This window comes from Bactrocera oleae, chromosome 4, assembly GCF_042242935.1.
Source record: "Bactrocera oleae isolate idBacOlea1 chromosome 4, idBacOlea1, whole genome shotgun sequence".
Taxonomy (NCBI): Eukaryota; Metazoa; Arthropoda; class Insecta; order Diptera; family Tephritidae; genus Bactrocera; species Bactrocera oleae.
The window spans coordinates 28,427,872-28,499,960 of NC_091538.1; the positions used below are offsets into that span (position 1 = coordinate 28,427,872).

The following is a 72,089-nucleotide window of genomic DNA, read 5'->3' on the forward strand; positions in this document are numbered from 1 at the left end:
TGAAATGATAAGAAAAAACTCGTACATATCAATGCTACTACGTAGTTTAATTTTGTAGTGATCCATAACACAGTCTAAATCGTCAACACCTCCAAATGAAATCAAATCGCTTTGATGTCATTGTCTCCTGTATCGATTCAAAGCTGAGTATAAATAGTTATGATCCTTGATAAGACTGATACTTGTATTATCCTCAATAAATAGATACGAAAAAACCTCGAGCAGGGTATTTATGCAAAGTATCACAGGCGGTGACTTATTCTATTCACGGAAACGTAGTTGGTCGGCATTCAAGCTCAAGTGTTTCGATTTCCATTTTATTTTGGTCCTCGATACTTTACTAAATGTCCTCGGTACTCGACTAGATGTCATTTGAGGTGCTTTGTGTGTATTACTAGCAATAGAGAAGGTCGGATTTGGATTTGTAGCCATGGTTTCAGCATCGTCGGCCCTTGCAGCTAAAGTGGTAGTATAAGAAACGTAGGGTGCGTTCGAGCTACGTAATAATTGCAGCAGTACAGCAACTGTGTTCCATATTAGCTGATACTCTGCTGATGTGCAGACAAAAGTTTAGTGTTGTCGATTATTTGCATAAACATGATGCTGGTGCAAGTGTTGCTAGGTATTCACGCAGAACGTGATACTTTGACAAATTTGCAACACTGCTGTCGTGATTGCCATCTCGTGCGCATAATTTTCCAAATCTAGGGGTAGCTTCAGTTCCTTGTCAAAACTTTTATAATCGCTTGATTCTATGTAATACGTCGGATCGGCGATATCAATGTCATCAGAAAAATTGCTTGCTTTAATTGACTTTTTTTAAATTTTTTTTGTTTGTCTAAATTTTCTCCCTTTTTAGTGTCTAAATCAGCTGTGATAATGTGATAAATTTCTCTACTGAAAAATAATGGCGTTAAATCGCACAGGGAGATTTCGAGTAGATTAGCTTGAAATCTCCTCGGTAACGAGATTAACAAGTGTCATTTTTGGTTTGTGAATTTCGCTATAACTAGTAAGGTAGTGAGATAATCTACTCAACATCCTAAATGTCATAATTAATTGTCGGTCGGAACAACTAAACTACAAAATAAGATTCTGAAATTCGGTACAAGGAATTATAGTAGAGATGGGCATATATGTATTATCTAAAATTTTTACGAAATTAAAAAAAATGTATATATCTCATAAACAGCAAAAGTATATAAACTAAACTTTCTAAAAATTTATCTAGTATTTTTAATACAATGAGAAATTGAAAAATAACCAAGTCCGAACCCAGAAAAATGTTATATTACTAAAAGGGCATTAAATCGCTGAAGAAAACGGTCAGAAGTATTAATATTCAGGGAAATGGTTGGGGGCTGCATTGGAATCTGTTGAAATAGTGGACAATGGGCGTGGCACTTTCAAGTATTAAAATTGTGCTATATAGGAAATAGGCGTGTTTGTAGTGTGATTCCGCCAAATTTCACAATGTGACATAGGATCGTCAGGAATATGTTATATATCGAATCTGGTTGAAATTTATGAATTAAGTCCGGATATATAAAATTTTACCTAAATGCAGGCGAAGCCACTTCTATCGTCCAATTTTAACCCTGACTTCTATAAATCCCTTCTTTATCAAACAGTTATATGTGAAGAGGGCCCATGTTAGCGCAGGGTTCTACCACAAGTGTTGCCCGTTCAATTCGCTAGAGAGTAACGCTTGGCGAATCGAAGACAGCTATTCGGTAGTAAAAATTATATTCCATCCCAAAGCACTAATATGATATGATGCATATAGTGATTTTTGCGATTAAGGTTGATTTTAGTATGAAATGGGACATAAAGCAACACGTAGAAATGATAGTAAACAAATTGAAAGACTTTAAAAGTCGACGTAGTCAAGGAAGGATCTCTTGATGTTCTTAGGCGGTGGTTCCTCTTCAAGCAGACTACTGCAGGGATGGTTGCTGCGAAAGCATCCCAGTAGAAACTGCTTGGAGAGAAGCTCGTTTTTCTACGTGCAGTGTTCTGACATGTCTTCTCGGCTTCTTCGTCAGCGTTGCACTAGCGACTTAAATATATTGTTCGGGCTCTGTACTTTGGTAGTTATCGCGGTCGTGTGAGAAGTGAAGGAGCACAGACTATCAAATGTTACAAATAAAATTTTAGGGTTATTGACAGTCGGAATTTAACGCCGACTGTAATGTTTAGGTCCAGTCTGTACTCCTTTATCCAGTTCGTAAATATGGTCCATGTGGATTTAATGGGAGAATGTTAAGCTTCTTGCAGCGAAGAAGCGCGAAAGGTCGGAGACTGCAGCTTACTTTTGAGCACATGTCATTGATTTCACTGAACGACGTCAATATCGTGAAACCATCAGCGTACGAGGTGATTGAAATTCATTCTGGTGGTTGGGGGAATTTCGAAAGCTAGCGGAGAGAAGATACCACCCTACGCGGCTCCCTGTTTAATACTTCTCAGCTTGGAATTTAAACCTCGAAACAGTACGGATGAGTGCCGACCGTTCAGGTAGGGGTGGCATTTGGTTTAGGATGTAGTGGGGCTGTGCACTTATTGGAAGCCAAGCTGGTGATCTGCTAGACTCAGGTGGTGTGTAAATGTCAGGAGTAGCAAGACCTCAAGTGTTTTCATCCCTAGGAAGGAGAGTTAGCATACGATAAGATTCCCCTTTGTTGGCGGGTTTCTCAGGTTTCAGTAGTGTGACCACTCTTCCGACTTTCCACACATCGGGTATTTTAAGGGTGGTCAGCCTAGATGTTTTAGCATCAGTATGTTTAATCCACCAGGGCTAATGTATGGAATGTTGCACAGCGGTGGGCAACATATTGTTTGGTCTTGTCTGTCTAAGGGTGATGTCAATTGCCGTCTGAAATAGTTTGCACACATTTTCGGGTCCGAGGAGGTATGGCCATCGAATTGAATTTGATTTGGATTAGACACGACCTTGACAGGAGTCCAAAGCTTTCTTACAACGGTGAAGAGGTTGCAGGATTTCAGATGCTCTACCCATTTTGTTCGCTTTCGTTGGTTTATCATGTGACGAATCTACAAATTGAGATCAATTATTCAGGGATCAGAGGATACGACAGGGCATATGGAGTTGAACAATTCTTCCAGCCTTGGGGTTGTTGCAGCTGTAATATCCGTATGGGCAGTTGTTTGCCGACGCCTCTGTATGGGGTTGTGGGGGAAGACTCATATAGCTCGGCACAACATACGACGCACTCCACTCATGTACAGTGCACAGGCCGGAACATGGCAGAAAGGGACACCAGCCAGTACAGGAGTTGCATTTGACTGATGTCCCGACGTATGGCGGTCTGACACACGGAGCAGACTGTGAGAGGAACAAGAGCGCAAAGTGCAAGGCCGTTGAGGCAATGATGGTTGCTACTTGTATTCTTTACTACAACGTAGAGCGTGATAGGAAGTATTCGAAAACAAAATTCCTATTTTCAAAGTGAAGACTTGTACATTAACCCTTGTTGTGTAATAAATGTTAAGAGAACTTAATAAAGGTACAATTTTTTAACATTTTGCTGTTTATTATAATTTTAAGCGGATGGTAATTTTGCATTACTAAGACTTGTTGTAGATGTAATATTCACATGGGCAGTTGTCGCACTGTGGTGTTATTTAGTGACGCCACTGTATGGGGTTGTGGGGAAGACTCATATAGCTCGGGACAACATACGACGCACTCCACTCATGTACAGTGCACAGGCCGGAACATGGCAGAAAGGGACACCAGCCAGTACAGGAGTTGCATTTGACTGATGTCCCGACGTATGGCGATCTGACACACGGAGCAGACTGTGAGAGGAACAAGAACGCAAAGTGCAAGGCCGTTGAGGCAATGGTGGTCGCTACTTGTATTCTTTATTACTGTGAGCGTGATAGGAAGTACTCGAAAACAAAATTCCAATTTTCAGAGTGAAGACTTGTACATTAACCCTTGTTTTGTAATAAATGTTAAGAAAACTTTATAAAGGTACAATTTTTTAACATTTTGCTGTTTATTATTATTTTAAGCGGATAGTAATTTTGCATTACTTAGACTTAAAATATTATTTTCTTTTTTTAAATTTATTGCAGCCTTTACGTCTTCGCCCAGAATTTTTGCAGTTTTTTGTTTTTTGGGGTGTAACAGTTTGAGCTAATCCTCATCATATTTCCGCCAAGTCCACTAATTTTTTTTGAGGGCAGTAAATGTTGACTGACTAGTTCTCCTAGCACGTCTTGATGGGCTAGCAGCGACAGAAAAGTTCATATGAATTCGCCGTAATTGTTCGTCGACAGTCATCCACCTACAAAATAAGAAATATTTATATATAAATTTCTGGTACATATGTGCCTCTTGCGACCCTGTAAACTATTCTTCCACTCTCTTTCTTTTAATCATTCATACATTGTAATGGTTTTGTACCATGGATAAAATGATCCGAAACTCTTTGATTTGAGAGAGCACTGTCAAAGAGCTAGATATCCTATATGACTTCTTAATATAAGTACATGTATATGTTAATCACAAAAGATTTTCAAAATTAACGTTTAAAACTAAATTTAACAAAATATTTTAATATTTCAAAACACACAAGTTTTAAATAACCTAAACATGACCCTTATTTCTTTTTTATATACTCAATATACAAATATCTTTTGATAATTTATTCGGAAGTCAAAGTTTACGTAACATTTACATATATTAAATCTCTTTAAATAAAGATTACAAATATACGTAAAAGTCAACAAAAAATCTGATCTCACAAATTACCCACTGATTTCGCAATTTATTTCTGCGGGTTTCTTAGTGGTAGTTCAATGTTTTGCTTGTCATCTGTTCAGTAGCTCATGAACTCGTGGTTTTTCTTGGCAGCACTGAAAGTTTATGAGCTCTCTCAGAAGGCAAAGAGAGGAGTTTCGAGTCATTTTATCTATGTTTTGTGCACATTCAAATAAAGTTAGTCATTATTATATCCTCGGAACTTTTGGCATCGTAAAGGGGGAGTAGAGAAAGAATCAGCTGATCGATGTAAACAAAGCCAGAGCTGAGAGGGGCCCATGGAGAAACGTCAAGTCCGCCTAGGGGTTGAGTTTCTATTGACATCCAAGATGGCCGACTTTTAACCGGAATATGGTTGCATCTTGCTATTTTCTTTTAATTTATGAAAAAGTTGTTCAAAAAATATTGGTTGTATGTAAAACTTTAATATGTTTTCAAAATAAAATCAGTTTATTTTAAAATACGTTCTTAAAGGAGCGGCTATTATTGGCAAATTCTAGAATAATTACGATATACATTTATGTTTATAAATTTCCAAAACAATCTTCGTAAATGAATAATGAATATTTAATATTGCTCCTGATAAAACTGCTCTCACAAGAATTTTTATCAATAAGCAGGTGTGTATTAGTGCATATAAAGTAATAATAAATAATAAGTAAAATAATTTTTTTGCAGAGGAAACCTGTAGAAAATAATAAGCCTATTTTAACCCGCCCATAATGTGCATGATCGGTATATCGTTTTAGAAGGATTTTATAAAAAGTTTCGGTGTCTTTGGGATGAAATTTACATTACATATAATTGTATTAATAGACGCCCAGATGCTTTAATCAACAATTTGGAAAGTGAAATTGCAAAAAATATGTTTTGGTGTAAAGAAACAAACATTACGTTGTAACTGATACAAAATTGCGTATATGTAAATTACCATACTCCTACGATCAAATTGCTTTTATCAAAGTAAATGTTTAAGTGTTCATCAAATTGTTTTCAAAGCTAATATGTGGCCAGTATTATAGTGCTCACCACCAACAAAAGTTAGAATTATGGGCAATTTCTTCATTTGCAACACCTCTATTTGCATTCATTGAAACAATTTATAAATCTAACCTGATAAAATTAATACTTTGTTTAAATAAAAACAGGATTTTTTCTATGCCAAATATTATATGTTTTATTTCGTTAGGGTTTTATACCATTCCTTATATCTATATCGCATTTTCCACAGGACCCTTAACATGGTATAAGGGAGTAGCGAAAGTCCCATTCACAATAATTTCGCCACCTCTGAGGCGTACGTTCACAATAAAACCAACATGGCGGCCATGGTGAGTTAGGGTGGCGAGGGATTAAAGCGGGTTCCGCATAATAGAAAACGCCTCAATAATTATTTATAAATATTTTAAATTTTGGTTATAGAATGATGTTTAATGCTAACAATATATAATATTATACCATGTTGATATAGGTAAATATGCGGCATATATTTAAGCATTTTAATTAACTTATTAATGGACAAACTGAAAATTCCATCTAACTATAAGTGGACGGGTAGAAATAACTATTGTAACAGAATTATAAGTAATAATAATTTATGTAATCAAAAAAGCAAAACTTATCATTGTCATACAAGTGATAATGATTCATTTAAACAATAAAGTAAAATTTCTCATTGCACTTATATCAAAAAAATAGTTACAGTGCCGATGTTTTCTCAAATTTAAGTATAGATTTATTTAATCAAAAATTTTATTTACGTTTTATAATTTCATTTATTAATATTTAATTATATTTTTTCAGCATTTAGCGGTGTATATGTACAATATTTTATTACAACTCTTGACATAAAAAATTACCATATTATTATATAGTTCTTAATTTAGTTTTTAAATATATAGACTTCTAAAATAAATTATTTATTGAAGTTGCAATATCTTTATTTGACATGGTTGCTTTATTGCACCTTACATTTTTCTGTGGTGAATATTTATTAAGTTACCACAGTTAAAAAAAGGCATAACCGAACCGCTAAACGCGAAGAATTGTGGTTCGTGGAAATTGCAAATGCGGGCTACACTAATTAAAAACAATTTGGGGAGTACGGCGACGGCACGAAAGTGTGCCTCACAGATAAGGCAAAGTTCCGTGAATGGAAAATTCCTAATCAAAAGACATTAGCGGAATCACGTTCGCGATAGCGCCATCAGAGCTAGGGCTAATTTTGGTGTGCGGCAGTGCACGTGAAATTTGGTCAAAATTAGAACCGACATTTCAATCTAAAGGCCAGCTGGAAAAGCGACACTACCTGAAAGAAATTGGCATCGCTATTAGCGATGAGCTACTAGCAATTTTGTTCTTATACAGTCCGCCGTTGTCGTACGCGACATATACTTATGTGCGCAGTTGAAACGCGAGCCGGACGTACTTCAAAAAAAAATAAATAAAAACTACGTTGATGGAAATTCGGTAGGACACTTTGCGAGAAATTACAATAACAAACCACAATAGCAAAACAAGCGTGTTAATAAAAAAGCAACGTTTTACATGTGGCTGCCTAGCGTACGAATTTAATACCGGTTTCTAAAATTTTTGACAAGGATTACGCTGTAAAATTCGAAAATAACAAAGCCAAAGGTTTCTCACAAGAACTTGATTCCGATATTATTTCGTGAAGATACCTCGTCAAATAAAAAAGTTTTCTGTGCAAGCACTTTTTTCCGATCGTTCAGTTTGAATGGCAGCTAAATACTATAGTTATCTGATCTGAACAATTTCTTCGGAGATTATATTGTTGCCTTAGACAATAATTCATGCCAAATTTTGTAAAGATATCTCGTAAATCAAAGAGTTTTCTATACAAGCACTTTATTCCGATCGTTCAGTTTGTATAGCAGCTGCATGCTATAGTAATCTCATCTGAACAATTTCTTCGGAGATTACTTAGACAATAATCCATGCTTAATTTGGTTAAGATATCCCGTCGAATAAAAACATTTTCCGTGCAAGAACTTTTCTCCGATGTTCTTAGTGAGGAAAGGATATGTGCAATATTTTATATCGATAGCCTAAAAACTGAGGGACTAGTTCGCAGATATACAGAGAGACGGACGGACGGACAGACAGACGAACATGACTAAATCAACTCAGCTCATCATGCTGTTCATTTATGTATATAGTTTATAGGGTCTCCGACGTTCCATCTGGGTGTTACTTGTTGCTTAATACACCCTGTTCAGGGTATAAAAACATCGAAAAATTTCGTTAATTTAAAGAATACAAAACAACAGTGTTGATTCGTGGCATTACCAAATGGGTAATGCTAGTAAAAAGCAAATGCGTGCGGTTTTTCCTAAAGCAGACGAAAATTAGGTTGCCGATTTGCTTGAGATTGTTCACAGTGACGTGTGTGGCTCAATGAGCACTATTTTTCCAAAATCAAAAGTCAAATTTGATCTTTTCAAACAATATAAATCGAATATTGACACATTTACAGGGAAGACAATTAAAGCGTTGCAATCACACCACGGCCGCGACAATTGTAACGATGAATTTGATAAATTTTTAAAAGAGTGCGGAATAAAATGCCGTCCTACGACACCGTATACTCCGCAGCAAAACAGTATGGCGGAATGTAAAAATAGAACTATTGTTTAGATGCCCAGGTGTAAGATGAAGCATGCGGGTGCAGTGAATACAGCATGCTACATTCGAAATTATTGTGTAACAAGTACACAGGGTAAAGTGCCATACCGGGTATGAACTAGGCGAAAACTGACAGTGGCGTATATGCAAATATTTGACACGAAAGCGTTTGTACTTAATAAAAATCTTGCAAAAGGAAAATTGACATGCGCGCGGAGCCGTGTATATACGTTGGCTATTCAGGCGACTCAAAGGCATACCGGTTATATTCAAAAACTAAAAAACGTGTTCTGTTTTCATAAGTCGCGATGTAAAGTTTATCGAAAAATCTGGTTTTGATAAAGCATTTAAGAACTTTGAACACGAAAATGAAATATACATTGAAAACGAGAATAAAATATTACGTCTACGTTAGAAGTAATAATACAGATAGCGCCGTTTAGTATATTAACGAGAAGCGGTAAATGTATCTAATTGCTAAATAAGCGAGGATAATCCTCGACGCCGACGACCAACGTTTGTGCGCACAGGGCACAGAGGGCGACAACAAAATGTATATCACCAGTCGATAGCTGACATCGATCCAGAGGAGGACGCTGTTGATTCAGATGTCTTTTATGAATACAACGAAGTTCGTCTTGTCACTGACGATCGTCAAACTATAGTGGAGGCATTGAAATTCGAAGACTCGTCTATGTCTAAATGCGCACAAGGACAGAACTTGGTAAATAATTGAAAGACCTTCGAACCGCAAAGTAATTGGCATTAAGTTCGTGTTACGTTCTAAAGATGAGTGTCTGAAGAAAGTTCTACTAGTAGCAAAGGGTTACGATCAACGCCCAGGGGAAACCATTAATGAAGTTTCCTCTCCAGTTGCACGGTCAATTTCAGTACGACTATTTACGGCGCTGGGTGCAGAAAAAGATTTCCAGATGCATCAGGTAGTCACTGGATATTTAAATGGATATCTAGACGAAAATATCTACATGGATTTTCCAAATTTACTTATGAGCGTGTTGAAAAAAACTAAACGTAGTTAACCTGTCGGGTCAAAAGGTTTGACGAAGCATAGTGGCATAAAATGCATGTAAAAACCAAACGATAAACAATATTTGCATGATTCAAAAAGCTGCGTATTGTGGATGGAATACAAAACTGAACAATGACACTAGTTTTTCGAATTCATTTAAAAGTTATAGAAAAAACAAAGTATAAACGTTTGTAAATAAAATGAATTTAAGATCTCTTGTAGAAAACGTATTTGCACATACAAACAGTCATCTTTTCATCATAATTGTATATAGGTCAATTATTATGAAGTATATACTTTGGATTTCCAATATATATTTTGTAACAAGATAAACAATATTACATAACAACAACAAAACATAACTTGAAGGTACGGTGTTTATGCTAGATTTCCGTACCTCCAAGCGATAGGAAAAACGTCGTCAACAAAGAGTTCAAACAAACAAATTTTTGTTTTAAATTAACATCATAATGAAATTTATAACGTATTACAAATTTATTTTGAGATAGAGTTCTTCCGCAATGCTAAACAGCTACAAAGTGCGAGCCGATATATCGGCTTCCGGCACTCAAAGGGTAAAATAATTTTAAGAGCCCTAATTCATACATTTTAATGCTTTTGTACACATTCAAATAGTCAATCCTTATTACATCCAGGGAACTTTAATTTGGATAAATTGCAACGGTATACAGCAATTTTGGTACAGAGCAGTACAAATCTAGAGATTAAGTGATGCCGCAGAAGAGAAGTGCTCAAATTTTTTTATCTAAAGGAAATTATTTAATAAAAAAGACACAGTGTTGATAATGTGAGAATTTATGCTCCACATCATCGAATACATTCCAAGACTGCCATTTTATGAATCTCAGAAAATGTTGAGTACAGCAGTAGTTAGTAGTTTTGGTGTGCTATTTTGGCACAATATTGGTTCCCTTTAATTAGACGAATATATATCTATACGTGCTTACGCAAATGAAGACATTTTATCAGTATTATTGGGGCATCCACAACAGATTTGCTCAGTTGTTAGAATTGCAAACCATTTCTGATCTCTTTCAATGGTATCATAGAATCTGATTGGATTTTCGTCTTTTCGAACATACGCAAAACCAATACTCGAATCAGCAGTTTACTAATGTGACAAAACGTGCCAATGAATAAATTTGAAAGCAAATATATTAAAGTTTACAATGAGTTCCGCTCTTTTCGCTTTTCTTGAAATTTAGATTACATTTACTTGTAAGAGCCTGTAAATTACGTTATGTAAACCCTCTTATAATATTTGAATTTTTCCCATAAACTCAATAATTATGGCTTTTTGTGTTTTATTCTTATGTTTTCACTGATAGAAAAAAATATAATTTAATTTGTAACAATAAAATAAATTGATTTTTTAACTTAACAACTATCTTATTGTTTCGTTTCTGTTAACAAAACCGATAAAATTGGTTTCCGTGACACCCAAAACCGATACAATTCTGATTCCACAACAACCCTGAATATAATAGTTTTACCCAGATATGTCCCTAGACTTTTAAATATTTTCACAATCCCAACAAGTCAACTATCGGTTAAATCATAAGTTAATTACTATATCAGAATTCAGAGAAAGTTGATGGTGTGCTGATTGTCAAGCTGCTCGCTCACTTTTCGAACGATACAGATGCCTGATACCACCGATTAACATCAGCGAAAATTCATTCAGAAATGTAAATCTCAATGTTATTAAATGTACGCTTACATATTCGACCAGCGCCAAGCGATTTGATGTCATATGAACAATCCATTCTTTCGATAACAAGATCGTGAAAACAATATGGGCAACTTCTGTTTAAATTAAATCATATCAGCCTATTGCGTTACAACGATTTCTTGAATCGAACCAATGCATGCGTGCGAATAAGCCATGAATTTAGTCCAATTCACTCGAGTTATGTTGGATTGATTTAAACCATAAGTGGAATACTCAAGTAAAAATTAAGGAATTTTGGGTATTTTTAGCGCATTTTGAAAGGTTTGGATGCGTAAAAACTTCTGTGACAGCATATATGTAAGGCAAAAAGAACATAGCGCAATTTTTTTTAGAAGTTTAATTCTTTTAATAACATACATGAAAATATAAAAAAGTGAAACAATTTTTTTCACATTATAGACATTTAACTAAAAATCGTGTACGACACACATAATACTTTAAAGTTTCGCTTTAAAAACTGAAAACAATATTCTACAATCGTTGAGTCATTTTGATCCGTTTTTAATTTTTTTTCAATCATTCTATTATCAATTCCATCTTCATTATGAGTTCCACAGTTTATAGGTCTAACCAATATTTTATGGTAACTAAAACTAAAAATAGCAGAATTGAGTATTTTCACTGTTAAATGAGAAAAATAATGCTAATTCCAATGTTAAGAAATGTACGCTTACAGATTTGTTTATTTACAATGCGCAAACGACTCTGCATATAATTTATAGATATTCTAGTTATATATATTTGGTATCACAGAACATAAGTATATAGCACATATACATATAATATATATATTTGCTTTGGTCATTTAAAGCTTTGATAACATCTGAAAAGACCAAGCGATCGCACATATGTATATAATTATGTGTGCATCTAAACAAATATAAAAGAACGCATACTGTTTGTATATCTGTCTACCTGCAACATATGTATGTATGTAAATATGTACACTAATTGCTTCATGCGAAATCTCACGTTTTTAACTTTTATGTCAAAGAATCAATGTGTAGAAGGACTGACGCGACGACAAAGCGTCACAACATTGTGTTGATGGTAGAATATCCGAGCTTTGTCGAAAACAACAAACGAACGATCGCCGATTGTCACCGCTTCCCTTGCCGCTCTAACAGCTTTGCCAATAAACCATCGTAAATGTGTATGTTTGTGTATGAGCATGCATGTATGTATATCGACGCAGACTTTTGCGAGCCATGTAAAAATATTTTAGAATTGTAAAATATTTTAAATCGACAAGAGCTATGTTGCCATTTTTGTCACTTTTTTCTGTGTTTGCCGGGTTGACACTTTTCCCTTCCAGAAGGAACATCAGAAAGTTGTTCAATTTATGATTTTTCGCTTTTGCCATCGTCGCGAAAAAACGCTTGTGGGCAAACGCATGCTCGGGAAGATGTGTATGGCGTTTACTTTTATGAATGAGTAAACTTCGCTTGTTAAGAGTACGCCTGCGTTCATGAATGAAAATGTTGTTGTTGTGTGATTTACTATAAATTTGGGCCATAGCAAGTTCCGTCAACTCCATCCCCCTACGATCGTTTGACAGGCAGGAGTGCCAAAGATCGGGGTGCGCGTTAAAGTCACCTAGCACCAAACAGTGTTTACCACGAAGTGGCGCACCTATGTTCGGGTGATATCATCACCACCGATTAAACGATATTGCACGGTGTTGTGCAGCATGAATGCTGGGCCTCCACCATTATCTTTCTCGCGATCCTTACGCAAAATGTAAAAACCTGCTCAACTCAGAAGATCAGAGCGGCTGTTTAACTTGGTTTTATGGACCGCAGCTATCGATACGCGTTACCGGCTCATATATGCAACTATATCCTCGATCCTACTCTGGAGTTCGTTGCAGTTAAATTGTAGAATTCGCGTTTGTCGTGGATGTCCGGTTGTGATCCTGGGGTGAGGGAGGTACGTGTAGGTGGTGGTTGTTGCAGCTGTAATATCCGCATGGGCGGTTGTCGCACTGTGGTGTTATTTAATGACGTCACTAGATGGAAATGTGGGGGCAGACTCTTACAGCATGGGGCAACAAACGACGCATTCACGTGTGGTGCGCAGACCGGAACACGACAGAAAGTGACACCAGCCAGTGCAAGAATTGCACTTGACTGATGTGACGTTCCGGCGTATTACGGACTGACACACGGAACAGACTGTGCGAGGAACCAGGAGTTGCTGAGTGGTTCTCGCACGAGGATTGGAGCGGGATGAAGGTAGAGGATGGGGGTTGGTTAGACTGGGAGTCATGCTGCCTAGAGCTCCTTAGGGCCTAGAGGTCCTTTCTTGGCCACTCGACTGTAGTGGCGGTGCAGTGCGCGAACATGGTATAGATTGCACAGCCGTTAAGGATGGTGTGGATGCCGGATGCCCGCACGGGTCTAGAGGATACGTAGCAACCTTGCTGCTAGGTGTTGCTCTAATGACGACAAACTTAAACTAACACTTACCGATCTTACCTTGTCCGGATAAAATCCGGGTCAATTCCGGTAACGTAGAACCGGCTGCTGTGGGAGTGCTATTTTGACGGATTCGTACCATAGGGTGAAAAGGTATGAGATTAGTTGGGTTCGTTGGTCATGCAAAGAGATGGTTAGTGTCATGCGGAGACTCATGGCATGCTGGACATATATTTGATATGTGGGGATCGATTCTGGATAAGTAGCAGAGATATTTGCTGCGAAAACATCCTAGTCGAAAATGCTTGGAGAGGAGCTCGTTGTGGTTCTTAATCGGAAGCATACGGGCCTCGTTATGTAAGTGTTCCACTGGAGACATCAAAAGTCATCCCATGATAGTCCGGAGAGCTGTGTTCTGACATGTCTGAAGCTTCTTCGTCTGCGTTGCACTAGCGACTTAAAGATATTGTTACGATTCTGTAGTTTGGCAGTTATCGCGGTCGTGTGAGGAGTGAAGGAGCACATACTATCAAATGTAACAATAAAAATTTTAGGGTTATTGACAATCGAAATTTTAACGCCAACTGTAATGTTTAGATCCAGTCTGTACTTCTTTACTCGCTGTGGATTTAATGGGGGAATGTTAAACTTCTTGCAGCGAAGAAGTGAGAAAGGGGGGAGAGACAGCCGTTTACTTTTGAGCACATGCCCTTGTTTCCATTGAACGACGTCAATATCGTGCAATCATAAGCGTATGAGGTGATTGAAACTGCTTCTGGTGGTTGGGGGAATTTCGAGAGTTAAGTTAAACAGCTAGCGGGACTCCCTGTTTAATACTTCTCAGCTTGGAATTTAGACCTCGAAACAGTACGGATGAGTGCCGACCGCTCAGGTAGTTCATAGTCCATTTCTTCAACCCTGGAAGGAGCGTGGATTGTTCGATGTCCTCAAGTAGCGTTATATGATTGACTGTGGCAAAAGCTTTTGGCGAGTCCAACACTACGAGGATAGTCCTCTCACTGGGTGGCTTTTGGTTTAGGCCTCGAACTATCCGGGCGTTTATGACGCTAAATACTGTGGTGGGGCTGAGCACTTATTGGAAGTCATGCTGGTGGTCTGCTAAACTTAGGTGGTGTGTAAAAGTCAGGAGTACTTAAGTGGCTTCATCACTGGGGAAAGAAGAGTTGGCATACAATTAGATTATCGTTTGTTAGCGGGTTTCCCAGGTTTCTGTAATGGGACCACTCTTCCGACTTTCCACACATCGGGTATTTTAAGGGTTCTAAGCGACATCAGGGCCAATGTAGGGCATTTTGCACAGCTGCCGGGTAACACATTGTTTGGTCTTGTCTGCCTAAGGGTGCAATGTGAATTGCCGTCTGAAAAAGTGCCTACTTTTTCGGGTCCTAGGAGGCATGGCCATCGAATTAAATTTCAACCCGGTCGTCATGCCTTCTCGGATTAGACACGGTTTTGACAGGAGTCCAAAGCTTGCTTACACCGGTGAAGAGGTTGCAGGACTTCAGATCCCATTTTGTTCGCTTGCGTTGGTTTACCATGTGCCGAATCTCCAAATTGAGATCCCTTATTCGGAGATCACAGGTTTCGGCATGGCGTAGGGTGTCGCGATCATTGGCTAAAACAGATGCTTCGGTTGGGAAATTAGGGCGGAGTTGAACGATTCTTCTAGGCGGAATGAAGCGAGCAGTAGCAGCAGCGATGACCTAGCGGAATTAACGCTCGCCAACGATGACGTCCGTAGGATTGAGTAGTGCGGTGAAGGTGCTCACGGTAAATTCTGTGAAGCCGATCCAGTGAGCTCTAATACAGTAAACAAAAGTGTGCACAACGTGACGAAATAAAGTTGGGAGGTATCTCGATGGAGATAGTTATGGGGCAGATGGTCTGATGCGAGAGTGAGTATAGGTCGGCAGGTTATGCTATTTATCACACCACCACTAGCGATGGTAATATCCGGTAGCTCCCAAGACACTCGAGTTTACGTAACCGGAACGGACCCGGATTTTAACCCGGCAAAGAACGCTCAACTAGGCATAACTCTGCCGCTACAACAACAACAACATGGTAATATCCGGCGAGCTATAACAAGTGCCCATAATTCCGGTGGGGTCTTCATCATTCATTGTGCAGAATGTCAAATCATCTATCTGTTCCGCTAGCTTCATATCCTACGTTCGTTTGACAGGTAGGAGTGCCAAAGATCGTGGTGCGCATTAAAGTCACCAAGTACAAAACGGTTTTCACCACCAAGTGGCGCACCTATGTTCGGGTGATATCCTGTTGGGCAACATGTTATGGTGGGATGTATATATTGAATATCTCGAGCTCGACATCGCCTGACCAAATAGCTATACCCTGACATTCTAGACCACCTCTCCACCATTATCTCGGTCGCGATCCTTACGTATAACGTTAAAACCTGCACAACTCAGAAGATCAGAGCGGATCTTTAATGTAGTCTCTTGGACCGCAGCTATCGATATGCGTTACCGGCTCATGCAACTATCTCCTGAATCCTGCTCCTGAGTACGTTGCAGTTAAAGTTAAAAGTCGGGTTTGTCTCGGGTGTCTAGGGGTGATCCTGGGGGTGATATAGATGCGTGTAGGTGATGGTTGTTGCAGATGTAATATTCACATGGGCAGTTGTCGCACTGTGGTGTTGTTTAGCGACGCCACTGTATGGGGTTGTGGGGGAAGACTCATATAGCTCGGGACAACATACGACGCACTCCACTCATGTACAGTGCACAGGCCGGAACATGGCAGAAAGGGACACCAGCCAGCACAGGAGTTGCATTTGACTGATGTCCCGACGTATGGCGGTCTGACACACGGAGCAGACTGTGAGAGGAACAAGAGCGCAAAGTGCAAGGCCGTTGAGGCAATGATGGTCGCTACTTGTATTCTTTACTACTACGTAGAGCGTGATAGGAAGTATTCGAATACAAAATTCCTATTTTCAAAGTGAAGACTTGTACATTAACCCTTGTTGTGTAATAAATGTTAAGAGAACTTAATAAAGGTACAATTTTTTAACATTTTGCTGTTTATTATAATTTTAAGCGGATGGTAATTTTGCATTACTTAGACTTAAAATATTATTTTCTTTTTTTACATTTATTGCGGCCTTTACGTCTTCGCCCAGAATTTTTAGAAGTTTTGCAGTTTTTTGGTTTTTGGGGTGTAACAGTTTGAGCTGGTCCTCTCGCCATCCTATTTCCGCCAAGCCCACCAATTTTTTTTGAGGGCAGTAAATGCTGACTGACTAGTTCTCCTAGCACGCCTTGATGGGCTAGCATCGACAGAAAAGTGCATATGAATTCGTCGTAATTGTGGGTTCGTCGACAGTCATCCACCTAAAAAATGAGAAATATTTATACATAAATTTCTGTTATGCTGGCGAAGTAGTTCGTTGTACATAGTATCAAATGAACATGTACTTAAAATTAAATACATGGTACATGCACGCCTCTTGCAACCCTATTTTTGCACTTTCTTTCTTTTTATCATTCATACATTGTGATGGTTGTGTACACATTCAAACAGTCGTTATTATATCCTCGGAACTTTTGGTTATGGGACACGACCCATAAGACTGTAGACGACTGCCTAAAATAAAGTTTATTTTTCGTTGAAAATGGCTGGTGGAATAAGAATCGAACCGCTAAACGCAGAAAATTATGGTTCGTGGATATAGCAAATGCGGGCTATACTAAATAAAAATAATTTGGGGGAGTATGCCGACGGCTCGAAAGTGTGCTTTACAGATGAGGCGAAGCTCCGTGAATGGAAAACTGCTGATCATAAGACATCAGCGCAATCATGTTGGCGATCGCGCCATCAGAGCTAGGGCTGATTTCGGTGTGCGGCAGTGCACGTGAAGGTTGGTCGAAATTAGAATCGACATTTTAATCTAAAGGCCAGCTGGAAAAGCTACGCTACTTAAGTGTGTAGCAATATTACGCATGTCAGAAGACGAGAAAGTTCGATATAGACATATATTCGATGTATTCCATGATTTGATCGGTATTTGTCGTCACAGGTCTTCCGCCGGCTGCTTATCCATGGTGTCGTTTTCACCGGCTCTGAATCGTCGAAACCATTCCATTCATTGATAGAGTACCATCCCCCAAAACACCATTAATCTCACGGAACGTTTCTCTAGCGGATTTGCCTTTAACGAAGGAAAACTTTAAAATAGCGCGAATTTCGGCGTTAGTGAACTCCATGTTTACACGTCTATAACTGTTGAACGCAATATCCAAACTAATCATACATAGCGTTGTTTTGTCGGTTATGTCAAGACCTTTCAAATTATGTATAGTGTTGCCAGATACGAGCTCTGTAGCGCTTTGTACATAGCCGCGAAATTCAAAAGACAAAAAAGCGGAAGGGAGATATCTTCCAACCTTATATGTTATATGTGCGCAGTTCAAACATATAAATGACGAATTAAGTTTAGCAAACAATTGTTCGATAAAAATGAGTGGTGTTGGTAAAGTGTGCCCTACGGTAAAAGTTCGCGGAAAACAAATCGATTTGGACTTAGAAAACGTTTTACATGTGGCTGACTTGCGTACGAATTTAATACCGGTTGCTAAAATTTTCGACAAGGATTACGCTCTAAAATTCGAAAAGAACAAAGCCGTGATTATAAACGATAAAATGATACTGGAAGCCGAACGAATTGGTAATTTTTATTATTTAACAAGAAAGAACATTAACATTGGTTGCACCGAAGCTATAATGCCCTTCACAAATACAAAGGTTTCTTACAAGAACTTGATTCCATCTTATTTCGTGAAGATACCTCGTCAAATAAAAAAGTTTTCAATGCAAGCACTTTTTTCCGATCGTTCAGTTTGAATGGCAGTAATCTGATCTGAACAATTTCTTCGGGAGATTACATTGTTGCCTTAAACAATAATTCATGCCAAATTTTGTGAAGATATCTCGTAAATCAAAGAGTTTTCTATACAAGCACTTTATTCCGATCGTTCAGTTTGTATAGCAGCTGCATGCTATAGTAATCTGATCTGAACAATTTCTTCGGAGATTACTTAGACAATAATCCATGCTTAATTTGGTTCAGATATCCCGTCGAATAAAAACATTTTCCGTGCAAGCACTTTACTCCGATCGTTCAGTTTGTATGGCAGCTATATGCTATAAGAGTTCGATATCGGCCGTTTCGACAAATGAACAGCTTCTTAGTGAGGAAAGGATATGTGCAAAATTTCAGATCGATAGCCTAACAACCGAGGGACTAGTTCGCATATATACAGAGAGACGGACGGACGGACAGACAGACGGACATGACTAAATCAACTCAGCTCATCATGCTGTTCATTTATGTATATAGTTTATATGGGTGTTACAAGCTTAATACACCTGTTCAGGGTATAAAACATCGAAAAATTTCGTGAATTTAACGAATACAAAACAACAGTGTTGATTTGTGACATTACCAAATGGGTAATGCTAGTAAGCAAATGCGTGCGGTTTTTCCTAAGTCAGACGAAAATTGGGTTGCCCAAAATCAAAAGTCAAATGTATTGATTGATATTTTCAAACAATATAAATCGAATGTTGACACATTTACAGGGAAGACAATTAAATCGTTGCAATCACACCACGGCCGCGACAATTGTAACGATGAATTTGATAAATTTTGAAAAGAGTGCGGAATTAAATACCGTCTTACGACCCCGTATACTCCGCAGCAAGACAGTATGGCGGAATGTAAAAATAGAACTCTTGTTTAGATGCCCAGGTGTATGATGAAGCATGCGGGTGCAGTGAATACAGCATGCTACATTCGAAATCATTGTGTAACAAGTACACATGATAAAGTGCCATACCGGGTATGAACTAGGCGAAATCTGACAGTGGCGTATATGCAAATATTTGACACGAAAGCGTTTGTACTTAATAAAAATCTTGCCGTGTATATTCGGTGGCTATTCAGGCGACTCAAAGGCATACCGGTTATATTCAAAAACTAAAAAGCATGTTCTGTTTTCATAAGCCGCGATGTAAAGTTTATCGAAAAATCTGGTTTTGATAAAGCATTTGAGAACTTTGAACACGAAAATGAAATATACATAATAATTGTGAAATAAGCGAGGATAATCCTCCACGCCGACGACCAACGTTTGTGCGCACAGGGCACAGAGGGCGACAACAAAATGTATATCACCAGTCGATCGCTGACATCGATCCAGAGGAGAACGCTGTTGATTCAGATGTCTTCTATGAATACAACGAAGCTCGTCTTGTCACTGACGATCGTCAAACTATAGTGGAGGCATTGAAATTCGAAGACGCGTCTATGTCTAAATGCGCACAAGGACAGAACTTAGTAAATAACCGAAAGACCTTCGAACCGCAAAGTAATTGGCATTAAGTTCGTGTTACGTACTGAGTGTTTGAAGAAAGTTCTACCAATGAAGTTTCCTCTCCAGTTGCACGGTCAGCTTCAGTACGACTTTTTACGACGCTGGGTGCAGAAAAAGATCTCCAGATGCATTAGATAGTCACCGGATACTTAAATGGAGATCTAGACAAAAATATCTACATGAAGAGTTGTAATGATCACTACAACGAGGAAATCCTGTGTGTTTAGCGCGGATATTGTCATTAACCCTTAATATTGTATAAAAGGTAACGAAATTTTATCCATGTTTCTACGTGCGTCAAGAATTATGGTGGTCATTGTACCTAGATGATTTCCTGTTAGTATCTAACAACGGCAATTAGTTAAAAACAACAAAGAAAATCCTCTCGTAACATTTTGATATGAAGGATATCGGTATAAGTTAATTGTTGTTTGGGTATAGATTTCCATCAGAGTCTGGAGAAAGACAAAATACTTATTGAACGCAACTCAGAAGTATGAACCCTCTACTTGGAGAGGAGGGCCAAAAATCAAAGGCTGCTTGGATTTCAAACTATTTTCATTTATAAAAATACTCGCAGCAGAGCAACTATTCAGTTAATATTCGTACGAACGGTTACGAACTGGATATTCGAAAAATCGGTTTTCTGGTTGTTTGATTAATTTTGAGAGCACTAATTCATACATTGTAATGTTTTTGTACACATTCAAATAGTCAGTCCTTATTACATCCTGGGAACTTTAATTTGGATAAATTGCAACGGTATACAGCAATTTTGGTACAGAGCAGTAAAAATCTAGAGATTAAGTGATGCCGCAGAAGAGAAGTGCTCAAATTTTTTTATCTAAAGGAAATTATTTAATAAAAAAGACACAGTGTTGATAATGTGAGAATTTATGCTCCACATCATCGAATACATTCCAAGACTGCCATTTTATGAATCTCAGAAAATGTTGAGTACAGCAGTAGTTAGTAGTTTTGGTGTGCTATTTTGGCACAATATTGGTTCCCTTTAATTAGACGAATATATATCTATACGTGCTTACGCAAATGAAGCCATTTTATCAGTATTGTTGGTGAGTCCACGACAGATTTGCTCAGTTGTTAGAATTGCAAACCATTTCTGATTTTCAATGGTATCATAGAATCTGATTGAATTTTCGTCTTTTCGAACATACGCAAAACCAATACTCGAATCAACAGTTTACTAATGTGACAAAACGTGCCAATGAATAAATTTAAAAGCAAATATATTAAAGTTTACAATGAGTTCCGCTATTTTCGCTTTTATTGAAATTTAGATTACATTTACTTGTAGGAGCCTGTTACTTACATTGCATATTTATATCCCATTATTGACAAAATAAAGACGCTATTGTTATGATGATAAATTACGTTTTGTAAACACTTAAAATATTTGAATTTTTCCCAAAAACTTAATAATTATGGCGTTTTGTGTTTTATTCTAATGTTTTCTCCGATAGAAAAATATATAATTTAATTTGTAACAAAATGTAAATTAATTTCTTAACTTAACGACTATCTTATTGCTTCGTTTCTGTTAACAAAACCGATAAAATTGGTTTCCGTGACACCCAAAACCGATACAATTCTGATTCCACAACAACAATATAATAGTTTTACCCAGATATGCCCCTAGACTTTTAAATATTTTCACAATCCCAACAAGTCAACTATCGGTTAAATCATAAGTTAATTACTATACCAGAATTCAGAAGAAAGTTAATGGTGTGCTGATTGTCAAGCTGGTCCACTTTTCGAACGATACAGATACCTGATACCACAGTTTAACATCAGCGGACTCGAAGAGAGTAGAAAATTCATTCAGAAATGTAAATCTCAATGTTATTAAACGTACGCTACATATTCGACCCTATCAAATCGACAATCAAATCAATTTGGCTGAACATAACCAACGTTGTTGATCGATTCAAGAACTGACCAGCGTCAAGTGATTTGATGTCATATGAACAATCCATTATTCCAAAATCAAGATTGTGAAAACAATATGGACAACTTCGGTTTAAACTAGATCATATCAGCCAATTGCGATGAATTGATTGCTTGAATCGAACCAATGTATTCGTGCGAGTAAGCCACGAATTCAGTCCAATTCACTCGAGTAATGTTGGATTAATTTAAATCATGTGTGGTATACTCGAGTAAAAATTTATGAATTTTGGGAGTTTTTAGCGCATATTTGGATATAAAAACTTCTGTGCCGCATATATTTGAAGCAAAAAGAACTTAGCGCATATTTGTAAGAAGTTTAGTTCTTTTAATAACATACAATAAAAATTCAAAAGAAACCTTAATATATTAATTTTTTTTGTTCCATGTATTTCATACTATAAAACTAATAAACATATTTCGTAACAATAGATTAAAAGTATATAGACAAAAAATAAAATAAAGAAAATGAATAAAAATTTTTTCTCCTTTCATACAAATATAGATGTATTGTGGCGAACACGAATACCAGAACAAATCAGAATCGACGATAAACTGCCAGAAGCAACTAGACAGCGAATTCGTAGTTGCCAGAATGTTCTAGTAGCGAACTTTTGTTAAAAATTTTCTATATAAAGACTACCGGATTGTGCAGCAGACACAGTTCTAATTATATTGTTGCCGTGTAAAAAGCAATTAAGCTATAAGCAATAAGTTGTAAACTCGAATATCGAGAAATAAGTGTTAAGTTGTTGGAATAAAGATAATTGTATAGCCATTAAATTGGGACTTTAATTTAACAATCCAGTGATCGAACTCAGGAGTGAGTTACAGGTAGACGATTTATCGAGAAATCTGTTACAATTGGTGTCAGAAGTGGGATTGTCAAATAAATTCCCAAGGAGATAATTATTTAAAATGGCTAAGTTTAACGATCTGAAGATTCCACAACTGAAAAAGGAGCTGGATCAACGTGGTTTGGCGACAAATGGATTAAAAACTGAATTACAATCACGGCTGCCAGAGGCCATTGAGGCGGAAAACATTAATGTTGAGGAATATGTCTTTCACATGGAATTAGAGAAAGAGACAACAAAGATTGAAGAAAAGGAAGAGGCTCAATGCTCATCAAAGATTGTGGACATAAACATGATTTTTGCTGCAATGTCCCAGATGTCAACGCAGATATCAACAGAGGTGTTAACGCAAATATCGACACAAATTTCGCAGTTAGAATCGCGGTTGTCAACGCAGTTGGAAGAGCAGTTCGGAACGCAAGATGCACGTATATCAGCACAGGAGGCCTCACAGTTGGAAGAACAGTTCGCAGCGCAAGATGCACGTATATCAGCACAGGTGTCCTCACAGTTGAAAGAGCAGGATACACGGATATCGCAGGTGACCTCACAAGTAGCAGAAGTATCGTCACAGATTAAAATTGAAGTGGATGAATTGAAAGATCGTCTCCGCGAGCTACAATTAAATCGGCCAATTATGCCGTTAGCTTCTGCCAAGGTTAAACCTCCATCCTTTGATGGCACTGTTCCGTTCGACGTTTTTTAGCTTCAATTCGAAAAGACGGCATCTTCAAATAATTGAGATTGAGAGGTTAACTCACTTAGCTTATGCACATAAATCCATGGAATACATCGAGGACACGAAAATGTAGACCTTTAAAATTGACGTTTGCAGAAACCGTTTCGTATGCTCTCACAGGAAACTGCATCTCTGCTTTGCAATCTAACATTTAAAGCTCACAAAGTAGAAAAAGAGGAAACTAAGAAACATGTGTACCAAGTTTAATAAAGATATCTCAATTTTTACTCAAGTTACAGTTTGCACAGACAGACGGCCGTACAGCCAGTCACCCGGATTTAAACTCGTTTCTTCAAACTGATAATTTATACCTATATACATAACCCTATAATATAACCCTATATATACTTGTAAGTCGATTAGTTATATTATATATAACTCGATTAGTTTTAGGTGATACAAACCACCGTTAGGTGAACAAAACTATTATACTCTGTAGCAACATGTTGCGAGAGTATAATGATAACAAACAAATTAACTGTTCAACTATTCTATAATGATGCCCCAGCCTCCAACATGTTGCGAGAATATAATGACAACAAACAAATTAACTGTTCAACTATTCTATAATGATGCCCCAGCCTCCATATTCGCAAAACATGGTTCCATGAGACTTTTTCCTGCCATGTCACCATCGTGCTACAGAGGTTGTTCGACACTCAACGTTCTTTCGATTGTCATGCTTTTTTGAACGCGACATGAATTGTATAATGTTTTTTGGGTACGTTTGGTCAAATTTTCAAGGCGCTATGACATTTCATACTCGCACCTGGATGAAATACGGGAAAATACTTTCAGGTGTTTGGTATTTTATTAAGTTTCGAGTATATTATAGGTCATAGACTCAATTAGTTTTATAACAATCAGCAATAGTTATATTAAAATCATGCTCAAATGAGATATATCTGTCAAAACTTTAACGAAGAGGCTAAATTAAATATAATATTCAGAAGATCCAATATATACGTTTAGTTAATTATGCTAAGATATCTTACATATTGACCGATACATACGGTATAAGGCCAACAGGAAGTTTGAAAATCTTTTCTTTGATATTGACATATCGTCAACAATTAGTTTCATGGAGGTTTGTGCAACTTTTCACCCGATTTTATCCATTTTAGGCAAAGAAATGCACGCTTTCTCAATTTAATTACGATAACTCACCTGTTGGCTGATATATGAGGTATAAAATCAGTCGGAAGTTCGTAAATCGAAAATCTTTTTATTAGGTATATGGGGACTAAGGAAAATACAGACTCGATTCAACCAATTTTTGACACATTATTATGAGGAAAAGATTCTCTCCTAATTTCAATAACAAATCTTACACATTAACCACTATTTTCGGCAGATAGTCAGCAATAGGCTCTGGGGTCCACATTTCCGGTATGTGGGGGCTTTAATAGTTATGGTCTGATTTTAAAAATTTTTAGACTTGAGATGGCTAACCATAAAGACACTATTCATAAAAATTTTGATCCCGATATATTAATCGGTGTTTAATTTATATACTGGAAAGTAAAAATATCAGATAGAATTTAAAGTTGTGTTATATGCGAGGTAAGCGTGGTTGTACTCCATTTTCGCAATATACTTGTAACATAAAAATCTCAAAATAGTCCAAGGTATTTATTGAAAGTCGTGTAATAGGTCCAGAGACATGTGATTCACTTATATGTGGGCGGTGCCACAATGTTTCTGCCGCATTTAGTTATTGATTTATCGCACTTTTAGTAGTTGTTAACAAAACCAAGAGATTTCGAAATGGATTGCTCTGTGCAAATTTGGGTGATATAGCTTGAATGGTTTGGAAGATATATACATTAAACCTATTAGAGGGCGGGCCAACGCCCACTTTTAACAAATTCGTATCGTTGGACCAAATTACAGTCACTCGGAATTCAACTCGTCTCGTCAACTTGATCATTTATATATACATAACTCCAATCTTTCTCGATTAGTTTTAGGTGATACAAACAACAGTTAGGTGAACAAAATAAAAATACTCTGTAGCAACATGTATTAAGAGTATGGTATAAAAATGAGGAAATGGATTTAAGAAAAAACATGTTTGCCACCCGTTATTTATTTATTATATAGTATTTAGTTCGCTTGGCAGCCAATGTATGAAAAGTTTAAAAGATATTTGTATTTATTAATGTTTATTTAATTGTTTCAATTACACTTTAGTTTTCTTACTATATTACACTTCTACTGTTCAGTTTTATTAAATTTACACTTGGTTGTACCACTGTATTTTTTAGGTTCTTGACTGTTCAAAGTCCGTTTTTGATTTGATGTTCTCGGTTTTTCGTCCGTTAGCGTCGCGTTCTATTCGTCCAGTCCGTGGCGTGCCTTTCGTCCATTAACTCCGCCATTCCTAACTACTTATTCGCCTCGAATAATGTTACCACCTTTTCATATAGTCCGCAGCGGTCGATGTTACCTTAGGTCCCTCATTATTTCCCACTCTTTCTACTTCATATCGACCGTGTTTTAATCTTTTTATACCCTGAACAGGGTATATTAAGTTTGCCACGAAGTTTGTAACACCCAGAAGGAAACGTCGGAGACCCTATAAAATATATACATAAATGATCAGCATGATGAGCTGAGTTGATTTAACCATGTCCGTCTGTCTGTATATATACAAACTAGTCCCTCAGTTTTTATGCTATCGATCTGAAATTTTGCACCTGTTTTTTTCTAACAAAGAAGCTGCTTATTTGTCAGAACGGCCGATATCGGACCACTATAGCATATAGCTGCCGTACAAACTGAACAATTGAAGTGCTTGTATAGAAAACTCTTTCATTTGACGAGGTATCTTCACGAAATTTGGCATGTATTATTATTTAAAGAATTAATCTAATCTCCGAAGAAATTGTATAGATCGGATGACTATAGCATATAGCTGCCATATTAACTGAACGATCGGAGTAAAGTGCTTGCACGGAAAATTTTTTTATTTGACGAGGTATCTTCACGAAATTAGGCACGAGTTATTGCTTAAGGCAACAAATTATTCTCTACAGAAATTGGTCAGATCAGATCACTATATCATATAGCTGCCATACAAATTGAACGTTCGGAATCAAGTTCTTGTAAGGGGCCTTTGTATTTGTGAAGGGTATTATAGCTTCGGCGCAACCGAAGTTAACGTTTTTTCTTGTTAAAACCTTGTATGGTCCCAAGAATTTGGGTCGTAACTTCATCCTCTGCTCTCTTTTGTAACTTTACCGCCCCATACCCATTCATTGATGCATCTGTATGAACTTCCGTTATTGCGTTCGGGTTATACAATTCTAAAACAATATTCTAAAGTAATTGTGATAGCAAAGTTTTTAGTTGCTCGAAAGCAATTGCCTGTTCTTCCTTCCCCTTAAAATTTCGATATTTTCGCAGAAGATCTGATAATAGCTTGGCCACTAGCGCATAGTTTCGAATGAATCTTCAAAAGGAGGATGTTAACCCTAATAATTGTTGTATGGCCTTTTTGTATCTGGGTGGCTTAAAAGCTTTAACTGCTCTGGTTTTCTCGGCCGACGGACGAATTGTGCTATTTTCGATTATGTACCCAAAAAATTGGTGTTTTTCTTCTTCTGTTTTCTGCTTCTGTAAGAACTTCTTTTAGTTTTATTAACCCCTCCTCCTCGTCTATAGATGGAATAATTAAGTCATCAATATAAGTGACTACTCTTCCCTTAGCTTTTTGTTCCTTAAAAATCGAATGGATAAATCTGGTAAATTAGAAATTTAACTTCAAATTGACCATTCATTGTAACAAACGATGTATATTTTTTATAGTTTTCTTCGACAGGAACATGCAAAAATTCGTTAGCCAGATCTAATGTGGAAAAAACTTTATATCACTTGAGTTTCTCAAATACCTCGTCAATCAATATAATTTGAAAATTATCGCACACAATTTTCTCATTTAATTTGCGATAATCGCAACATAATCGCTTGGTTTTATCCTTTTTAAACACAAGCACAATCGGCGACGCGTTATCGAATACACTTGGGGTAATAATATCTTCATCTAACCATTGCCTTACTTGAGCATCTATGATTATTTGATCTTGGAATGATACGCGCCTGGTTGGCTGATGTACCGGTACATCGTCTTTTAAAATAATTTTCATTTTCATTTCCACTGGGGAAATTTATTCCTTTTGGCTCATATTGAGCAATCAGCTTTTCCACTTCTAACATTTTTCCCTTATCCAGATGTGACAAATCATTCATTGGCTTCGGCGCCTGTTCTTCTATACAAATCATACTAAAAGCTAATATTTCTTCCTCTTCTGTGATTTTGTCATCAAAGCTATTTGGTTTATGCTCCGTTTGAAATTTATCGTTCTCTTCACTAACTATCAAATCGACTTGACCCAAAACTGTATCTCCAATTATTGGCGGATATTGAAGATCTCTATTGTTTACAATATGAAATGTGATATTTATCTTAATATCATCTACTTTTGCTTTAGTTTCGAAACTGCCCAACGTGACCACTTCCGTATTTCCGATTCCACCCAGCACTCGCTTATCTTTGTTTGGTTTAACAACAAAATTCAGCTTATCGACTGTGCCTGCCCTGATCAAACACAACCGACTGTCCGTATCTATTAAAGCAAGAAAAATTGTGTTCCCTACCTTTACCCTTTTAAATTTTAGTCCAAAATCTGCAACTGAAGGTTTGACCTTTACTTCAGTTATTGTGTTCAATAATCTTTTTCACTTTTGATTTTAACCGTTGGACATTCGTAGCGCTTCTGCCCTATCTTGTTGCACTTATAACATTTAATTTGTTGATTTGTGCAATTCCTTGCAATGTGTGAAATTTCGCCACATTTGAAACATGAAAATGTTTCGCTTTGTTTCTTTTGACGATTTTCTAAAAGCCTATGTGCCTCAGGTGTGATAATGATATTTCGAATTCATAAATTAAAGCATGTTTTAAAACTGCCCAATCACGAATACCGGTTTTGCTTTGAATGAATGCCCTATCTGCTCTGAGAAGCTGTTTTGCATAAATAAATTTATGAATTTCCGGCCAGCCCACTCACTATATGTGCATTTTCTTCAAAAGATTCTGCCCATTGCCTTACCTCCTGTCCGTCTGTACCGTTAAATAACGCCAAGCTTTCCTCAATTTCTCTAAAGGTGATATGAGAGACCGTGGATGTAACCGGACCTCTACCCGACACGTGGCACCACTGTTTCGACCTCGCTGTCGCTTTCATGGTAATCGTTAAGAAGACCGTAGTGTGTCAGAAGTCTGTCTCATAAGTCTTTCTTGCGTCCATTTATTGGTAGCCCTACTTCTCTTTTAACACTGTCACCGTCATGTTCAATATTGTCTGAGCCTTTGAGTGCTTTTTACAATTTCGTTTATTACTTAAAACTATGAATATTTCTGAAAAAGTTACAATTTAAACTTGTGTTAGTATTAATATATTATATGTAACCTTAAAAGATACGGTTAATAAAAATTTTGACCTGTCAATTCGCTGTTCCTGGAATTGCCTCAGCCACTCGAACCAGCTCCAAATGCTTCTAATCGACTCTGTTGCTATATTGCGGCGCAACTGTTTCCTTGTACCAACCGCAACCAGTTCTTTGCAACTTGTTGATGACGCTCACTCTTCACTGCCGTCAACTTACACTGCTGCGCTATTGCGGCGCAACCGTTTTGTTGTACCAACCGCAACCAGTTCGTGGCAACTTGTTGATGACGCTCAACGCACGCTGTCTGTGCACTTGTGCCGCCGTCGCACCTGCACTCTTCACTGCCTTCAACTTGCTCTGTTGCGCTATTGCGGCGCAACACGTTTTGTTGTACTAACCGCAACCTCTTTGTTACAAACTTGTTGGTGACGCTCCACCGTAAGAAATCGAAATTTTAAATTTTTACTGCTCTTAACTGCCTCTGTTGCGCTATTTCGGCGCAACTGTTTTGTTGTACTAACCGCAAGCTCTTTGTTGCAAACTTGTTGTTGGCGCTCTACCGTTAGAAATCGAAATTTAAAATTTTTACTGCTTTTAACTGCCTTTGTTGTGCTATTGCGGCGCAAAGGCTTCCCGGTACCAGCATCCGTTTACCAGAGACGAGGTGCTACTTGTCGGTGTTGCGCTGAATATTTAAGGTTAATTTCATTGTCACTCTTTTGCTTGCTGCTGCACTTATGCCACTGCATCCGTATATGTCACCTTCCACGTACTATCCCGGACGAGCAAGCAATTTGTAAAATTTTAAAGATATTTGTATTTATTAATGTTTATTTAATTGTTTTAATTACACTTCAGTTTTCTTACAGTATTATACTTGAACTTATCAGTTTTATTAAATTTACACTTGCTTGTACCACTGTATTTTTTAGGTTCTTCACTGTTCAAAGTCTGTTTCTGATCTCCTCGGTTTAACGTCGCGTTCTATTCGTCCAGTCAATGTTGTCGTATGTCAAAGATGTTCAGTCCGCACGGTCGCATTCCTTCGTCTACATGGTCGTATTTCTCCGTCCCACATGTATTAAGTGGTCATCGTTTTACAATATAGATGAAAAACGCTGAAAGAGCTAAAGGCCTAAAAATCGAGTTTGATAATTGTTTCAACGATTGCAAGAGCTGGCATAAGTGCATAATATCGAATGGGGACTATTTTGAAAGCGACAGAATTAATGTGGACGAATAAATTTAAAAAATTCCGTTATTTTTTTAATACCCCTTGTATACGAACAAATTTGACGGGAATTTTGAATAGGGTAAACGAAGGGTAGGGAAATTACTGAATCCCTTTTTGACACCCATTATGCTCAGGAAAATATGTCGTATGAATTTCATTAAGATATTACACAAGTGGGTTGACATTTACGGTAAAGATACTCACCAGAGACTTGCAGCCCTACACTGCAACAAAGAGTGCACCTCATGCTTAGTCGACATTCACATAGAGACTCTTTTGTCGCTCATTATCGGAAAATTCTCTTTTGGCGCTTGTGTCGTGGGAACGGCCGGATATTACCATCATTCGTTGTGTTTTGATAAATAGTATAACCTGCCTACCTATGCTAACCCTCGCATCAGACTATCTGCCCATAATTATCTCGATCGACAAACCCTTTATTAATAAAAATATCCCCGAATAAGGGATCTCAATTTGGAGATTCGGCACATGGTAAACCAACACAAGCGAAGAAAGTTGGTAGAGCAGTTGATGTCCTACAACCTCTCCACCGGTGTAGGTAAGCTATGGACTACGGTCAATTCCTTGTCTAATCCAAGAAGGCCGGGTTGAAATTCAATTCGATGGCCAAGCCTACTCGGACCCGAAGAAGTGCGCGAGCTATTTCAGACGGCAATTCACACTGAACGCTTAGACAGACAAGACCAAACGATGTGTTATCCGACGGCTGTGCAAAATGCCAAAAGACTGCGCACCACTTACTTTCACCGATGGGGAAAATCCACAAAATCCCCAAGTCGCTAGCCGGCAGCTCATGGGAAAAAGACAAAGAAACGTCGTTGGTCCGTTCCGGTTACTTAGATCCGACTGTCATGTGAACTGACTATTTGTTAGAATGCAACCCTTTTGTTATTGTATGAATAAAATGAATTGAACAAAAGTTAAATATTGAATTTAAGTTATTTTTGCACTATTTAATATAAAAAAAAAATGTATAGAAACAGATTAGCAGTGTTAGTGGATATAAAAGTTAAAAATATTAGAAATTAAGTTAAGTCAAGTAAAAAGTTCGTTCGGTTTTTATCTAAGAGATGGCGTTATTGTCCATAGTACTAGTGTTACGTGTCGCATCATGTCATACTATACGGCGCTGAAAACATGTTTATTCGCCCTAAAAGTTTGTTTTTGACAGTTTTTCGATTGATTGACTTAGTACGTTGTGAGCGCTCGTCAAAGATAGACACCAACAAAGAGAAAATTCGCTATATTTTACAATTTTTCTTCGATCAAGGCGAAAAAGCAGCCAAAGCGGCTGGAAAAATTAATTTAGTTTATGGGCCCGATACTGTAAACGAACGTGTAGCACAAAAGTGATTTGCTAGGTTCCGTTCCGGTAATTTCGATGTCAAAGATGCACCACGCGTCGGTGGAAACAGACCGTCACGTGAGCACTTATTTAATTGCTGAGGAACTAAAGATAAGCCAGAAAACCGTTTGCCGGATTCAAAAAGACGCTCGATGTTTGGGTGCCACACGAACTAACGCAAAAGACAGGATGGGCCGAGTTTTCATCTGCGAAACGTTGCTGAATCGCAAAAAAATCGACCCGAATTCTGAAGAGAATTGTGACTGGCGATGAAAAATAAGTCACTTACGAAAACATCGAGCGCAAACGGTCGTGGTCAAAGCTCGGGGAAGCGGCCCAGACGGTGGCCAAGACCGGATTGACGGCCAGGAAGGTCTTGCTGTGTGTTTGGTGGGATTGACAAGGAATCTTCTACTACGAGCTGCTCCCTTATGGCCAAACGCTCAATTCGGCCCTCTACTGCCAACAACGGGACCGCTTGAAGAGGCCATCTTTAATCAACAGAGGCCGAATTGTGTTCTATCAGGACAACGCCAGGCCTCACACGTCTTTGGTGACGCGCCAGAAGCTCGGATGGGAGGTCCTAATGCACCCACCATATAGTCCGGACCTGGCACCAAGTGATTACCATCTTTTTCTGTCCATGGCAAACGCGCTTAATGATGAAAAGTTGGCCTCAAGAGAGGCCTGTGAAAATTGGCTCCCCGAGTTTTTTGCCAATAGGGACGCAGCCTTCTACGAGAGGGGTATAATGAAGTTGATATCTCGTTGGCAACAAGTTTACGAACAAAACGGCGCATATTTGACTTAAATCGGACAAATGTACACAAAGTTATCATCTTTTGAAAAATCAATAAAAAAAAACAGAACGAACTTTTTACTTTACCTAATAAATCAAAAGAATACGCACTTTAAGTAGTTGAATTTTTTAACTTTAAATCCAAATATGTTAAAAACCATAAGTCTGTGGCAACTAAATATATACACAGCCAATAAAGTTTGTGTTTACCCGGCACATTTTTTTTAAGTGAAGTAAAAACACAATGTAAATAGGAAATTCAGTTCAAATTTTCTGCATGTATTTCTTCTTTATATTCTTAAGTTCAAAATGCAAAAACAAAAATGTATATTCCTATTTTAATTTTTGTGATAACGGAATTTTAGTGTAAGAACAAGAAAACATAGACACCATTAAGTCTGCGTTCAGTTAGCTTGAATTGGAAATACCGTTACTTCTCATGAATTTGTGCGTTCTTTTTGTTTAGATTATATTGTGTTTTAATATAATTAGTAGTTTAAAGGTGCTCGTGACGCGTTTTAATAATATTTAAAAAAAATGGAAACCAAAAGAAAAGAAATTAGTCTGTCGGAAAGAAAAATTATCATTACATTGTGGAAAGATGGCGAAAGTTTCAGAAGAATTGGGCAAACTATTTGAAGAACGTATTCTTTTGTCCAGCGCGTCGTAAGCAATTAAAAAAAACCGGAATTTCAACGTCAAAACCGCGATCTGGCCGTCCGAAAATATTATCAGCCCGGGAAGAACGGAAAATAATAAATATGGTGAAAGTTAACCCTCGAATTACGTCCACAAAGACTATTGAAAACGTAAATATAACCATTAAAAGAAAACAACAATTTGTGCCGGAACTGCTAGAAAAATTTTACGAAAAGCTGGATATCATGGTAGAGTCGCTCGAAAGAAACCATATATTTCATAATTATATAAATAAATCGCCGGAATTCTGAAGACAAGTAATATTTTCGGATGAAAGTAAATTTTGCGTTTGCGGCATAAAAGGTCGACAAATTGTGTGGCGCAAGTCAGGAACTGCCCTTAAAAAGCAAAATCTTGTTTGTACAGATAAAGACGGAGGTGGCGGAATTTTGGTGTGGGGTTGCATGGCGGCTGGTGGTGTGGGTCAGCTTGAATTTATTGAATCCACAATGGATAAATGGGGTTATTTGAACATTTTAAAAAACAATTTGAAACAAAGTGCAGAGAATCTTGGATTATCTTCGACGTTTTGGTTCCAACAAGATAATTACCCCAAGCATACTGCGGAAATAGTTAGACTTTGGCTCTTGTACAATGCTCCTAGACAACTTAAAACGCCTCCTCAATCACCTGACCTCAATCCTATTAAGCATTTATGGGATCTGTTGGAAAAAAGAATTCGTCAGCATACAATAACAAGTAAAGAGGCTTTGCGAAGTGTTATAAAAGAAGAATGGTCCCAGATTACAGCTGAGGAAACAGATAAGTTGGTAAGATCAATGTCAAATCGATTGAGCGAGGTTTTAAAACAATGCGGCTATCCAACAAAATATTCAATTTAACTTTTCTTTATCATTTTTAATACTTTTGTAACTAATTTTAAAGCTGAACGCAGACTTAACGTTGCCTATGTTTATTTCTCCTTACACTAAAATCCCGTTATCACAAAAATGAAAATAGGAATATAAATTTTTGTTTTTGCATTTTGAACTTAAAAATATAATGAAGAAATACATATAAAAAATTTTGTGTTTTTACTTCACCTAAAAAATAGTGTCGGGTAAACGCAGACTTTATTGGCTATGTGTATATTCTTAATTTGGAGAACCTCATCTATCCGCATATACCAATTTTAGCCCCGAACTCAGGGCATGCTATTCTAAATCCACCGTTTTTATGATATATTATACATGAAAAATTAAACAAAAACAAGTAGGGAACAGCTAAGTTCGGATGAAACCAAACATTATATACTCTCGCAAAGTCAAATGGTATACTAGTTTTAGATTTCTTTGTGGATCTTGCCGCCATGTTCTATGTTGACCGGTATTTTCGGTAAAAAGTCAACTATAGGCACTGGGGTCCCCATATTTAGTACTTAGGGGCTTGAACAGTTTTGGTTCGATTTAGACAATTTTTGGTCAAAAGGTGGCATACTTTAAACGTATTAATCACGCATTTACCCCGATATAATCATTGTTGCTTGATATGCATAGTGTAAAGAGAAAGAATCAGATGGAATTGGAAGTCCGATTTCGCCCATTTTCGCACTATAACATAGAAATATGAAAAGAACGTTATGCACCGAATTTGGTTGAAATCGGTTAAGCAGATCCCAAGATATGGGTTTTCATCTAAAAGTAGGCGGTGCCAAGGCCACTATCTAATTTTGAAAGTCATACCATCTCAGAGATAAAAGTTAATGTCTCTCGCGTGTTTAGTGCTTGGTTTATCGCGCTTTTAGTATTATTTAACAGTATCGTTATATGGGGAGTGGGCGGGCTTGACACCCGATTTCACCCATTTTCATAGCGTCAATAGAGGTGCTAAAAACATTTGCTCCCAGTGAATTTGGTTATTATAGCTTTAGCGGTTTAGGAGATATGCACATTAAACTTATTAGGGGCGGGACCACGCCCACTTTAAAAAAAAATTTAACTGCAGATGGCCCTCCCTAATGTGATCCTTTGTACCAAATAATATTCTCGTATCTTATTATGGAGCTTAGTTATGGCAATTTATTTGTTTTTGATTAATGACTTTTTGTGGATGTGGCAGTGGTCCGATTACGCCCATATGCAATACCAAGCGTCTTACGGTACCAAGAAACATGTGTACCAAGTTTCATAAAGATATCTCAATTTTAACTCAAGTTACAGCTTGCACAGACGGACGGACGGACAGACAGTCACCCGTATATCAACTCGTCTCTTCATCCTGGTTATTTATATATATAAGATGCACAGTTTATTTGAGACTGACTTGAAAGTACAATATACGCATATATATTGGGTAAAGTAAAAAAGTTCGTTCGGTTTTTTTATTGATTTTTCAAAAGATGATAACTTTGTGTACATTTGTCCGATTTAAGTCAAATATGCGCCGTTTTGTTCGTAAACTTTTTGATCAAACATGGCCTCTTCAAGCGGTCCCGTTGTTGGCAGTAGAGGGCCGAATTGAGCGTTTGGCCATAAGGGAGCAGCTCGTAGTAGAAGATTCCTTGTCAATCCCACCAAACACACAGCAAGACCTTCCTGGCCGTCAATCCGGTCTTGGCCACCGTCTGGGCCGCTTCCCCGAGCTTTGACCAGGACCGTTTGCGCTCGATGTTTTCGTAAGTGACTTATTTTTCATCGCCAGTCACAATTCGCTTCAGAATTCGGGTCGATTTTGTTGCGATTCAGCAACGTTTCGCAGATGAAAACTCGGTCCATCCTGTTTTTTTGCGTTAGTTCGTGTGGCACCCAAACATCGAGCGTCTTTTTTAATCCGGCAAACGGTTTTCTGGCTTATCTTTAGTTCCTCAGCAATTAAATAAGTGCTCACGTGACGGTCTGTTTCCACCGACGCGTGGTGCATCTTTGACATCGAAATTACCGGAACGGAACCTAGCAAATCACTTTTGTGCTACACGTTCGTTTACAGTATCGGGCCCATAAACTAAATTAATGTTTTCAGCCGCTTTGGCTGCTTTTTCGCTTTGATCGAACAAAAATTGTAAAATATAGCGAATTTTCTCTTTGTTGGTGTTTGACGAGCGCTCACAACGAACTGAGTAAATCAATCGAAAAACTGTCAAAGACAAACTTTTAGCGCGAATAAACACGTTTTCAGCGCCGTACATGATGCGACACGTAACACTAGTACTATGGACAATAATGCCATCTCTTAGATAAAAACCGAACGAACTTTTTACTTGACCTAATATATGTATGTAAGAGAGAACCTCGTTGCTCGCAGGCAACTGAATTAACAGTTAACATAATGCGTTGTTTATATGTACATGTTTTGTTTTTTAACACTCCTTCTCAACGCAATATGCCATTAAACACCTAAATGTTAACATTTTTTTATTTTAATACATACCCATTATGTCAATACATTTGTTATGTTTAATTTTGTTAAGGTACTTGGTCAGGACATCAGATATCATATTTTCAGTTGATACATACTTTATTTCAATAGCATTGTCCTTAACCATTTCCCTGACATGATGATATTTAATATCTATATGCTTATTGCGCGCATGACCAAGCTCCGCTTTAGTACTACTTAAGGCCACGACGCTCTGCTTCTTTGATTCCCATGAGATCACTGCTCCTGCTGTAAGAAATGTCCAGCCGCTGTACGATTTTCGGTCCATGCAATCTCCAGCCCAATCAGCATCGACTTAACACTCGATGGGTTTTCCAGGCCGTTGGTAGTGCAGACTCAGCTTAGCAGTGCCTTTAAGGTATCGCAAAACTTGCTTGGCACCCATCTCATGTTCCTTATGAGGATTTGCGTTACATTGCGACAACTTCGCAACAGAGTGTAAAATATCTGGCCGGGTTGTTATGGCTAGATACAGCAGCAAACCTATGAGAGATTGATAGCTTGCGTTGTTCGCTCTTGGAGACACATCATTATACACTTAACCTGGAAACCTGCGCTCAATGGAATAAGATTCGGCTTGCAGTTACTCATATCGTATTCGTGAAGTAGGTTTCCAATATACTGTTTGTGACCAACAGTAACGTTGCCAGTTTCTCCTTCTCTTTCAATTTCCATCCCAAGGATATGTTTCAGCTGACCTCCATTGACTACATCGAATTCGTCCGCTATTGACGCTTTCACATTGTTGAGTGCTTTCATAGATGTGCTAGCAACAATCAAATCATCAACATAGACAAGGACCATGCTGAAATCCGTGCTACTACGCAGTGTGTACAAACACGGTTCACTAGCACATGGAATGAGCCCAATCTTCAGGAGCACCTCATTGAGTTTTGTGTTCCATTCGCGGCCACTTTGCTTTAGGCCGTACAAAGACTTCTGAAGCATGAGCACTCTCCCAGGATTTTCATGTCCCTCGGGCTATCTCATATACACCACATCTCGCAGTTCACTGTTGAGATAAGCAGATGACACATTAATTTGGTGCATATACATACCTTTCTCAACCGCTATGGCAATTGCTAAACGTATTGTAGAATACCGTGCTACAGGAGAGAACGTTTTAATGTAGTTGACACCGAATCTCTGGCCACAGCCTTTTATCACTAGCCGAGACTTGAAACGAGCGATATTGCCATCCTTATCACGCTTCAGTGCAAATACCCATTTACAGCCGATTGCCTTTTTACCCTTCGGTAGATCCACCAACGACACCGTTTGATTGGACTTTAGACTGTCCATCTCCTTCTGCATCGATGCCCTCCACTGACTGGCATGATCAGAACTTAATGCCGCAGTTACTGTTTCTGGTGCTGCCACATCATCAGTTGTCATAATATTCAAAATATTGTACTGCTTGCTAGGACGTCCCGGTTTTCCTGTACGGATCAGCTTTGGTCGCCCACGACCCTTCTTGGTATTTGACTCATCTTCATTGTCTTCTTTAGACAAAACTCCATCAGGCACATCACGTTCGGCATCAGCGGTTTCCATATTTTCTTCTTTTGTAACATATGCCGTCTCTGACTCCAAATTGACTAGCGGCATTTCAGACATAGTTACCGATTCATTACGCTTTACGTTGTAATCTGCAAAGTCACTTTCAAGAAAAATTACGTCACGTGGTTGTGTTACCTCTCCTGTACTCGAATCGTATAATCGGTATGCCTTTGCTGATTCTGAGTAGCCAACCATCACACGCGCCTCGCCTTTCGGGAGAAACTTCCTGCTATGCTTCTTGTCTAAAACTAAAGCTATGATTCCGAATACTCTCAGATGACTCACCGTTGGCTTTTTGCCAAACCACGAACTCGAATGGTGTCATATCCTCTAAGGCAGAAGTCTCCGAGCGGTTCCTGAGGTATGAAGTCGTGTTAATAGCTTCTGCCTAGAAGCCCTCATTCAGACTAGCATGTAGAATCATACTTCGCGCCATCTCAACCAATGTTCTGTTCGAGCGCTCAGTTACACCATTTTGTTGAGGTGTGTGTGGTACAGTAAGCTGCCTTTTGATACCGTTGCTTGACAAAAGTTGTTCAAACGCGCCACTTAAATACTCACGTTCATTATCGCTTCTCAGACATTTTATTTTTTGTCCAGTCTGCTTCTCAGCGAATGCCATGAACGCTTTAAATTTTTCGAGTATTTCATAGCGAGTTTTCAGGAAACTTACATACGTGTAACGCCATTTATCGTCAATAAATGTTACAAAATACTGCGCTCCAAAGTTTAAATGTCCAAACTTATTGGGCCACTTCATTATCTCAGCCAAATTAGACTGTGCGCCAAAAGACTTCTTATCGTTTGTCTCGAACAAAAACAAATCTTGCTGCGCCTTGGCAACTAAGATCACTTCACCGTCACGATTTTGAATGCATGCACCTTCTTGTTTAAACTTGACACTGAATCCCTGCTGAATTGCTTTTGTTACAGATATGAACTTGCATTGTGTGCAGGCATAGAGTACGTTTACCAAGTCAACCAAGTTCACGCCAATTCAATTGCACTGTACAACGACCAGTGGCTACAATGTAGTTGTTTCCAGCTAAAGCAACTTTCTCAGTATGCCGTTCGAATTTTATGAACCACTATCCAAGCACCAAAAATTTTTTGCAAAAACACCATTAGAACATGTAAACACAGATTACGATTTTTCTCGATCTTTGTCGTTTCTCTCATTTTTATTGTCTTTGACGTTCGCGTTTTTTCATTGATTTTTGCTCGACAATTCTCGGAAATGTGTCCACGGCGACCACACGACCAGCAACTTTTTCTTTGTTCTGGACCGTCTTTTACACTCCCTTTATTTCCGCCTCGCGAAGAGAACATTTTTTGTTCTCTTTGCTTTTCACTTTGTTCATTACGCCTTTCGCTCACTCCGGGCAACTTAATTTTCAACGCACTTAATTCCGGCAAAGAGTCACGTGATTCCATTGCTACCACGAAATTTTCAAAAGCGTCGGTCAAGCTTGACAACAACAATATGCACAAACATTCTTCGGGCAGTGTAAAACTAATTTCGCACAATTTTTCTATCAGGTCTGTGAACTTTTCCAAATTCTTAGCCATACTTTCCGATTCTGACGATTTGATACCCAATAACTATTTGAACAATGTAACGCGACGTGCAGGTCCCTTAGGCATATGAATTGCTTTTAGTCTTTCCCACGCACTAGCTGACGTTTGGCAATTTTTCACATTATTTATCTGTGAAGACTTAATGCATAGCATAATGCTGGCTAATGCTTTTTCATCTTTGCATCAAACGCAGCTTTTACCTCTGCAGTGTCTTCTTCGTTCTTTACGACACGACCACAAGCCACGCCCCATAACTCTTCATGTATGAGTACGCTTTTTATCTGAACGAACCACGCGCTGTAATTGTGGTCATCCAGCTTTTCAATAGAATGCATAACGGAATGCATTTTACTTTAAAAAAAATAATACAAATTACTTGTCCAAGAAAGTCCAGAATGATCACATTCACCTTCTACAAGAAATTTCACTTTGAGTCAATTCGACTGATTATTATTATTTTATTTTATTTATTTCACTTGTCTCGTCGCCTGGGCCCATAACCTATTAGATGCACAGTTTATTTGAGACTGACTTGAAAGTACAATATACGCATATATATGTATGTAAGAGAGAACCTCGTTGCTCGCAGGCAACCGAATTTGCAGTAAACATAACGCGTTGTTTATATGTACATGTTTTGTGTATTTCTAACAATATATATATAACCCTATATTTAACTCGATTAGTTGTAGGTGATACAAACAACCGTTAGATGGACAAAACTATTATACTTTGTAACAACAAGTTGCGAGAGTATAAAAATTATTTTTAGCGAGTCATTAGCTATTTATGTCTCCAATTACTTTAAAAAAAGTGATTGCGACTTTTGTCGTTGAATCACAATTAATCTGTTAGGTATAATCTATACAATGAACTTTAGCTGTTACAAAAAACAAACACGCTGTGCACTCCACCACCACATAAAATAATAGGATCGTATATTCGCTATTCCTCTTTTAACACGTTAATGTTTCGATATGCTTGAATATCGACAGATTTTACTCTTTTTATACTCTCGCAACCTGTTGCTACAGAGTATAATAGTTTTGTTCACCTAACGGTGCTTTGTATCACCTAAAACTAATCGAGTTATATATAGGGTTATGTATATATTGTGGCGAACACGAATACCAGAACAAATCAGAATCGACGATAAACTGCCAGAAGCAACTAGACAGCAAATTCGTAGTTGCCAGAATGTTCTAGTAGCGAACTTTTGTTAAAAATTTACTATATAAGGACTGCCGGATTGTGAAGCAGACACAGTTCTAATTATATTGTTTCCATGTCAAAAGCAATTAAGCTATAAGCAATAAGTTGTAAACTCGAATATCGAGAAATAAGTGTTAAGTTGTTGGAATAAAGATAATTGTACAGCCATTAAATTGGGACTTTAATTTAACAATCTAGTGATCGAACTCAGGAGTGAGTTACAGGTAGACGATTTATCGAGAAATCTGTTACAATTGGTGTCAGAAGTGGGATTGTCAAATAAATTCCCAAGGAGATAATTATTTGAAAATGGCTAAATTTAACGATTTGAAGATTCCACAACTGAAAAAGGATCTGGATCAACGTGGTTTGGCGACAAATGGATGAAAAACTGAATTACAATCACGGTTGAGAGAGGCCATGGAGGCGGAAAACATTAATGTCGAGGAATATGTCTTTCACATGGAATGGCTCAATGCTCGTCAAAGATGGTGAACATAGACAAGATTTTTGCTGCAATATCGCAGATGGGGAAAGAGCAGAATGCACGTATGTCTCAGATGTCAACGCAAATGTCGCAGTTAGAATCGCGGCTGTCAACGCAGTTGGAAGAGCAGTTCGCAACGCAAGATGCACGTATATCAGCACAGGTGTTCTCATAGTTGAAAGAGCAGGATACACGGATATCGCTGATGGCCTCACAAATAGCAAACGCGTCCTCACATATTTCGGAAGAGCGGGATAGAATTAAAGCTGAAGTGGATGAATTGAAAGATCGTCTCCGCTAGCTGCAATTAAATCGGCCAATTATGCCGTCAGCTTTTGCCAAGGTAAAACCTCCATCCCTTGATGGTACTATTCCGTTCCATGTTTTTAAGCTTCAATTCGCAAAGACGGCATCTTCAAATAGTTGGAACGCTGAAGATAAAGTAGCTGCATTGTTTGTTGCATTAAAAGGATCTGCAGCGGAGATATTACAGACCATTCCAAACTGCGAGGCGAGTAGTTATTAAACGTTGATGGGTGCATTAGAAAGACGGTATGGTAGTGAGCACAGGAAGCAGATCTTTCAAATGGAGTTGCGAAATCCCCGTCAGAAAGCCAATGAGTCTCTGCAGAAGTTTGCTACAGAGATTGAGAGGTAAGCTCACTTAGCTTATACACATAAATCCATGGAATACATCGAGGACACGAAAATTCAGACTTTTTGTCCAAAATTGACGTTTGCAGAAACCGTTTCGTATGCTCTGACACAGGAAACTGCACCTCTGCTTTGCAATCAAACATTTAAAGCTCACAAAGTGGAAATGGAAATAGAGGAACACACTTGGGTGAACCAATTACTTAAAAAAATTGACAACATGCAGAAAGCACTGGCAAAATCTACGGGAGCGCATAAGAAAAATGATGGTGTGCTTAAATGCTTCAACTGCGGAAAAAGTGGCCATATTGCACGCAACTGTAACCAGCCCAATAATCCAGTTGGACGTAAATGAAAAGCTGAGGCCAAAGAAGGCTTTATAGATGTCCGAATAATGACTATAACATCAGACTACGATCCGGAGAAGCTACGGAAATGTCAGCAAGAGGATCCAGATTTGAAAAGTGTAATCCACGCTTTGGAGATGAATAAACTCCCAACGAGAGAAGAAATAGCTGCAGAAAACCAGTCGCAAAGGCTTATTGGGCACAATGGAATAGTTTGAAGTTAGTGTCTGGCTCCTTGCATTGCGTATGGGCAAGCGAAGATGAGCAAAGTTCACGAACTCTGACGATTGTTCCAAAAGTAAGAATTCCTGAAGTTCTCAACGAGCTGCATAACGGTCCAAGTGGATGACACATGGGTATCACTAAAACCTTGGAGAAATTAAAACAAAGATTTTATTGGGTTGGTTGTCGTCAATCAGGTACGAAGTGGATCGCCAATTGTGTCGAGTGCATTTCTGCTAAAGGGCCGCGGTCTAGGAGTCATGGTCAGAGAAGCAGTACAATTCAGGTGCGCCGTTTGAGAGAGTAGCCATGGATATAGCTGGTCCATTTCTTATCAGTAAATTAGGAAACAGATATGTTTTGGTAGTGGTGGACTATTTCAGCAAATGGCCAGAGGTATACGCAATTCCTAAACAAGAGGCAGAAACAGTAGCGGATGTATTCATCAACAATTGGGTATCGAGATATTGTGTACCAAGGGAGAAATTTTGAATCAGCTCTAATACAGGAGATATGCCAGAAGCTGGGTATCCGGAAAACCCGTACAACTGCACTACATCCGCAGTCCGATGGCATGGTAGAACGATTCAATCGAACTTTGAAAGAACATTTCAGGAAAGTTGTGGACAAGTATCAAAAGATTGGGATACCCATATATCCTTATTCCTTATGGCTTATCGGTCTGCTGTACATGAAACAACGGGGCAGACTCCAGCAAGGGTAATATTTGGTAATGATCTTCGGCTACCGATTGATTTAAAATTTGGAATTAACGCCAACGGTGGAAGGAATACTAAGTAATTCAAAAGCATCCTAGAAGACGAGATGAGGGATATACAAGCTATGGTGATAAGAATACCAGAACATATCAGAATCGACGATAAACTGCCAGAAGCAACTAGACAGCGAATTCCTAGTTGCCAGAATGTTCTAGTAGCGAACTTTTGTTAAAAATTTACTATATAAGGACTGCCGGATTTTGCAGCAGACACAGTTCTAATTATATTGTTGCCGTGTAAAAAGCAATTAAGCTATAAGCAATAAGTTGTAAGCTCGAATATCGAGCAATAAGTGTTAAGTTGTTGGAATAAAGATAAGTGTATAGCCATTAAAGTGGGACTTTAATTTAACAATCCAGTGATCGAACTCAGGAGTGAGTTACAGGTAGACGAATTATCGAGAAATCCGTTACAATATAAATGATTAGAAGAGACGAGTTTAAATCCGGGTGACTGTCTGTACGTCCGTCTGTCTGTGTAAGCTGTAACTTGAGTAAAAATTGAGATATCTTTATGAAACTACACGTTTCTTGGTACCGTAAGACGGTTGGTATTGCAGATGGGCGTAATCGGACCACTGCCACTTCAACAAAACGCCTTTAATCAAAAACTAATAAATTGTACTGTTATTTGGTACGCATGATCACTTAGAGTGGGGCATCTTCAGTTAAACTTTTTTTAAAAAGCCCCCTAATGGGTTTAGTATGCATATCTCCTAAAACACTTAAGCTATAATAACAAAATTCAGTGAGGACAAATGTTTTTAGCACCTCTATCAACAGTGTGAAAATGGGGTGACAACCCCGCCCACTCCCCATATAACGGTTCTGTTAAAAACTACTAAAAGCGCAATAAATAAGTCACCAAAGTCATTAAATTTTTACCACGTTCAAAATTAGATAGTGGGTGTGGCACCGCCTACTGTTAGGTGAAAACCCATATCTTGGGATCTGCTTAACCGATTTCAACCAAATCGGTACACAATATTATTCTCATATTTCTATATTATAGTATGAAAATGAGCAAAATCGAATTACAACCACGCCTATTTGCCATATAACATCATTTTAAACTCCATCGGATTTTTTCACTTTAGAGTATGCAAATCAAGCAAAATATATAAAGAAATCTCAAACGAGTATACCGTTTGACTTTGCGAGAGTATAAAATGTTCGGTTACATCCGAACTTAGCCGTTCCTTACTTGTTTTCTATGTATTTTTTATTTCAGAGGCGTCCCCAACAAGTTTTCCTGACATTCTCTCAATACACAAGGGTTGAATGCAAAAACGCAAAGAATGCGAACGTTTATCCTCTGAGCAAAAGATGAGCAATGCCTAAATTACCAATGTGAATCGTCTCACTGATGTTATTGGTCAGGATGTAATGGCTGAAATGTCGCATTTTAAAAAAGAACGTGATACACATATTAAACAGGCGCTTAAATCATTCAATCAATTACAGACTAATCAAATGCTCACGAGGTTTCATTAAGGTACTTCACACAACATCACCAATTATATGCAGTAAAGTCAACCGAACGTTTAAAAGTCCTGATATTAGTTATATGGGGCTAGGTCAAGTTTTCGCCCAATTTTATACATTTTAGACACAAAGATACGCTGTTATGATTAAAACATGCTCTCTTTTTCATTGCGATAACTCACATATTGGACAATATATACGGTACAAAGTCACCCGGAAATTCAAAAATCTGTATATTAGGTATATGGGGCTAAGGGAAGTATTTAAACGATTTAACCCATTCTTGACATAAAGACATGCTATTATAAGGAAAGGATCCTCTCTGAATTTCAATTATGGTATATATCTCGCACATTGACCGAGAGTTTCGGTAAAAAGTCAACTATATGTACTGAGGTTCACATAGTCTCTTCATCCTGATCATTTATATATTTATATATAAGCCTATATCTAACTCGATTAGTTTTAGGTGATACAAACAACCGTTCGGTGAAAATAACTATTATATTATACTATGTAGCAACAAGTTGCGAGAGTATAAAAATGTAGTCACTGTTCGACGAAATTGTGAATGGATTACAATCAAGTTTGGTATCGTATTAACTTATTTTCAAGGTCATAGACCCGCTAATGGTAATTTCATTACTATATTTTACTTCCTGAATTTTTTACTATTTTACTTGAATATACGCAGCATAATTTTTGGTTTCATCAATTGGTATTCAGTTTTTGTGAGCGATGGAATCAAAACGAGAACTGGTGAAAAGTTAAATTGTTAAGATCCACTAGAGCCTTGAAGTTAACCGCAGATGCGTTCAACGTACAAAAACAAACAACAACAAAAAAACACTGGTCGCAGTTACACGGAAGTGAAGAGAAAGCAGTGATTTGCTCCTTCGACGGCACGCAAATTGTGCTTTCTGATGAGAAACTTATTGTGTTACAGGCAGTACTCACAAAATGGCCGTGTTTATGCAACCAGTATGTCTGAGATTCCTGCTGATAAAAGAGCTATTGGAAGCTATCAAAACACAACCTCTGTGATGGTTTGGGGAGCCATATCTGCATATCTCTCTCCATTTCATTGATAAAGGCGTAAAACTTTACGCAAAATATTATTTGGAACAAGTGATTGTTGGAAACTTCTTTGCTCATGTATTCAGTACGTTTCGCAATAATCCAAACTGCTTTCAACAAGATTCTGCCCCGGCTCATAAAGCAAGAATTGTTCAGCATTGGTGCAAAGACATGAATGATGGGGAAATTAACAAATGTAAGAAAACGGAACCAGTTTAAGCGCCGTTTGCACAGAATTTTTTACGAAATTGGAGAAGTTGTGCGTGTCGCCGTACTAGTTACCAAAACCGCTTGAAGCTTTTAAAAGCAATGAAAGGCGAACTTTTTGAATTAAAACAGACTGTGCGGTAGGCCTATGTGAGCCTTTGACACATATATTTGGCGAATCTTTTCACCATGGTACCTTCCCGACCTACTGGAAACTGTCATACATCTCACCGATTCATAAAGAGGGGCCCAAGACCTTGGTTACCAACTACCGTCCTATCTGCATACAGTCTGCACTTCCAAAACTATTTGAGAGGTTAGTGCTTCCACAGATACGTCAGGCATTTGAAAACATCATAACAACCAAACAACATGGCTTTACTAGTGGCAGATCCACCACTACCAATTTGTTCATATACGTCGACAAACTGCTGAACTCCATGGATTCCGGCAACTGCACACACAGCATTTACACAGACTTCAGCAAGGCTTTCGACCGTGTTGACTACGAAATACTTTTAGATAAGCTAAGTAAATATGGTGTGGCTGGACGTGCATTAGCTTGGATACGTACATACCTCACAGGCAGACGCTTGCAAGTCAGAGAAGATGGCCACTTATCCAATGAATATGAAGTAATCTCTGGTGTGCCAAAAGGATCTCACCTTGGTCCTGTACTATTTAACATCTTCGTCAACGACATTGGTAATAATTTTGCTTCTGATTTCCTTCTGTATGCTGATGACCTCAAAATATTTAGACCGATTACTTGTGAGACAGACATCATAATTTTGCAACAAGACATAAATATCCTCAGTGACTGGTGTCGAGTGAACAAGCTGGATCTCAACGTAAACAAATGTGCGGCCGTATCTTTCGCCCGCTCACACTCACCAGTGCTACTGTATAAACAAACTGTCTTCTCGTCGACAGGTCGCTGACCTCTGCTTTTTCTACAAAGTAGTCAATAACATCACTGATGCTCATGAGATCCTAAACAGTTTCGAACTCGCCCCTGCTAGTCTTACCTTGAGGCGAAATAGATTACCAAAAACATCGAAATCCAAGAAAAATTATGTTATCCATGGTCCTCAGAATAGAATGGCTAATTTAGTAAATTCACTTCAAGGTGAAATTGATTTCTATCAAGGAACATACGCTGCTTTTACCGAAAACACCAAGAGACACCTGCTCGTCTGAATTACATCTAAATCAAGTCTGAATTACATATTAACTTACAATTATTTAAATATTTTCCAGATATTACACTAATATACCCTAGCCACTTTTGTATAATACTTTAATTCTTTATTATATCTATGTATATTGCCGATTGGCGTTTAAATAAATAAATAAATAAATAAATAATGCAAGTCTTTAGTTTAACTATTAAATAAAACAAAATTTCATTTTCAATTTTAATATTCATTTGTTATTTTTTGCGGAAAATTTGGTACGACAGTTTTTGAGGCAAACGTTATATTAGGTCCAGTAAAAAGTTCGTTCGGTTTTTATCTAAGAGATGGCGTTATTGTCCATAGTACTAGTGTTACGTGTCGCATCATGTCATACTATACGGCGCCGAAAACGTGTTTATTCGCGCTAAAAGTTTGTTTTTGACAGTTTTTCCGATTGATTGACTCAGTACGTTGTGAGCGCTCATCAAAGATGGCGAAAAAGCAGCCAAAGCGGCTGAAAAAATTTATTTAGTTTATGGGCCCGATATTGTAAACGAACGTGTAGAACAAAAATGCACCACAAGTCGGGAGGCTTGTCGTCGAAAATTGCGATAAAATCATGGAAATAGTGGAAAGAAGAAAGTGATGAACTAAAAATAAGCCAGAAAACCATTTGCATAACCTTGGATTAAAAAAGAACCTCGATGTTTGGGAGGCACACGAACTAACGCAAAAACCGCGTTTGGTGGTATTGGCAAGGAATTATCTACTACGAGTTGCTCCCTTATGGCCAAACGCTCAATTCAGCCCTCTACTGCCAACAACGGGACCGCTTGAAGAGGCCATCTTTGATCAACAGAGGCCGAATTGTGTTCCATCAGGACAACGCCAGCCATACACGTCTTTGCTGACGCGCCAGAAGCTCCGAGAGCTCGGATGGGAGGTCCTAATATACCCACCTTATAGTCCGGACCTGGCACCAAGTGATTACCATCTTTTCCTGTGCATGGCGAATGTGCTTAATGGTGAGAAGTTGGCCTCAAGACAGGCCTGTGAAAATTGGCTCCCCGAGTTTTTTGCCAATAGGTCGCAGTTACACGGAAGTGAAGAGAAAGCAGTGATTTGCTCCTTCGACGGCACGCAAATTGTGCTTTCTGATGAGAAACTTATTGTGTTACAGGCAGTACTCACAAAATGGCCGTGTTTATGCAACCAGTATGTCTGAGATTCCTGCTGATAAAGAGCTATTGGAAGCTATCAAAACACAACCTCTGTGATGGTTTGGGGAGCCATATCTGCATATCTCTCTCCATTTCATTGATAAAGGCGTAAAACTTTACGCAAAATATTATTTGGAACAAGTGATTGTTGGAAACTTCTTTGCTCATGTATTCAGTACGTTTCGCAATAATCCAAACTGCTTTCAACAAGATTCTGCCCCGGCTCATAAAGCAAGAATTGTTCAGCATTGGTGCAAAGACAGGAATGATGGGGAAATTAACAAATGTAAGAAAACGGAACCAGTTTAAGCGCCGTTTGCACAGAATTTTTTACGAAATTGGAGAAGTTGTGCGTGTCGCCGTACTAGTTACCAAAACCGCTTGAAGCTTTTAAAAGCAATGAAAGGCGAACTTTTTGAATTAAAACAGACTGTGCGGTAGACCTATGTGAGCCTTTGACACATATATTTGGCGAATCTTTTCACCATGGTACCTTCCCGACCTACTGGAAACTGTCATACATCTCACCGATTCATAAAGAGGGGCCCAAGACCTTGGTTACCAACTACCGCCCTATCTGCATACAGTCTGCACTTCCAAAACTATTTGAGAGGTTAGTGCTTCCACAGATACGTCAGGCATTTGAAAACATCATAACAACCAAACAACATGGCTTTACTAGTGGCAGATCCACCACTACCAATTTGTTCATATACGTCGACAAACTGCTGAACTCCATGGATTCCGGCAACTGCACACACAGCATTTACACAGACTTCAGCAAGGCTTTCGACCGTGTTGACTACGAAATACTTTTAGATAAGCTAAGTAAATATGGTGTGGCTGGACGTGCATTAGCTTGGATACGTACATACCTCACAGGCAGACGCTTGCAAGTCAGAGAAGATGGCCACTTATCCAATGAATATGAAGTAATCTCTGGTGTGCCAAAAGGATCTCACCTTGGTCCTGTACTATTTAACATCTTCGTCAACGACATTGGTAATAATTTTGCTTCTGATTTCCTTCTGTATGCTGATGACCTCAAAATATTTAGACCGATTACTTGTGAGACAGACATCATAATTTTGCAACAAGACATAAATATCCTCAGTGACTGGTGTCGAGTGAACAAGCTGGATCTCAACGTAAACAAATGTGCGGCCGTATCTTTCGCCCGCTCACACTCACCAGTGCTACTGTATAAACAAACTGTCTTCTCGTCGACAGGTCGCTGACCTCTGCTTTTTCTACAAAGTAGTCAATAACATCACTGATGCTCATGAGATCCTAAACAGTTTCGAACTCGCCCCTGCTAGTCTTACCTTGAGGCGAAATAGATTACCAAAAACATCGAAATCCAAGAAAAATTATGTTATCCATGGTCCTCAGAATAGAATGGCTAATTTAGTAAATTCACTTCAAGGTGAAATTGATTTCTATCAAGGAACATACGCTGCTTTTACCGAAAACACCAAGAGACACCTGCTCGTCTGAATTACATCTAAATCAAGTCTGAATTACATATTAACTTACAATTATTTAAATATTTTCCAGATATTACACTAATATACCCTAGCCACTTTTGTATAATACTTTAATTCTTTATTATATCTATGTATATTGCCGATTGGCGTTTAAATAAATAAATAAATAAATAAATAATGCAAGTCTTTAGCTTAACTATTAAATAAAACAAAATTTCATTTTCAATTTTAATATTCATTTGTTATTTTTTGCGGAAAATTTGGTACGACAGTTTTTGAGGCAAACGTTATATTAGGTCCAGTAAAAAGTTCGTTCGGTTTTTATCTAAGAGATGGCGTTATTGTCCATAGTACTAGTGTTACGTGTCGCATCATGTCATACTATACGGCGCCGAAAACGTGTTTATTCGCGCTAAAAGTTTGTTTTTGACAGTTTTTCCGATTGATTGACTCAGTACGTTGTGAGCGCTCATCAAAGATGGCGAAAAAGCAGCCAAAGCGGCTGAAAAAATTTATTTAGTTTATGGGCCCGATATTGTAAACGAACGTGTAGAACAAAAATGCACCACAAGTCGGGAGGCTTGTCGTCGAAAATTGCGATAAAATCATGGAAATAGTGGAAAGAAGAAAGTGATGAACTAAAAATAAGCCAGAAAACCATTTGCATAACCTTGGATTAAAAAAGAACCTCGATGTTTGGGAGGCACACGAACTAACGCAAAAACCGCGTTTGGTGGTATTGGCAAGGAATTATCTACTACGAGTTGCTCCCTTATGGCCAAACGCTCAATTCAGCCCTCTACTGCCAACAACGGGACCGCTTGAAGAGGCCATCTTTGATCAACAGAGGCCGAATTGTGTTCCATCAGGACAACGCCAGCCATACACGTCTTTGCTGACGCGCCAGAAGCTCCGAGAGCTCGGATGGGAGGTCCTAATATACCCACCTTATAGTCCGGACCTGGCACCAAGTGATTACCATCTTTTCCTGTGCATGGCGAATGTGCTTAATGGTGAGAAGTTGGCCTCAAGACAGGCCTGTGAAAATTGGCTCCCCGAGTTTTTTGCCAATAGGTCGCAGTTACACGGAAGTGAAGAGAAAGCAGTGATTTGCTCCTTCGACGGCACGCAAATTGTGCTTTCTGATGAGAAACTTATTGTGTTACAGGCAGTACTCACAAAATGGCCGTGTTTATGCAACCAGTATGTCTGAGATTCCTGCTGATAAAGAGCTATTGGAAGCTATCAAAACACAACCTCTGTGATGGTTTGGGGAGCCATATCTGCATATCTCTCTCCATTTCATTGATAAAGGCGTAAAACTTTACGCAAAATATTATTTGGAACAAGTGATTGTTGGAAACTTCTTTGCTCATGTATTCAGTACGTTTCGCAATAATCCAAACTGCTTTCAACAAGATTCTGCCCCGGCTCATAAAGCAAGAATTGTTCAGCATTGGTGCAAAGACAGGAATGATGGGGAAATTAACAAATGTAAGAAAACGGAACCAGTTTAAGCGCCGTTTGCACAGAATTTTTTACGAAATTGGAGAAGTTGTGCGTGTCGCCGTACTAGTTACCAAAACCGCTTGAAGCTTTTAAAAGCAATGAAAGGCGAACTTTTTGAATTAAAACAGACTGTGCGGTAGACCTATGTGAGCCTTTGACACATATATTTGGCGAATCTTTTCACCATGGTACCTTCCCGACCTACTGGAAACTGTCATACATCTCACCGATTCATAAAGAGGGGCCCAAGACCTTGGTTACCAACTACCGCCCTATCTGCATACAGTCTGCACTTCCAAAACTATTTGAGAGGTTAGTGCTTCCACAGATACGTCAGGCATTTGAAAACATCATAACAACCAAACAACATGGCTTTACTAGTGGCAGATCCACCACTACCAATTTGTTCATATACGTCGACAAACTGCTGAACTCCATGGATTCCGGCAACTGCACACACAGCATTTACACAGACTTCAGCAAGGCTTTCGACCGTGTTGACTACGAAATACTTTTAGATAAGCTAAGTAAATATGGTGTGGCTGGACGTGCATTAGCTTGGATACGTACATACCTCACAGGCAGACGCTTGCAAGTCAGAGAAGATGGCCACTTATCCAATGAATATGAAGTAATCTCTGGTGTGCCAAAAGGATCTCACCTTGGTCCTGTACTATTTAACATCTTCGTCAACGACATTGGTAATAATTTTGCTTCTGATTTCCTTCTGTATGCTGATGACCTCAAAATATTTAGACCGATTACTTGTGAGACAGACATCATAATTTTGCAACAAGACATAAATATCCTCAGTGACTGGTGTCGAGTGAACAAGCTGGATCTCAACGTAAACAAATGTGCGGCCGTATCTTTCGCCCGCTCACACTCACCAGTGCTACTGTATAAACAAACTGTCTTCTCGTCGACAGGTCGCTGACCTCTGCTTTTTCTACAAAGTAGTCAATAACATCACTGATGCTCATGAGATCCTAAACAGTTTCGAACTCGCCCCTGCTAGTCTTACCTTGAGGCGAAATAGATTACCAAAAACATCGAAATCCAAGAAAAATTATGTTATCCATGGTCCTCAGAATAGAATGGCTAATTTAGTAAATTCACTTCAAGGTGAAATTGATTTCTATCAAGGAACATACGCTGCTTTTACCGAAAACACCAAGAGACACCTGCTCGTCTGAATTACATCTAAATCAAGTCTGAATTACATATTAACTTACAATTATTTAAATATTTTCCAGATATTACACTAATATACCCTAGCCACTTTTGTATAATACTTTAATTCTTTATTATATCTATGTATATTGCCGATTGGCGTTTAAATAAATAAATAAATAAATAAATAATGCAAGTCTTTAGTTTAACTATTAAATAAAACAAAATTTCATTTTCAATTTTAATATTCATTTGTTATTTTTTGCGGAAAATTAGGTACGACAGTTTTTAAGGCAAACGTTATATTAGGTCCAGTAAAAAGTTCGTTCGGTTTTTATCTAAGAGATGGCGTTATTGTCCATAGTACTAGTGTTACGTGTCGCATCATGTCATACTATACGGCGCCGAAAACGTGTTTATTCGCGCTAAAAGTTTGTTTTTGACAGTTTTTCCGATTGATTGACTCAGTACGTTGTGAGCGCTCATCAAAGATGGCGAAAAAGCAGCCAAAGCGGCTGAAAAAATTTATTTAGTTTATGGGCCCGATATTGTAAACGAACGTGTAGAACAAAAATGCACCACAAGTCGGGAGGCCTGTCGTCGAAAATTGCGATAAAATCATGGAAATAGTGGAAAGAAGAAAGTGATGAACTAAAAATAAGCCAGAAAACCATTTGCATAACCTTGGATTAAAAAAGAACCTCGATGTTTGGGAGGCACACGAACTAACGCAAAAACCGCGTTTGGTGGTATTGGCAAGGAATTATCTACTACGAGTTGCTCCCTTATGGCCAAACGCTCAATTCAGCCCTCTACTGCCAACAACGGGACCGCTTGAAGAGGCCATCTTTGATCAACAGAGGCCGAATTGTGTTCCATCAGGACAACGCCAGCCATACACGTCTTTGCTGACGCGCCAGAAGCTCCGAGAGCTCGGATGGGAGGTCCTAATATACCCACCTTATAGTCCGGACCTGGCACCAAGTGATTACCATCTTTTCCTGTGCATGGCGAATGTGCTTAATGGTGAGAAGTTGGCCTCAAGACAGGCCTGTGAAAATTGGCTCCCCGAGTTTTTTGCCAATAGGGACGCAGCCTTCTACGAGAGGGGTATAATGAAGTTGATATCTAGTTGGCAACAAAATTACGAACAAAACGACGCATATTTGACTTAAATCGGACAAATGTACACAAAGTTATCATCTTTTGAAATCCGAACGAACTTGACCTAATATTATATAAACTCAACCGAAGAGGCTAAATTAAATACATTGAGTTGATGCAAAAAAGGTCAAACAAACGATTGAAGTTCATTATATTATTGATAATTCAATTTTATTACTTTTAAGAAAACGTGTCCACTTAATTTCATTAAAATATCATATCAATTCATCAATTTTACCGACCTGAACGGTTAAAAGTCGTAAATCAATATATGTACATGATATTATGAGAGAAAATAATGGATTGCATTCATTTGGACATTGCTCAGGTATACTTGAGAACATATTTTCAAGCAATTTTATACCATATAAAACTCACACACTTAACGACAATATTGTTATATGGTTTGTTAGAAAAACGAAAATAATTAAAGTTAGTTTTGTACTATTTAATACAAAACAAATGTGTAGAAACGAATTAGCAACATGTTAGTGGATATAAATGTTAAAAATATACACTCGCCAGAAAAATTATCCGTACACCTCGACATGAAAACAATAAACTGAGAAATTTGTGATCAAATAACTTATTATGTATAAAAATAGTATACAAAAGTTTTATTTAATATTTTTACTGCACTTTCAATACGTTTTTTACTTTTAGACAAACACTTTAAAAAAATTCCCAGAACAAAAACTAAACACAGTTACTTAAATTCAACGGAAAAAGTATCCGTACATATCAAAACGGGATATTTCCCTTGTAATATGGTGACAAATACATTCCCTTAAGCGCTTATATTGTATTGTATAATTAATCTCGAACTTGACGGTTGACCTTAAAGTTATTATAATTTTTCATTGTGCATAAATTCGCGATGACCCTTAAAATTAAAGAAATTAGTGCTGGCGAAAGAAAAATTATTCTTAAACTCAGAAAAGAAGGCAAATCATTCCGAGAAATGGGTAAAATGATAGGAAGGACACATTCTTCTGTGCAGTATGTGGTGGAAGCATTCAAAAAAACTAAGTCGATTGTGCCAAAGCCACGCTCTGGTCGACCAAGTATATTAACCGTTCGAGAAAAACGAACAATATTACAGTCAGTAAAAGCAAATCCTCGACTTACTGCCTTGAAAATATGTGAAAATATTAAAAATTTGTTCGACAAGGATCTCCATGAAGATACTGTACGAAAATTTTTGAAGATGGGTATCAAGCACGTGTAGCGCGTAGGAAGCCCTTTATATCCGAAGTAAATAGACAGAAACGTATGGATTTTGCAAACAAATATATCAGCAAGCGTCGGGAGTTTTGGGAACGTGTCTTATTCACCGACGAAAGCAAGTTTTGTATTTTTGGCATTAAAGGAAAAAAGTTGGTGTGGCGTAAGAGTGGTACTGCACTTGATAAAGAAAATCTTTTACCCACCGTCAAACATGGCGGAGGAGGTGTGATGGTATGGGGGTGTATGGCGGCAGAAGGAGTAGGCAAACTCGTTTTTATAGATACAATAATGGATCAATTCGGCTATTTAAGTATTTTAAAAAATAATTTGAAGGAAAGTGCCCGGCAGTTGGGGCTTGGTGATGATTTTTGGTTCCAACAGGATAATGATCCAAAGCACACGGCGCACAATACCAGGCTTTGGTTGCTTTATAACATAAAAAATCAATTGCGCTCGACACCTCAATCTCCAGACCTCAACCCCATCGAGCATTTGTGGGATTTACTGGAGCGCAGAATCCGCCAACACACCATAACCTCCAGAGAAATGTTCAAAAATGTGATCATAAATGAATGGGCGAAAATTACAAATCATGACACATCCAAACTAGTTCATTCAATGCCACATCGACTTGCCGAGGTCCTAAAACGTAAGGGCTATCCTACTAGTTATTAGGATATTAAATTTTTCCAAAATAATTTAATTATATTTAATTATAATCAAAATGTACGAATACTTTTTCTGTTTCATTATGTGAGCTTTTTTTGTTTTTGTTCTGTGAAATTTTTTTTTAAAGTGTATGTCTAAACAAAAAACTCATGGAAAGTGTAGTAAAAATACTGAATAAAACTTTTGGATACTATTTTTTTATATAATAAGTTATTTCATCACAAATTTCTCAGTTTATTGTTTCGGTGTCGAGGTGTACGGATAATTTTTCTGGCGAGTGTATGTAAGAGTAAAATTCATTATAGATCAGAACACGCAATTTAAATAGTTGAATTTATGAACTTTAAATGCAAACATTTTAAAAACCAAAAGTCAGCGGCAACTAAATGTATATATTTTCTTAATCTGGAAATCCTTTTCTATTCGTATAAGTTAACAATAGTTAACTTAGCTAGTCTTTTGAGCTGCCAAAACTGCAATGTATGCAGTTTGACCGGCAGCAAATTGTCTTTATTTAAAATAACATAATTCCGTGGTAGTCGACAACACCGTCGCTACCGCATAAATGGAATTATAACTAAAATTAACTGGGTTGTCGAAAACACCGTTGCTAACGGAAGTATAACTAAAAGAAACTGGGTAGTAGACAACACCGTCGCTATATAACAAACAAGTAAGGAAGGGCTTAGTTCGCATGTAACCGAACATTTTATACCCTCGCAAAGTCAAATGGTATACTCGTTTGAGATTTCTTTGTGGATTGACTGATATTTTCGGTAGAAGGTCAACTATAGGCACTGGGGTCCACATATTTAGTACTTAGGGGCTTGAACAGTTTTGGTTCGATTTAGACAATTTTTGGTCACAAGGTGGCATACTTTAAACGTATTAATCACGCAAAGTTTTTTAGAGGTGCTAAAAACATTTGCTCCTGGTGAATTTGGTTATTATAGCTTTAGCGGTTTAGGAGATATGCACATTAATCTTATTAGGGGCGGGACCAGGCCCACTTTAAAAAAAAAAATTTTAAATGCAGATGCCCCTCCCTAATGTGATCCTTTGCACCAAATAACAGTCTTGTATCTTATTGCGGAGCTTAGTTATAGCAATTTATCCGATTACGCCCATCTGCAATACTAACCGTCTTACGGTACCAAGAAACATGTGTACCAAGTTTCAGAAAGATATCTCAATTTTTACTCAAGTTGCAGCTTGCACGGACGGACGGACGTACAGACAGTCCCCGGATTTTAACTCGTCTCTTCATCCTGGTCATTTATATATATATAACCCTATATCTAACTCGATTAGTTTTAGGTGATACAAACAACGGTTAGGTGAACAAAACTATTATACTCTGTAGCAACGACCCTCGCGCAACTTCGTTCTGGATACTGTAGCAGGTTAAACTCCTACCTATCCAGAATAGACCCTGACATACTAAACACATGTCCTGCATGCAATGAGTCTCCGCATGACACTAACCACCTCTTTGCATGCCCAACAAACCCCACTCATCTAACACCCCTTTCCCTATGGTGCGACCCCGTCGAAACAGCTCGTTTCCTGGGCCTTCCGTTAGATGACCTCGACGACAACGAATCTAGAATTTATCACCCAAACGGGGATTAGATAATCGTTATAACAACAACAACAACAACTCTGTAGCAACAAGTTGCGAGAGTATATAAATAACTTAATCCGTGTTTAGTCGCAACCACTCTCCGTGCACTAGTGAATAAATAATAACTTACATACCCAATTTAACCCCAGTCTTTATTAGTTTTCGTTTATTGGCGTTTTGTGGGCACTGGTGCGATTACGCTCATCTCCAATACCAACCGTCTTACGACGCCAAGAAAAATGTGTACTAAGTTTCATCAAGATATCTAAATTTTTAATCAAGTTTGAACTTACACAGACAGACGGACAGACAGTAACCCGGATTTCAACACGTCTTAATTTGAGGTGATCCAAACAACCGTTATGTGAACAAAACAATTATACTCTGTGGCAACATGTTGCGAGAGTTTTGAACATATACGTATAAATAACCAACAATAAATTAATACTTTATATTTGATGTTTTGTTTACCTTAAACATATATCTCTTATCGTTTTCATCATTCAGCTGTTGTTCGCTAATAGAAATCTCAGCATCCAAATTTTTTAATAAAGATTGTAAATCTCTTATCGTAAATGCATTCGTCTCTAACACAGGAGATGGTGGTGAACTTATTTTATATTCAGTCGTTCCAGTGGTTTCCATATCAAGTTGTAGTGTATTTATACATCCAGGATCGCTAGTTTTTAAAAGCTTTTGTAACGTTCCGGAAACAATAGCTTGATTTGTTCGCAACATTTTTAACTTATGTGTAATAGCAATTCGTCGGTCAGGTACCACAGCCATCAAATTGAATCGTATATCTTGTTCTCCTGTCGCAATTCCTAATCGATCAGCCATAATACAACGAAATTTATCTGTCCAGTCTTCGTGATCTTTCCAAGGTCCATGATCAATAGGATAAGGTTTTAATCCATCTAATTCAAATAGGTGACCACTAATTGGAACATAACTAACGAAGTGAAATGCTTCTCCTGTAAAACGTCCGGTAGATACTCCAGAAACAGAACTTCTGTCCAACCTGCGTTTTGCTTGAGGCATTGCATGCGAATTATGAGCACAAGCTAATTCAGGTGTATTGCCAATAGCCCATCCTTTGTTTTCCGGGCACATTCCTTTCGTATGAGCTTTCAAACGACTTAATGTTGTTCCAAGATTTAAATCGGCGTCATTACTATTTAAAAGGACAGATAATAAGGCATGCGTCGCACAACTGTTTGGAACCACTTGTTGTGCAAAAAAAATACTTGAGACTTCTTCTTCATCCTTTACAAAAATTTCAGCAGTGGCTTCAACTATTTTTCTTCTAGCTCGTCTTTCTTCTATCCATCGAAATAAAAAAATAAATCCGTACACCGGGCCATCAATTGGTTTATGTAGATCATAAACCTCTTCTACTTGTACATTTTTTACTCCGAAATCTTCCAAAAGCAGGGTAAATAATCCTGGGTCAGACTCCAATTCTAGCCAACCATCAGTTAATCGATTTATATCCACCGGCATTGTGGAAAATCAGAAGTCGGCAACAATCAGCGAATAAACAAATCTCAATAAGCATACATTTATGTATATTTAAAAAAATGGCGCAACATTATTATATTTATTATTATCCAACTTCTGTTAAAACATTATTGTTAATCAAATACTTTTTTAAAAAGATATCTTCATAATATGAATCACTTAACAAAGTCCACACGATATATTCTGATACGTATACCAGAGCTCCCTGACGTATACTATCATTGTATAAATCTACAAGTAGCCAATCCTAAGATTTTCACTAATCCACACGCAAAAATATCCCACTTGGTACGGGTTGCCTCGAAAATTCTACTACTAAAATCACACTTGGTACGGGTTGCCAACCAATATTCTGCTACTAAAACGTTCCAATGGCAGAAATCTGATATAGTGTGTTGCCGTGTTTTGTTTTAAAATTAATAACTTTAAGAATGTTTTTATTTCATATTCAAATATTTTTCGGTTGTTTTAATTCCTAAAGATTAAATTTACAAAGTGTTATTTAAATTATTATTTATTGTATTGAAATATTATTAAATGTTTCCGATTTTATCTTTTTTACTTACATGTTTATGTTTTTGTGAGTGAAAATTCTTTGTCAGTTGAATATTTAAATTCTTAGTTTACCGGTTTAGTCCTAGGGAAACGAACACCCAAAAAAGATCGGTAACGCGCCTATATTGCAACCTCAGAGGGGGTGAGGAAAAGCAATGGGAAAACTTTCGTTTAGCATCCCACGATTTCAGGGTTAAGAGGGATATGGTTGGATAGACGAGATTCTCCAGATCACGAATATATTATATTATTGCAGCCGAAAAACCGATCAGGTGATCACGGCTGTTTCATACACATAGGAAAACAGCTGATTCTTTGGCTACTTGTAGGCTTATACAATGTATACTATATTAACCGATTACGATCATTGTATAAATCTCCAAGTAACCAATCCTAAGATTTTCACTAATACACACGCAAAAATGGCCCCTTGGTACGCGTTGCCTACTTATATTCTACTAGTAAAGTCACACTTGGCACGGGTTGCTAACTAATACTCTACAACTAAAACGTCCAATTGACTCAAATCTGCTACAGTGTGTTGCCGTGTTATGTTATAAAATTTATAAATTGAGGTAAATAAATGTTTATTACATATTCAAATAGTTTTCGATTATTAAGATTCTTAAAGACTAAATTTACATTTAATAAGCATATTGATGTGGGGCGAATATTTTGTAAATATTATTTATTAATTAATACATTGCTTTGTTTATTATTATTGTTGTTCCTGAATTATACGTTATTGTTAAAATCAAGTTGAAAATTTCAACTAGTATTGTTAATGTTATTGTTATTAATACTCATGAACCTGATTACGAAAAGTAGATTGTTTTAGAACTGTATATATTATATGGGTCAAAATTGGCTTCCTGGGAAACCGAACACCTAAAATAATCGGTAACAGTATGCCTATATTGCAACCTCAGAGGTGGTGAAGAAAAGCAATAAATATTATAGATAACCTTTTGTTTCGAAAATATTCGTGAAAGTTTTCACTAATATGCTTTATTACAAATAAATGTTCACAAACTACATTCATTTTATTTAAATCTCTGTGTTCAAACAAGGCAAATTCTATCAGATGCTGTCAGCTGTTTCACACAGAAAGGAAACTGATTATTTGGTTACTTGTTGGCTTATACAATTATTACGACTGTTTACCATATAATCCAATGTGTCCATAGGCAATACTTATATGCTCGCTTATTTTGTAGCAGACAATATTCTAAAAATTCTATGAGAAAAATCAATTGCTTGGACATCGTTCAGACGGGGATACTTTTGTCGCCCATTATCATTATGTATTAAGCATATTTGCATTTATAAATGCATTTTACATACAAATGAAGGGTAATAGCATTTAAATTGTGAAAACTTTAGAATACCGTCCCAGGTTTTCGGGAATAAAATGGGTATGGGCAGATATAGGATATCCAGATAAAGAATTTATATAGATATTGACTCGGGAAACTTGTAGTTTTCGAGATATTTACGTTTAAAGTTGAAAACTTCAACTATTTAAAGTACGTATTTTTTTGATTTTAAATGATTTATACACCTATATTATTCACTTTTATATCCTCTAATACTTAACTTATTCGTTTATACACATTTATTTTATATTATATAGTGCAAAAATAGCTTTAATTCAATATTTATATCATTGTTCAATTTTATTAATTCTGACAATAACAAAAAGGTTGCAAAATGTCAAATAACCAGTGTTACCTTATCGAGATCTATTGTAATTATATTATAATATTATTTTTTCTTGAAGAATTAATTTTTGCTCTTTCAAAAAAAAATAACCCTGTTCGGTCCAATACCGGGGTGTACCAAAGTATTTTTGCGCAGAACTTCTTTTTGCGATGGCGACCTTCGGTCGCGCATCAGAAAAAATAACCTTGGTCGGTCCAACACCGGGGTTTATCAAGTGAAGGAAAATAAAAGATTTATTAGTGTCCATCCACGAATATGATTCCTGTATTTGGGGTATAATCTCTCTTTATATTTTATTTTTCTTCGTTTGCAAAATATGTAAGTATGGCAAAAATGGTTTTTGACATTTACAACCCTTTTGTTATTATAAAAGTTAAAAGAATTGAAGAGTAATTTAAATATTGAAATAAAGCTATTTTTGCATCATATAATATAAAATAAATGTCTAAAATCGAATAAGTGAAGGGTTAGTGGATATAAAAGTGAAAAATATAAGTGTATAATTCATTTGAAATCAAAAAATTCGTACTTTAAATAGGTGAAATTGTCAACTTTAACGAAATCTTCTATTCTAAAGCAATTTTTGTTGTGGGTTATATATCAGTACCCACTCTCCTTTTGCAAAACCCTCAGTGTGCTGTTTCACTATAGAATGTATATTCTTCATCTCGTTTTCTAAGATGTTGTTCACATCCGTAGCATTCTTTCCTTCGTTGGCGTTAATTCAAAACTTCAAATCAATACCTCATTGTGTCATGTGCAGCAGACCTATAAACCATCTGGATCTATGGGTATCCCAATCTTTTTCATACTTGTCCACAGCTTTTATCAACTGTTTTCCCAAAGTACGATTGAATCGCTATACCATGCCATTGGACTGCGGATATGGTGCTGTTGTACGGGTTTTCTTCCCTTGGTCAAAAATAAAATTATATTGAAACACCTAATCTCGTTACCCAATTGTTGAGGAATACGTCCGCTTCTGCTTCTGCCTCTTGGTTAGGAATTGCGTATACCTCTAGCCCTTTTCTGAAATTGTCCATGACTACCAAACCGTACGTATTTTCTAATTTACTTTTGGAAAAAGGACTAGACACATCCATGGAAATTCGCTCAAACGGCACACCTAAATTGTACTGCTTTTTCTGGCCATGACTTCTAGACCTCGGCGCTTTAGCTGCAATGCACTCGGGATAATTGGTGGTCCCCTCCGTAATTGACTGACGAAAACCAACCCAAAATCATTGTTTTAATATCTCCAATGTTTTCGTGATTCCCATGTGTCCTCCACCCCGACCGTTGTTGAGAACTTCGGGAATTCTTACTTTCGAAACAATCAGCAAAGCTCGGGGGCTTTGCCCAACTTTGCTTACCTATACGTATATATATGCCGTACCCTTTTCGGCTGGCTCGCTTTAGTTTAACAATTCGTAGGATTTTACGTTTGCTTGATCTTCCTCAGCTTTGCGTTTACGTCCAACTGAATCATCACACGCCACCATTTTTCTTACGCGTTTCTGTAGGTTTTTTTAGTGCTTTCTGCATCTTTTCATCAACTTTTTCAACTAATTGGTTCATCCAAGTGTGTTCTTCTATTTCTACTTTAAATGTTTGATTGCTAAGCAGAGATGTAGTTTCCTGCGTCAAAGCATAGGAAACGGTTTCCGCAACGTTATTTTTGGACATGCTAACGCAGAGAAGCGTGTGGTGCTATATCGTATTCCATTAAGGAAGGTCTGAGTTTTCGTGTCTCGATGAAATCCGTGGACTTATGTATGTCCATAAGCTAAGTGAGTTAAGCTCTTAATCTCTGTGGAAAACTCCTGTGGAGACTCATTGGGTTTTTGGCGGCGATTTTGCAACTCCATTTAGAGGATTTGCTTCCTATGCTCACTCATAGCGTCTTTCTAATACACACATCAACTTTTATACTACTCCACTCGCAGTTTGGAATGGTCTGCAATATCTTCGTTGCAGATCCTTTTAATTCAACGAGCAATTCAGCTTCTTTATCTTCAGCGTTTCTATTATTTGTAGATGCCGTCTTTTCAAGTTAAAGCATTAAGATATGAAATGGAACTGTGCCATCATAGGATGGGGGTTTTATTTTGGTAGAGGCTGTTGATATATGTAATTCGCCGCTACACTTAGCTCGCGGATACGATCTTCTAATTCATCCACTTCAGTTTTACGACGGTGTTGTCGACTACCACGGAATTATGTTATTTTAAATAAACACTAGTTGAGTTCCGCTCTAAAACTGTTATATTAAAATTCATTTCTCTTATTTATAACCTACTATTACTATCGCCGCTACTGCCATTGACGCTGCTTTTCTAAGTTTCTGCTGACGCCTAAGCTTATGTAAGGCATTGCGTTACATCCGCCGGTCACACGGTCGGTGGCTTCTGCAAGGTGTTGAATTGCGGCTGTCGGTCATTCAGAAATCCAAACTGCATAGGATGCAATTTTGGCAGTTCAAGAGACTGACTTAGTTAACTATTGTTAACTACTCCCTCTTCCAAAACATGGGCGTCCTCGGCCATACCCAACCTTTCCAGCACTCGCCGCACAGCCTCCGAAGTTTCATTTCGTCGCCGACGCATCAGTAAATGATTAATCCAATTGTGGTTACGGAGATGATGGCACAGATTACGGCGGTAGCGACTGCTGTAGCAATTGTTCGTATGCGTAGTTCGGAGATGCGTTGCAAATTCTTTTCACTTAACTTGTGAAGGAATGGTAAGCTTAGCAGGGCATGATGATAGGTTGCGTTGAGTCGCGCTGAAGTCGCCAGTTGGGGAAGTCTCTTCGGATAGTCATTGATGTTGACATATTTTGTACCATTGATAAAGGCGGTGCGTTTAAACGTAACAAGGTAAGTGCCGTTCACAAACACTTCAGGGCCATCATCTACGCTAACCTCGACCAGCGCATCATTTACCACCACTATACCGTCGTCTATAACAGAGATGGGGGTTAAATCAGTGAACCTGGTGGTACAGTGGGATACGATGCCAGAGTGGAGACCTTGCGCGCAGGTTCCATTTACGGCATCTCTACAGAACGTTATCATTGGCGTGTCAACGCAAGAAGTAACAGCGGTGATGCTACCTTCACAGTCAGCTATGATGTTATCTAACAAGTGCAATATACGGCCAGCATGCGATACGGGAAAAATAGTAATATTTTTACATAATAACTTAGGTCTAGGGAAGCTGATTACAAAAATCATTATTTCTTTATTCGCTAAAACCTTAACTCTAGCTATCCTAAGCAATTGGGTTATTGTAACTCCCGTAAAACCCTCCTTCATAACCGCCTCTGTAATAACCGTATCAAAATAACTGTATCGGAAGTTTTCATTTGAGGTTGTCCTTGTGAACCACCCTCCCCTTAATAAGAACGGTTGTTCCTAAATCAGCGTCAACCTTCTCTTCAATATGCAATGGGATGACCTTGTCGCCCAAACTCTTGTTGGATTTTTCTCCCACTTCGAAGACCATATTCTGGCGATAAGCGTTGCTCCGCAGCAATTTTCGGGAGAATATGTGAACTGGCATGGAGGATCCCAATCGTCTTCTTCGCTAACAAATTAAGAGTATCTGTTTCATAGCCGGTTACATTTTCAGCTTCTATTTCCGCCGCTGCTTCATAAGCAGCTTGATCGTATTGATTTTTGTATTGGGATATATCATTTTTTTCTTGTGTCAAATAATTTACGCTCTGGCGTCTGTAATCAGACATTCTTTGAGATGCTGCCTCCCGCCAGGACACATATAGTTCCTGTGAGCCATCGAACTCTGGGACCGACTTAACTGCATCCAGCCGTTCATGATATTCGACACCGTCTATAATTTTTATTGGCTTGTAGGCCTTGATTTCTGCTTCGAATTCTTTTCTTTGAACCTGCAGTGCGGCACTAACGGCCGCATATATAATACCTTGCAACTGCTGTTCATTCATATCTTGCCCGCGTTTGATTCGTTAGTTTAAGTCGACAGTTACACAGTCATACAGTTACAGTCAATACAAATACTACTAAAGAGTCGATATATGGCGGATATGAAAGGGGGTTTCACTTACATAATTATATTAAGATTTTCTTTCTTCTACGTTGATTGTGATCTTCTTTCTTCCTCCTTGGTTGCGATCTTCCTTCTTGCACGTTGCTTGTAATCTTTCTTCCCCGTTGGAATGGCAATCATTTGCGGATTAATAATTCAGTACTTTTCTCGTAACGACGAATTTCATGTACCGGGACAATAACGATGGGGTTTTGCTATTTTTTTTACAGCACTTTTCACTAGCCCCACGTTGGGCGCCAGTTATATTTTTATTATCACTACTTTTACTATAAGTAGTTTGAATATTTATGTGCGTTGTGAGTGGTAGCGACGGTGTTGTCGACTACCCACTAACTATTTAAATAATGTTCCGATTATGCGATAGCGACGGTGTTGTCGACTACCACGGAATTATGTTATTTTAAATAAACACAAGTTGAGTTCCGTTCTAAAACTGTTTTATTAAAATTAATTTCTCTTATTTATAACCTACTATTACTATCGCCGCTGCCATTGACGCTGCTTTTCTAAGTTTCTGCTGACGCCTAAGCTTGTGTAAGGCATTGCGTTACATCCGCCGGTCACACGGTCGGTGGCTACTGCAAGGTGTTGAATTGCGGCTGTCGGTTATTCAGAAATCCAAACTGCATAGGATGCAATTTTGGCAGTTCAAGAGACTGACTTAGTTAACTATTGTTAACTTACATGCATCGTGCGCAGCGAACTGCGCTTTCAACTGCGTTAACAACAATGTTTCTAACTGCGAGGACAATTGGGATTATTGTGCTTTCATTTGTGATGACACCTCTACTATTTATAAAGCCATCTGCGATATACGTGCATATTTTAGTTAAACTGTGTACTCTTTCCCCTGTGTATTTCTTGCACGATTTTTATTCTTTTAAATGATGTTCCGTCGTATCGCAAATTTATATATAAAATGTACTAGACCGTCAATATATCATATGTATGTAAACAGTGCATCCACAATCCGCGATTCGTCTTTCATAATGTCGTAACGGATTTCTCGATAAATCGTCTACCTTGTAACTCACTCTTGAGTTCGATCACTGCGTTGTTAAATAAGAGTCCCAATTTAATGGCTATACTCTTATCTTTGTTTCTAATTCCAACAACTTATTGCTATTGCACTATGTAATTCGAGCTCACAAATTCTCGCTTATGTTACAATTGCTCTTAACACGGCAACACTCTAACTAGAATTGTCTGTGCTACCCAATCCGGCAGTCCTTATATAGTAAAACTTTAACAAAACTAATTGGTTCATCTAGAACATTCTGACTATATATTTAAAACTAACTTTTGGAGTAGCAACATTCATCATTCATAATTTTTGATTGCGTAATAATGAGCCGCACATATAAATATTTATACCATTTTCCATCAACAATGGCCGGGATCATTTGGAACAATTTTCAATTCAATTCAAAAGGCGTTTATAAAGAAGGTAAGTTATTGAATTTTACGTTGAATTGATTAAATATATTTGCAGAGGAAGGAGGAATACTCTCAATGCGCTGTTCGAGCTGGAAATCGAGTGGAATCAATTGTGTCGCTATCGTGAAGTGTTACTTGATATATTAGATAACAGTGATTCCAAGATAGGTTGCCTTATTTTCTGTTTTAAGATTGAAAGACCAATTACTTATATTGTCTTGGCTCCTCTAGGTTGTATTGCCATGCAATTTTCAGAGAATGATTTGGATGTGCGAAAGATTTTCCAGTCAATTAGCGTATGTTCACAGATCTGTCGCCGCTGCGATATTTAACGGCATACGCGATCTTTTGCAGAGCTGTGTCATCGTGGTGGGCAGCGATCGTCTTTCGAAACTGGCTATTGTTTCAGCAGGCATCAGCCAACCCTGGCAAAATAGTGGGCGCTCCGGTCGCTCAGAGTTTGGGTGAACGTGCTGCACAGGTAAGCATGGCTGTGCAATGCTTAAATTAACTACTTATTCATTCACTTTGTGTATATCATAAGTATTTTTAGATGACAGTCAACACTTTCCATTTTGCTGACGTGTCGTCAAATAATGTAACATTGGATATGCCGCGTGTAAAGGAAATCATTAATATCTCCAAGAACCCAAAACGCCCTATCTAACAGTATTCCTTCCTAACGCGCGTTGGCGAGAAGGCTAAAAACGTGCTGAGTCGTTTAGAGCACACTACCTTGCGAGCTAGAGGCTGTGAGTAAATCGGCTCTGATGGAACTGCAGTTCCACGGCTTGAATGTGAACTATTGTTATTTGGCCTTGTTGTGTGACGTAATGACAAAACGCCCTCTCTAACAGTATTCCTTCCTAACGCGCGACGGCGAGAAGGCTAAAAACTTGCTGTGTCGTTTAGAGCACACTACCTTGCGAGCTAGAGACTGTGAGTAAATCGGCTGAGATTGAACTGCAGTTCCACGGATTGAATGTGAACTATTGTTATTTGGCCTTGTTGTGTGACGTAATGACAGCTTTTTGAAAACAACTAAGTAAATTATATAACTTTTCTATATGTAAGAAATTACTTTCCTACAAGAAACTGCTGATGGGTTCACCAACACCCTCACATTTTTCATGTCAGTCGTGACGTACAGTTTACTTGTCAACTGACCGTCACTGTTTTTGCTAAAAATAGCTTTTCATATGTAAGAAGCTATTTCAGCTGAATTCTTCAGTACTGTCATTATTGACAGCCAAATGATTGTAAAATGACGGTCAATGTTTACGGTTCCAAAAGCAAATGTTGTATACATATATCAAAAAGAGACAGCACACATTTCAATAGGAGAAGTTGTGAAATACCAAGAATACCATTCTTCAGGAAAAATCAAATAAGTTTGACATTGTTCAAGAATAAGAAGAAAATTAAGATACTCAAATATATTTAATTTAAATTTTTAATAGCATTTAGCGGTATTAAATGTAATAATAAATACATAAATTAATTCTAATAAAAGTGGAGTTACTTTTACTTTTTTATATTTACATAAAATATTAAAATGCCTTCATATTTATTTCTTTTAACTGCAAAGGACTTATTTCGAATATCATTTTATTAAAATAAGAATTGTAATTAATTCATAAATGTTTTATAACAAATTGAAAATAATATGGAGTAAAAATATTATGTATTTTTAATACTTCCCGAAAGATTAGGATATTCCTGTCATAAATGCCATAAGTATTATTAAGCAATTAAGCGGGTATTATACATATGGTTCTACCACATTTATGTTAAATTCTTGTAAGCAAAATGTGAGATCACCATACCACACCATACAAATGAACTATGCAACACGCTATAAGTGTCGCGTCGGAGAACCGCACAAAATTTGCAAAAATTTTATTAAATAGGAATGACAGAAAAACTTGACTCGAGTTGCTGGACTCTTTTCGTTCGCCTGAACGAACAGAGCGACACCAAAACAGAATTTGTAAAACAAATAAACAATCGCATTGTGTCGTATGTCGAGTATGGCAAAAGGATTTCATACTGATCGAAAACACAAATGTGACATGTATACGTAATAAATCAGAAAACGTATATTATAGAGAAGGATCAATTGGGGACCAGCATGTCTAACAAGATGCTATAGGCGGATTTTGCCACAACTAGCTCGGAAGGAGATATTTTAACAGTGGCACGAAACAGAGCTGAGCAATGAATGAAAATGATGCTCAGCGATATAATTTTCTACGTTTATATGCAATCATATTCATTGACATGAATTTCATTTTGTGAATTTTTATGTATGCGTGCAAAACTTACAACACTCTAATTAAATTATGGTATTTTCAAAATAATATTTATAGTCAATTTGAACATTTAATAGTTTTATATGGAAGGAGATATTTTAACAGTGGCACGAAACAGAGCTGAGCAATGAATGAAAATGATGCTCAGCGATATAATTTTCTACGTTTATATGCAATCATATTCATTGACATGAATTTCATTTTGTGAATTTTTATGTATGCGTGCAAAACTTACAACACTCTAATTAAATTATGGTATTTTCAAAATAATATTTATAGTCAATTTGAACATTTAATAGTTTTATATGGTTTTTACATAATATATTTTCCTAATAAATATTTTGTATTTTTATTGTTACTAATACAGATTAAATTTATACATATCTATTTTCTATCATAATCTAATATACTCATGTAAGCATTCAGAAATTCAATTCATTATTTTTATCACTTATCAATACACTATACATATTATATGTGCACGCATTGATTTATATGTAGCGGGTGTTTTTTTATAGGTATTTTAATTTTATTTTGCAATATCTTTATCTTTAAATTGCAATAAAACAACGATGGATTATTCGATTGATATGAATTTTATTTATTCGAAAGATAATCCTGTGGCATTACATTTACAAATTTGATTTCTGGCATATGACTGCCACGGCTGGCTCGGATGTAGTCCTGGACTTCCAATTTTGGATGACTTTTTCCAACATTTGTGGCCGTATATCGGCAATAACACGGCGAATGTTGTCTTCCAAATAGTAAAGCGTTTGTGGCTTATGCGCATAGACCAATGACTTTACACTACCCCACAGAAAATAGTCCAGCGGTGTTAAATCACAAGATCTTGGAGGTCACAGGTTGAAATATTCAATTTACAAAGAAGTTTGCATAGCTTTCATATTCGTTACTCAGAAGGGAAAGTAAAAAAGGCACCGTATTCCATGTAAGCAGCTGGCCATTTTCTGAACACTTTTATGAAAAACGGAATTTCTGCTGCGATGTTATCGTGTCCGTAGAATCTTTAATGAATGCGATATCAATGAAGAATTAGGTCCGTTAAAAAATTGAGGTCCTGCCTCCAAATTCCGTAGTTTGCCACGTAATAAATAATGAAGGATTTATGCTAAAAAATGTTGTAAAGAGGAAATCGATACAAGATCGTACATAAAAAAATAGATGAAAATTGCTGTAAGGAAGAAATTGAATTCAAAATAAATACTTTCTACGTCATACTTGACAGCGTTAATTGTAGAATGATGAGAAAAAGATTCCCGCAGTGAGTGACATTAACGAGTTGTTCTCATATCTATGGTAGTTTTATGATATATAGATAGATGAACTCAAAGCAGCTGCAAACAAGTTTGCAAAAAAGTATTCCGTTGATGTATCTGATAAGTTGTTCAATGAAGCTATTCACATCAGACACGTTTACGATCCAAATTTTTGAAACCGATCATACTCCATACAACTTCTTAAATGCCCTCAATGTACAAAAGTTATGAACACTTTTCCCAAATATTTGTATCGCATGGAGAATATTTTGCACTTTACCCGTTTCTGTCTCAATTGGTGAACGTTCATTTAGTGCTTTAGCATGGATCAAAAAATTTCATCGATCATGTTCGTCACAGGGCAGGATTTCAGGACTAGCGTCTGTGCCTAGAGGCAGAATCAAATAATTTGAATACATTGAAGATTGGAGGATTTCTAACTGCATGTTCAAAAACTTAATCGTCTAGTTAACAGATTTCAAAAGAACCGATTTTGCATTAGTTAGATTAATAAATAAATGTTTGAATGAACTGAATTTAACTGTTAAGTCTTGCCGAATTCCAGTATTTTCTAAAAAAGTATTTTTGACTGAAAGTTTACCATATGTATGAATTGATTTTCAAAATTGTACAAAAGACGAAACCAAATTTAATACAGATGTGATGAGAGAATAAAATACTACGTCGTATTTAACATATTCTTACAAAATATTAAAGTAGTAAGTGAGAATAAAATTTATAAAGTATTAGAAATATTCCTGCTGGGAGGGGGCCTCCACCTTTTTACTCCAGGGCCCGGATTTCTTTACGGCGTTCCTGATTACTACATAAAATTAACAGAAAAAGATGCTCTCTGAGTTTCATTAAGTAACATTACAAATATATAGGCAGATAAAACCGGATAATTTGAATATCCGGAAAAGATTCTCACTGAATTTCTATAATATATCTCAGAGATTTACCGATATTTTCGATAAAAAGTTCGCAATAGACAGTAGGGTCAGATCTATGGTATCTAGGGGCATGTATAGTTTTAGTTCGATGTGGACAATTTTTGCTCACAAGATGGCACACTTCAAAGGCAATAGTTGCGCAAAGTTTTATCCCGTTAAGTTCATTACTTCTTTAAAATTGTGTTATATGGGAGGTGGTTTTAGTCCGATTAGACCATTTTAATACCGTAACGTACTTATGTAACCTGCCAAGTTTGATTGAAAGCGGTCGAACAGGTCTCAAGATTTGGGATTTCATCTAAATGTGGGTGGTGCCATGCACAAAGTCCAATTTTGACAGCGGCGCCCTAAAGCCTTGGCATATCATCTGGAATGTAAAATTCTATGCCTCTGGCGCATTTGTTTATAGATTTATCGCGATTTAAGTAGTTCTAACAAAACCGTTATATAGGAAGTCATCAGATTTCACATATTTTCACACTGTAGGTAGAAGTGTTAAAAAATTTGTCGTGAGGGAAACTACTGCTGATTTGCCATTTATTGTTAAATCGGATACAAAACTGGGCAAATCTTTAGGATTTTAATAGACACAGGGGCAACTAGTTCCTGTATACGGGTAGGAATATATTTCAACAACAACAGTACAATAATTAAGAAGAGAACATCATCCAATATTTCCATAAAATCAATTTATTTGGCGTTCAAGAACGCTTTTAAGAGATTGAAAACGAAAGAGAGCGATCTCTTAGTAGGAATAAACTTTTTAAACAAAATCGGACCAAAAATTGATATTCCAAATCATATAATTTCAAA

At 37.6% G+C, this 72,089-nt stretch overlaps 1 protein-coding gene across 3 annotated transcripts; it reads right to left on the reverse strand.

Annotated features, from left to right (window-relative positions):
* Window positions 1-4,004: 4,004 nt before the first annotated feature.
* On the reverse strand, window positions 4,005-59,200 carry caly (ubiquitin carboxyl-terminal hydrolase calypso). 3 transcript variants are annotated; one of them, XM_036372000.2, is made up of 2 exons: window positions 57,880-59,196; window positions 4,005-4,316 (listed from the first exon to the last, which is right to left on the reverse strand). In XM_036372000.2, the coding sequence occupies exons 1-2, from the start codon at window positions 58,909-58,911 to the stop codon at window positions 4,257-4,259; spliced, it is 1,092 nt and encodes a 363-aa protein (XP_036227893.1). In that variant the 5' UTR covers window positions 58,912-59,196; the 3' UTR covers window positions 4,005-4,256. The 3 variants fall into 3 exon arrangements, with proteins under 3 accessions (XP_036227893.1, XP_036227892.1, XP_036227891.2); XM_036371999.2 differs by lacking the exon at window positions 4,005-4,316 and adding an exon at window positions 16,687-17,014 and having other exon boundaries at window positions 57,880-59,186; XM_036371998.2 differs by lacking the exon at window positions 4,005-4,316 and adding an exon at window positions 25,983-29,849 and having other exon boundaries at window positions 57,880-59,200.
* Window positions 59,201-72,089: the final 12,889 nt, after the last annotated feature.

Bases quoted from the DNA above. Each gene is read 5' to 3' on its own strand.
- caly (XM_036371999.2), bottom strand. From the start codon at position 58,911: ATGCCGGTGGATATAAATCGATTAACTGATGGTTGGCTAGAATTGGAG. The intron at 17,015-57,879 runs GTAAACAAAACA...CTCATTTTTTAG, and splicing joins ATAAGAGATATATGTTTAAG to GTGGATGACTGTCGACGAAC.